At 45.0% G+C, this 71,179-nt stretch overlaps 1 protein-coding gene across 3 annotated transcripts; it reads left to right on the forward strand.

The window, feature by feature from the left end:
* Window positions 1-12,117: 12,117 nt before the first annotated feature.
* On the forward strand, window positions 12,118-60,171 carry dglucy (D-glutamate cyclase). 3 transcript variants are annotated; one of them, XM_052011983.1, is made up of 13 exons: window positions 12,118-12,232; window positions 15,297-15,408; window positions 19,919-20,072; window positions 33,289-33,487; window positions 35,863-36,013; window positions 37,686-37,808; window positions 40,372-40,578; window positions 43,210-43,470; window positions 45,100-45,199; window positions 47,236-47,384; window positions 50,948-51,067; window positions 56,795-56,946; window positions 59,022-60,171. In XM_052011983.1, the coding sequence occupies exons 1-13, from the start codon at window positions 12,194-12,196 to the stop codon at window positions 59,172-59,174; spliced, it is 1,920 nt and encodes a 639-aa protein (XP_051867943.1). In that variant the 5' UTR covers window positions 12,118-12,193; the 3' UTR covers window positions 59,175-60,171. The 3 variants fall into 3 exon arrangements, with proteins under 3 accessions (XP_051867943.1, XP_051867960.1, XP_051867953.1); XM_052012000.1 differs by having other exon boundaries at window positions 33,289-33,433; XM_052011993.1 differs by having other exon boundaries at window positions 12,144-12,232; window positions 15,300-15,408.
* Window positions 60,172-71,179: the final 11,008 nt, after the last annotated feature.

The raw sequence follows: 71,179 nt of genomic DNA on the forward strand, positions 1-71,179 counted from the left end.
CTCTTAAAAGGAAAACCTTACTGTTAAGAATTATTTCTGAATGGTCTGGACCGTTGCCTTTAGAGTATGCCTCTGGAAGTACACACAGTGCTTTCAAAATGGGCAGTTTGCAGGAATTGGGCAAATGCTGTTTTCTATGTTCCTTTCCTTCTTTCACTTAATAACATTTCTTACGATGTCTACATCTACTGAAGGCAGTTTAGCCCATGAGCTTGCGCTGTACTCAGGACCTTCTGTTACATGGGGGGTTATTTGGTCCCATCCATAACAAGACTCAGTCACTGACTCAACCATTACCTGTCCCTTCTTGTTGGAATACAATATTAGTACCCTAATGTGGAATCGTGTACAGGTCAGGATAGGTGCAGACAGGGGATTTTATTCCCTGAAGGTTAATAAACCCGACAGGTTTTACTAACAAGCCAGTATTTTGTGGTTACCATTAATGGTATCAGTTTTTATTCCAGATTTATTGATTTAAATTCCCCAGCTATTGTGGTGGGATTTGAACTCTCATATCCAGATCTGTAGTCCAGGTTCACTGATATAAACATAGAAAACTCAGCACGTAATGTAGTCATCCATAGAGTCAAAGAGCACTACAGTGCAGAAACAGGCCCTTCAGCCCATCTAGTCCATGCCGACCTGATCTTCTGCCTAGTCCCATCTACCTTCACCTGGACCATATCCCTCCAAACCCCTCCCATCCATGTGTGTCCAAACTTCTCTTAAATGTTACAATTGAACCCTCATCCACCTCTTCCACTGGCAGCTCGTTCCACACTCGCACCACCCTCTAAGTGAAGAAGCTTCCCACCAGTATTCACCCTCTGAGTGAATCCAGGTAAGAGTTGGTGTCTAAATTGTATGCCACATAGATGGTAATGCTAAATTACAAAGAGATGTTAATGAGGTAAGATTTCTTTATCAGTCACATGTACATCGAAACATACAGTGAAATGCATCTTTTGCGTAGAGTGTTCTGGGGGCAGCCCGCAAGTGTCGCCACGCTTCCGGCGCCAACATAGCATGCCCACAACTTCCTAACCTGTACGTCTTTGGAATGTGGGAGGAAACCGGAGCACCCGGAGGAAACCCACACAGGCACAGGGAGAACGTACAAACTCCTTACAGACAGCGGTGGGAATTGAACCTGGGTCGCTGGCGCTGTAATAGCATTACGCTAACCGCTACACTACCGTGCCTGAACAAGGCTGATCTATGCTGGCCTCACTTCCTCTTCTGTGGCAGTTCCCCATGACCCTCAACTAATCAATCTTTCAAATATTTAACTATCTGCACCTTAAATATATCTAATGATCTGGCATCCAGCACCCCCGAGGGCAGAGGACTCCAGAGACTCACTACCCTCTGTGAGAAGAAATTTCTACACACCTCAGTTTTAAATGACCAACCCCGTATTTTGTAGCTGTAACCCCTTGTTTGTGATTCTTCCACCAGTGGCAACATGCAATAGCTGTTACACAGCAGCCACCACACGGTCTGGACAGACGAAGGTCTCAGCGGCAAGAAGGTCGAAGACAAATGGAGACCAGGCTCTGCTGCACAGACTTAACAAACACACACTTACTAAGTAAACACAGAGGTACTCTGACCACTCACTCAGCTTGAACCAAATGCATAACATTACACGCACTCTTTTCCTCAACTCTGATCTATCACACTACCCTCCCCCACTCTGATCCCTCTCGCCCCTTTCCCCTAACTGCCTCCCTCACTCTTCCCACTCCCTTGATCTTCATCCATCTCAGTTCCAGCTTCATTTCTAGTCAGATAAGATTTCTTCATTAGTCACATGTACATTGAAACACACAGTGAAATGCATCTTTTGCGTAGAGTGTTCTGGGGGCAGCCCGCAAGTGTCGCCACGCTTCCAGCGCCAACATAGCATGCCCACAACTTCCTAACCCGTACGCCTTTGGAATGTGGGAGGAAACCGGAGCACCCGGAGGAAACCCACGCAGACCACGGGGAGAACGTACAAACTCCTTACAGACAGTGGCCGGAATTGAACCCGGGTCGCTGGCGCTGTAACAGCGTTACGCTAACCGCTACAATACCGCGCCTTCCCCTCTTGATTCCCACCCCTATTACTCCCCTCTCTAATCATGAGGTTGTCCACCATTAAGGCTCGGTCTCTTCAGGAGTCGCTGACCAAGTTCCAGGTACCTCGTCACCCGAAGTCTGCAGTCCAGCCCAGAACTCCCAGAACTTTCCCTGAGAATTGTCTTTTGCCACCCTGGTGCAGCCCGACGTCAGCAAACTGCAGGCTCCATTTGGCTTCCAGCATGCGGTCTCTGAGGGTATGGGGCTGCTTCATCCTGCAGGCTCAGAAGCATCTCACTCAGTCACCATAGTTTTTACCTCGCTCTTTGACTCCATCAGCAACCTCAGAACCCACAGAGTTGGAGTGGAGGCAAGTCACCCTGGGTCCTTTATAGTAAACGGCACGGTAGTGTAGCGGTTAGCGTCACGCTATTACAGCGCCAGCGACCCGGGTTCAATTCCCACCGCTGTCTGCAAGGAGTTTGTACGTTCTCCCCGTGTCTGCGTGGGTTTCCTCCGGGTGCTCCGGTTTCCTCCCACATTCCAAAGACGTACGGGTTAGGAAGTTGTGGGCGTGCTATGTTGGCGCCGGAAGCGTGGCGACACTTGAGGGCTGCCCCCAGAACACTCTACGCAAAAGATGCATTTCACTGTGTGTTTCGATGTACATGTGACTAATAAAGAAATCTGATCTTATCTTGTCTTTTCTCTCCCCATAACCCCACTCCTTTTAGGCTTCCTGGGCCTCTCTCTTCAATGCTCTATTTGGCTGCACAATGGACTGTTAGCTCTCAATCCCTATGCCATCTCCAATTCACTGGCTCGCCTGAGTTTGTTAATAAGTCTCTTTCGCTTATCTTGACAGCTATTGTGTTTTATACCAGTGCCCAGGACTCTCCTGTGTACAAAAGAGCAAAAACCTGCAGATGCTGAAAGTCTGAAACAAAAACCGAGGACACTGTGTATACTCAGCAGGTCAGCTGGCATGCACACATATTTGTGCACATTTACACACTTACACTGTTGCACACTTACACATATAAACTCTATTGCTCACTCCACAGCTGCTGCCCATCTTTTCAGGTTGAAGAACTTTCACCTGATGAAAGATAATTGACCTGAAATATTCATCCTGTTTCTCTCTCCATGGATGCTGCCTGACCTGCTGAGTATCTCCAGCTTTTTCTATTTTTATCCTTCTCCATATTTTTTTCAGAACCTCATGTGGAACAAAAAGATGGATAAAGTATTTGAAAGGAGGACTGGCCAAGTAAGAAGACAACATAGCAGACCCCTTTTATTTCATGCGCTTGTAGGGTGTGACCATAAGTTTACTGCTCGTCCATAACTGCTTCTGAACTGAATGTTTACCAGGCCATTTCAGATGGAAGAGGAGTGAAGTACATTGTTTTGGTTCTGGGGTCACTTATAAACCCGATTGGATGAGGATGGTAGATTACTTTCCCTGAAGGACAACAGTGAACCAGATGAGTTTGGATAACAATATGGAAGGTTCATTGTAACCATCGATGAGCGTAGAAGATACAAAAGCTTGAGAACACATACCACCAGGCTCAAAATCAGCTCCTATCCCTCTGTTATACGGAACTCTTATATGATAAAGGAGAACTCTTGATCTCTCAGTCTACCTCATCATGGCCCTTGGACTTCAGTTGTCTACCTTCACTGCGCTTTCTTTGTAACTTTAAAACTATATTCTGCATTTTGTGTTTTTTTTCCTTTTGTATTACCTCGATGGACGTATTCGTTTGGAATGATCTGTCCAGATGGCATGCAAACAAAAACCTTCCACTGTATCTCGGTACATGTGACAATGATATACCAATTACCAACTTCCTAAATTAGTTACACTGCAGCTACGGAGGGATTTGAACTCATGTCTTTGCAAGTTCCACGGTAGTTTAGCGGTTAGCGCAAGTGACCCCGGTTCAATTCCGGCCACTATCTGTAAAGAGTTTGTACGTTCTCCCCATGTCTGCATGGGTTTCCTCCGGGTGCTCCGGTTTCCTCCCACATTCTAAAGACATACGGGTTAGGAAGTTGTGGGCATGCTATCTTGGCACCAGAAGTGTGGTGACACTTGCAGGCTGCCCCCAGATCACTTTATGCAAAAGATACATTTCACGGTGTTTTGATGTACATGTGACTAATAAAGGTTTTAGAATTTCACCAGGGATGCTGTCTGCTCCCAAGACCTTATTGTTTTTCAGTTGGCATATGGCCCTTTTGACACTGATGATAAAGTTCACCATCGCCTTCAATGCACCAGCACAGACTGAGGAAAAGGGCATAAGAAGGTCAAGACCTCAAACTCTGCACAGATTTATAGACTATTGTGCAACAGCGATTCCTTCTCCACCTATTAGCCTCTGTGGCATGGACTACCTGAGGCAGGCACTTCAAAGCATGAAGAGATACCACCAACGCTGCCTCCACAAAATCCTCTTAAATTCAGTGGCAGGATAAGCAAACAAGTGTCCTAACTCTGGTCAACCTTCCCAGCATTGAGTGCCTAATTACACTCAGTTGGCTTCACTGGACGGGCAACACTGCTCACATGCCCAACACCAGACTCCTCAAACACTCTATTCCGAGCTCTGAGCTATAGAGTTATACAGCACAGAAACAGGCCCTTCAGCCCAACTCGTCCATGCCAACCGAGTTGCCCACCTGAGCTAGTCCTAGTCCCTCCAAACCTTTCCTATCCATGTACCTGTCTAAATGCCTTTGAAATGTTGTCATTGCACCCGACTGTTACCACTTCCCCCGGCAGCTCGTTCCATATACGCACCGTCCTTTGTGTGGAAAAAATTGGCCCTTATATCCCCTGTAAATCCTTCCCCTCTCACCTTAACCTGTGCCCTCTAGTTTTAGACTCTCCCACCCTGGGGAAAAAACTGTGACCATTCACCTTATCTATGCCCCTCATGATTTTATAAACCTCTATACGGTCACCCCGCAGCCTCCTGCACTCCAGGGGAAAAAAGCCCCAGCCTATTTAGGTGGAATGAAGGAAGAGGTGTTCTCAAAACCTCCTTGAAGAAATGCAACAGCCCCACCAGTTTCTGGGAATACCTTGCCCACGACTGCTCAAATTGGAGATGGAGCATTTGGACTGGCGCTTAAGATGAGTCCATGCGTTTGGAGCACACTGACACCCGGTGTAAATGGTAGGAGAGTTACCACCCCACCCTCCCCCCCAACTACCTACCTACCTCCCCCATCAGGCCTCTGTTGTATCTGTGGCAAAATCTGCAGGGACCACATTGGTCTCAGAATCCACAGCACCGGAATGGAAGTAAGCCATCCTTGATCCTTGGCAACTCGTGAGAAGAAGATAGAAGTCCAGAGGAGACACAAAAGTCAAATTCAAAGTCAAGTTTACTGTCATCTGCACAAGTACATGCATGCACAGGTGCAATGAAAAACTTACTTGCAGCAGCATCACAGGCACATAGCATCAGATAAGCAGCATTCACAAGAAAAACATAAACTAAACATAAATTATACACAATTTTATAATTCTGTAATTATAATTTTATAATTGTCCATTTTAGTGCAAAGTGATCAGAGTGGTCATAAGTGTTGCTAAACTGTAGTGATTAGGGTTGTGCCGGTTGGTTCAAGAACCGAATGGCTGAAGGGAAGAAGCTGCTTAGAGACCGCAGATGCTGGAATCTGCAGCAACAAATGAGCTGCTGGAAGAACTCAAGGACAGGGCGGAAGTTAGTAGCGAAGCTGATGAAATTGGCGAGTTCCGCGCGGTTGCAGAAGGCAACACCAATGCAGTCGTCGATGTAGCAGGGAAAGAGTTAGGGACTGGCGCCAGAGAGGGTTTGGAACAAAGAGCGCCCCACACAGCCAATGAAAAGGCAGGCGTAGCTGGGGCCCATGCCAGTGCCATGGCTACACTTTGATTTGTACAAAGTGGGAGGAACCAATAGAGAAGTTGTTCAGGATAAGCACAAATTCTGAAATCCAGATGAAGGGTCTCGACCCAAATGTCCACTGTCCATTTCCCTCCAAAGATTTAAGTCCGTGTGTGTGAGAATAATTCTATATGATTACACGCATGTTTAAGAATACAAATATGCATGTATGCAAATGTTTTATGTATATGATTGTGAAAATGTGCAAACACAACAGACACGTGTGAGTTTGATAAGATATCTTTATTAGTCACATGTACATCAAATCACACAGTAAAATGCATCTTTTGCGTGGAGTGTTCTGGGGGCAGCCCACAAGTGTCGCCACGCTTCCGGCGCCAACATAGCATGCCCACAACTTCCTAACCCGTACATCTTTGAAATGTGGGAGGAAACCGGAGCACCCGGAGGAAACCCACACAGACACAGGGAGAACATACAAACTCCTTACAGACAGCGGCGGGAACTGAACCCGGGTCGCTGGTGCTGTAATAGCGTTACACTAACCGCTACACTACCATGCCTGAGCAAGGCTGATCTATGCTGGCCTCACCTCCTCTTCTGCACCAGTTCCCCATAACCCTCAACTAATCAATCTTTCAAATTTTTTACTATCTTCACCTTAAATATATCTAATGATCTGGCCTCCACCACCCTCGGGGGAAAACAGAGGAAACCCATGCAGACACGGGGAGAATGTACAAACTCCTAACAGACAGCAGCAGGAATTGAACCTGGGTCACTGGCGCTGTAATGTGTAAATGTGCAAAAATGGGACAATATGTTACTCTTCCCATATCATGCACTTTCTTACCTCAATTTCCCCTCCTTGGACTCTGTCTTTACCTCTCATTGTCTTGGTGTAGCAGCCAGCATAATCAAAGACCCCACCCAACCGGGACATTCTCTCTTCTCTCCTCTTCCATCGGGTAGAAGATACAGGAGGCTGAGGGCACGTACCACCAGACTTAAGGACAGCTTCTAGCCCACTGTGATAAGACTATTGAGCGGTTCCCTTATACAATGAGATGGACTATGACCTCACGATCTATCTTGTTGTGACCTTGCACCTTATTGCACTGCACTCTCTCTGTAGCTGTGACACTTTACTCTGTACTGTTATTGTTTTTACCAGTACTACATCAATGCACTCTGTACTAACCCAATGTAACTGCACTGTGTAATGAATTGACCTGTACCATCGGTTTGTAAGACAAGCTTTTCACTGTACCTCGGTACAAGTGACAATAATAAACCAATACCAATACGTAAATTTTCCATCTCGACATACACAAATGGAGATCACAAGATCACAAGACAAGGGAGCAAAAGTAGGCCATTCGGCCCATCAAGTCCGCTCCAAAGAAAAGGAAAAAAGAAAAAGAAATGAGAAATTGGGGGGGAACAAAAAAAAACCTAACCCCAATTTCCAGCCTTATCCCCATATCCCTTGATCCCCCAACTATTTAGATATCTATTTATCTCTTCCTTAAATGCCTCCAATATCTGGCCTCCACTGTTGTACGTGGCAAGGAATTCCACAAATTCACCACCCTCTGGCTAAAGAAATTTCTCCTCATCTCTGTTTTAAACCTGTACCCTTTAATTCTAAGATTGTGCCCTCTGGTCCTGGACTCACCCACCAAGGGAAACAGCTTGACCACATCTACTCTGTTAATCCTGATCTGTTAATCCCCACACACGCTTCCTCCTTTCTTGTACTCCCTTCTGTTTCACTTACTCCTGACCCACGGTGTACAGTTCTTCACCTCAGTACAATCAAACCAAGATCTAGTTAACTTGAATTGGTTCCATGTCCACTTTAATTGGAACATGAAGGACCCGAGAGCTGGATTCTTAATTAATAATCCAACCATTGATGGGGGATAAATTGTAAACTGTTACCTTCTGATAAAAATGGCATTTAACAGGAGACACAAGAGACTGCAGATGCTGGAATTTGGAAGAAGAAACAATCTGCTGGAGGAACTCAGTGGGTCGAGCAGCATCTGTGGGGGTTAAAGGAATTGTTGACTTTTTGGGTCAAAACCCTGCATCAGGACTGATGCAAGGCTTCGAACCAAAACATCGATGATTTTTGTAGAATACAGAAAATGTCTTCAGATTGAAGTAGCTGCTTAACATACAGAAAGTTTCCCAATGACTCAGCTGCACACATACAGAAATAAAGCTAAAACAGGGCCATAGAAAAGGAAACCCTGCGATAATTAAAGCATCTGTTAACGGAACTTCCTCCTGATGCATTTGTGAGCATTCCCTGCAGGCTTCTTAAAGACTCGCATGGTAACAGAATGACTTGATTGTGGACTTACTGAAGCGGTAGTGCAGCTGCCTCACCACCCTCGGGACCCAGGTTCTATTCTCCCCTTGGTGGCTGTCTGTGTGGAGTTTGCACATGCTCCCTGTGACTGCGTGGGTTTCCCCAGGGTGCTCCGGTTTCCTCCTACATCCCAAAGACATGCTGGTTGGTACATAAAACATAGAACAGTACCGCACAGGAACAGGCCCTATGGCCCACGATGTTGTGCCGAACTAATTACCGTGCCTGCCAATTGCGCTGAGCTAATTAATCTAGTAATTAAATGCCTAACTACACTAATCCCTTCTGCCTACACAATGTCTACGTCCCTCCATTCCCTGCACATCCATGTGTCTATCTAAGAGCCTCTTAAACAACGTTATTATATCTGCTTCCACCACCACCCCAGCAGCACATTCCACTCTCTGTGTAAAAAAACTTGCCCTGCACATCTCCTTTGAACTCACCTTAAGTGCATGCCCTCTGGTATTAGACTGGGGCTGGTGGGTGAATTAGCCGCTGTAAATTGTTCTTACTGTGCAGATAGGCCTCCAAAAGAATAAAAATGGGAAGTTATTGGTATTGGTTTATTATTGTCACTTGTACCGAGGTACAGTGAAAAACTTTTCCTTGCATACCGATCGTACAGGTCAATTCATTACACAGTGCAGTTACATTGGGTTAGTACAGAGTGCATTGATGTAGTGCAGGTAAAAACAGTAACAGTACAGAGTAAAGTGTCACAGCTACAGAGAAAGTGCAGTAGTAAGAGAATAGATTGTAGAGTTGTGCAGGAATTGGACTGATAGAATTGCTCTGCCTTTAGCCACAGAGACGATGGGCTGAATGGCCTCCTTCTGTGTCATAATAAATATCTGTTACATAGAAGGGTGAATGTGGGATGTGGAATGACACCTTTGCCAGCATGACCACACTCAGAGAATGAATGATAACTATATGGGTGTATGTTATTTTCCTGTAAAAACATGACAGACAATTAACAGGTTATTTTAAAACTGGTTAAAATAGCAGGCAGGCAGATTTAATCTTGGTTCTAATGTTACACAGCTTAACTTTCAGAATTTAAAGATTAACATCAAAGGTTTCTTCGGTTAACATTCATGGCTCTCTCTGCACAACCCAAAAAAACACGGGTTCCTGAAATTCCTGTCCTCACTCTGATAGGAGAATCTCTTCTAATCCCCTCTGTAGGTAATCAGATTAATAATTGCTTTTGCCTGGGAGCCTCATTAGTCTTTAGCCAGGATGCATGTGCAGTGTATGTTTGTCAGTATATATTAGGGTACTTGCAGGCATGTGTCTGAGTGCAAATATGTATATGTGTCAGAGTATGTGTACAGCAGAGGAGGAGCATTCAGGATGGTATTAGGAACCTCTAGTCCATGCATTGGGTCCACGCAGGAGCCCTGCATAAGCAGCTGAAGGAGTGCACTACCTCACAAACTACCCACCCGTCTGCTCTGCCAGATGCTTCCTGCCCCCTCTGTGGAAGAGGTTGTGGGTCCAACATTGGTCTCATCGATCACCTCAGAACCAGCAAAACAGGGGTGGAAGCAAGTCATCCATAATCCTCAGAGTGCCCAAAACAGGAAGAGTACAAGAGAGAGTATCTGTGTATAAGTGTGTGTGTATAATTACATGAGTGCATCTTTACAATATTTAGGTGTGTATGAGGCTGTGCATGTGTGTGTACCATGCAATAGAAATGAAAAAGTATAGCTAAAAATATCACGTTTTTCATCAGATTACAACACTGCTTTGGGTGTCAGAAACGCTGAGGTGGTTACTGTTCCCCATCAGATATGGTGCATCATTTTTGAACCACAATTTTGAAATTGGTGATTCTCTATTTCTTCCTAATCGTCCAAAGCACAGCGGCACAAAGCTGTAGTTGGTACAATTCCCTGTTCTAGTTGAGACGATTGTCCATCTTATCTGACCGATACCATGGCCACACTTTATTTACACCGTCCTTAATCCTCTTGCATACTTTTACGATCAGGAGCATGTACCCCAGTTGGTGCAGCTAAGTGCTGACAGCTGCTGCTGATCTTTAGTCACACAAATGGGTAATACAAAGAAGCGTAGGGACAGCTAAAGACCAAAAATGGAAACTTACTTAAAAAAGCAGAGGGCTGAGATACAAAATGAGTACTCTGCGTCCGTACTTTTTTCAATCAAGATCTTAGGTAAAGAGGAGGTGGATAGGCTAAAATATGACAACTAAAAAGAAAAAAAACTCAAAGTAGATAAGTCACCATAGGTTTTGACAAAAAGTCAAAGACCTGAAATATTAACTGTTTCTTCCTCCACAGTTGCTGTCTGACCTGCTGAATACTTCTAGCATTTGTTGGTTTTTATCCAATTATTAGCTTAATCGGTATCGTAATCTATAATGGAACATAAGAACAGTACAGCACAGGAACAGGCCCTTCGGCCCACGATGTTGTGCCAAACTAATTAAACGCCTAACTAAACTAATCCCTTCTGCCTACACAAGGTCCGTATCCCTCCATTCTCTGCACATTCATGTGCCTACCTAAGAGCCTCTTAAACACCTCTGTCGTATTGGCCTCCACCACCACCCCTGGCAGCACATTCCAGGCACTCACAAAAACCTTCCCGCACATCTCCTTTGAATTTACCCCCTATCACCTAAAATGCATGCCTTCTGGTATTAGATATTTTGACCCTAGGAGAAAGATACTGGATGCTTACACTATCTGTGCCTCCCATGATTTTATAAACCTCTTGTCAGGTCTCCCCTCAGCCTCCACCGCTCCAGAGAAATCAACCCAAGTTTGTCCAACCTCTCCTTGTAGCTCATACCCTCTAATCCAGGCAGCATCCTGGTAAACCTCTTCTGCACCCTCTCCCAAGCCTCCACATCCTTCCTGTAATGGGGTGACCAGAATTGCCTGCAATGCTGTAGATGCAGCCCAACCGGAGTTTTATAAAGTTGCAACATAACTTCCCGACTCTTGAACTCAGTGTCTCGACTAATAAAGGCAAGCATGCCATGCACCCTCTTTACTACTCTTTCAACCTGTGCAGCCTCTTTCAGGGAGCTATGGACTTGGACTCCAAGATCCTTCTGTACATCAACACTGTTAAGGGTCTTGCCATTAACAATGTACTGTCCCTTTACATTTGATCTCCCAAAGTGCAACACCTCACAGTTGGCTGAATTAAACTCCATCTGCCATTACTCTGCCCATATCTGCAACTGACCTGACCTTATTTCAATGGACTGAAATATTAACTGTTTCTTTCTCCATAGCTGCTGCCTGACCTGCTGCATACTTCCATTATTTTTATTCCACTGTTAGCTTGATTGGTATGTGGTAATCACTAATGGTTGGGATGCATTCATGGAAAAGGAAGGCCCCCATAACTACTACAGTTGCTGCTTTACCAGACACGCATCCAAAACATATAGCAATTTGACACAATATATACAGACACGCAAATAGGCCATTTTCAAGACCAGGGTTTCTGAACTTTCTCCCAGTTCTGTTAACCAAATCCCATCACCATTTTAAAACTTTTCCTTAAATGAGTTGTTTACTGTTGAATCGACCCTTCTTTATGAGGGTAAGTTCCACATTATAACTACCTCTTGGTTAAAAAATGATTCTCCAGGATTCATAAACTTTCTGATAAATGAATCTTGCACTCTCAACAATTGTTGCTGGATTGACATTAACCATTAACAATGTGGTAACATTAAGCCAAGCAACAGTGACTATGCTATCTTATTGCTAATCTGGGATAACCTTTATTTTTTGACGACTGTGTTGAGAAATCTTAGTCTCAGTGTGGTCTTTTTGTGGGAATGGACACTGAAAATTCATATTCGTCGATGTACGGTGAGGTACGTATAGTCTGGCTTGGGTGGAAAGATGCTTTCTTTTAAAACTTCATCTTTAACCAAGACAAAGTGTAGAGAAACTGGTATGAAAAGTTAAGGTTCAGAGTTCAAAACAGCACCAAGGTTGAAAACCGGTAAAAAGTTTGCAGATGATACTGGTTGTGTGGTTGATAGTGAAGATTCAAACATACACTGTAAAGTCCTGAGGAGTCTTTAACAGGAATGGATGGGAGAGGATGTTTTCTCTTGTGGAAGAATCTAGAACTAGGGAGCGACTGTTTAAAAATGATTGTTGCTCATTTAAGACAAAGAAGAGCAAATTTTTTCTGGGTCCTTACACTTCGAAACTTGCTTCAAAAGGCAGTGAAGCAAGGTCTTTAAATATTTTTAAGGCCAAGGTAGATAGATCCTTAAAATGCAACAGAGTGAGAGGTTGGAGATGAGGCTACAATCATTTTGTTGAGTGAAGCAGGCGAGAAGGATTCCTGAAACAAGCACTGTACTCTTGGTTCGAATTTGCATGTCTGTATATAAGCTGTAGGATGTAGGAAGCTCTCAGTTGAGGGCTGAAAAGTGGCAAGTGGAATTCAGTGGAGCATGAAGTAATGCAGTTGTGCAGAGCAAACCAGCCAAGGGGATGTACAATAAACGGTAGGATACTGAGAAAATGTAGAGGGACAGAAAGAGACCTTGGAGTGTAAATACACAGGCAGGGGCCATTGTTGCCTGATAGACCATGTGCTTTGTGCTGAGACTGAGGTCTTCTAAGCCTCTCTTGCTCTGAGAACCAAAGGCATGCTGGTGTTCTGAAAATGGTGAAGTTTGTTATCGATGACTGCCTTTGCTGAGAGTGGCTGGCAAGACGTGGAAAGTGGGAACGTTTCCAGGACTTTGCCTTGAGCCTTTGTGTTTGGAGGATGGTGTTGCGCAGTGGGGACAGGTTGCTAGAGGACTGATACTTTGCAGATATTAGCATAAGGGCCATCTCATGACCTTCAGCGAACGCGTCAATAATGACTACGTACTGCAGCTCAATGACTGAGGTTGGAGTGACCTTGGTGGAGGCAACGTAGGTTAAATGTTTTGGTCCTGCAGATTAGCTCCTCTCCAGTGAGGAGCGTTTAGAGGTAAAGTCTAACAGTGCAATAAGAAAAATGGGGAATAGGGCTGAAGCGACAGCAGAGCTTGCTCCCTGCCTGACCTGAACTGAGAATGTTATGTGATGGTCCTGTTGGTTAGAATGTGGCTTGTATGTTATCATATAGCACATGTGGAATGGCCAATTGCCTTTCTTGGCCAAGACATAGAATATAAGTGTAGGGATGTCATGCCAGATCTTTGTAAAACACTACAGGCCGTTCCTGAATTATGAACAGGTTCCGTTTTACAGACGGCCATAAGTCGATTTTGTTCATGTCAGAAAATACACAAAATCACTTGATACAATAACCATACCTCCACAGTAGAACATAGAACAGTACAGCATAGGAACAGGCCCTTCGGCCCACCATGTTGTGCCGAACTAATTAAACGCCTAACTAAAGGTATGGGGGGATGTCAGAGGTAAGTTTTTTTACAGAGCGGTGGGTGCGTGGAACACACTGCCGGCAGAGGTGGTGGAGGCAGATACATTGGGGATATTTAAGACCCTCTTAGATAGGCACATGAATGATAGAGAAATGGAGGGCAATGTGGGAGGGAAGGGTTAGATAGATCTTAGAGCAGGATAAAATGTCGGCACAACATCATGGGCCGAAGAGCCTGGACTGTGCTGTAATGTTCTATGTTCTAAACTCCTCCCTTCTGCCTACACAATGTCCGTATCCCTCCATTCTCTGCACATCCACGTGCCTAAGAGCCTCTTAAACGCCTCTATCGTATCTGCCTCCACCACCACCCCTTGCAACATATTCCAGGCACCCACCACTCTGTGTAAAAAAAACTTGTCCCTCACGTTGCCTTTAAACTTTCCCCCCTCTAACCTTAAAAGCATATCCTCTGGTGTTTGACATTTCTACCCTGGAAAAAAGATACTAGCTGTCTATCTATGCCTCTCATAATCTCATAAACCTCTATCAGGTCTGCCCTCAGCCTCTGCCACTCCAGAGAAAACAACCCGAGTTTGTCCAACCTCTCCTTATAGCACATGCCCTCTAGTCCAGATGAATAGTATTGCAATGAATGGTATTGAATGAGGGCCAATTAACATGAACATTTATTTATCGTCTTCCTCTGCCTAGTTACAGTGGTACAAAATCAGGTGTCCCACGCTCCATGGCTGGTTTTGATGGGCTTGAAGTATCAGTGGATGTTACATTGTTTAATGGAGTATTGTTGCACAAGTATCAATAGAAGCGATTACTCATCAATTTCCAAGGCAACTCTCTCAAGGGCCTCCTGCGGTGAAACAGGCAGCATGTGTTCTTAAGAGACAATGGTGTCTGATTACTGCAGGGAGATTACACGTAAACAGGTTTTCTTCAAGACTGGTTCTTGTTTGAATTTAATAATATTTATGGGAGCTTTATCATATGTATGGGTGCCCGTAAGTTGAGTGTTCATAACCTGGGGAGGGCCTGTAGTTAGGCCACAGTTAAGATATTTAAGATATTTATTTACTAGTCACATGTAGAGAAATGGAGGGCTATGTGGGAGGGAAGGGTTAGATAGATCTTAGAGCAGGATAAAATGTCAGCACAACATTGTGGGCCGAAGGGCCTGTACTGTGCTGTAGCGTTCTATGTTCTAACTTTTTCCACTCTTTCCTTCCCAGTTCTGACATAAAGGTCCTGGACCTGAAAATTAGCAGCTTCTCTCTCCACAGATGCTGCCTGACCTGCTGAGTGTTTCCAGCATTTTCACTTTTAGGTCAGAAATTTTACCAAGAGTCAACCTTTCTCATTCAATAATCTCTCATAATCCCTCAATTTCTCATATGTCAATAAATATTCAAGGTTAGCTCACATGGTGCGATCACAGTTTCTACTGTTGGCCTTGGGTGATATGTATTGGTGGATTGCTGTTAAGTTTTGTCATTCTGCTTCCTCTACGTTGTGCTTCCTGTCAGAAGCCAGCGATGCAAAGAATTCGCTTGCTGGCATCGGTGATCCCGGCCTCCGCCAGAAGTTTGATCCGGGTCGGGCGATTACATGCGTCCGCCACCTCCGCAATGTGCCAAGGTAAGGGCGGGGGAGTCCCCCAACGCTGCGCAGCGCCGGCACACGGAGCCCTGGACCCTCCCTCTGTCCAGAAGCTCAGCAGGAACTCCTAGTGCACACAGACACAGAGCTTCCCCACCGACCTCCTCTGCAAATAAACACTTACACTGACAGAGGACTTTCGACAAGACACCCGAAATTGTTTTACACGTAGTAAAGGACGTCAGTGAGTGTGAAGGCAGGCTTACCCACGTTGCATCAGAGTACAAAAAAACCCTGCTTACTTCCGTGGTTGGCCTTGGACAGGACATGTTCTGTCCCAGAAAGGACGTGGACGGCCCGAGCAGCTGCCACTGGGAAGGTTGTTCCCCTCAAAGGCGGGAGAAAGACAGTGTGGGTTAGATACAGGACATCTGTTTCATTTCCTTGCTATTTCCCCAATATAATTTCTTTTGTACCGGCATTAACTTTAGCCAATCATTTCCATGTGCCATATTTATTGAATCTCTCTGTCTTTTTTTCTGTATCTCACTATTCCTTTTTCTTCATCAATCCTCTTTTGCTGAATTCTGAAATATTCTCTGGCATTGTTGATTTTGTATTTTGGCAATGTTATAAGTCTTTCCTTATGATCAAGTATAATCTTTAATTTACAGCCTTCTAGGTGAGGCTCACACCTTCTCCAGCCTTGTCCATGGTGTTCAGTGCTCTCGATGTGGCCTCCTCTACATGGGTGAGACCAAGCGCAGGCTGGGAGACCGCTTTGCCGAGCACATGTGCTCTATCCGCTGTGGCTGTCTGGAGCTCCCAGTGGCAGCCATTTTAATTCCCCCAACCCATTCCCCCATACTGACCTGTCTGTCCTAGGCCTCCTCCACTGCCAGAGTGAGGCCAAGTGCAAACTAGAAGAATGGAGCCTCATATTCCTCCCGGATAGTCTACAACCCAACGGCATGGACATTGAATTCTCCTCCTCTGACCCTTTCTCTCTCCTGATCTACCCCAGGTCCTCACACACACACACCCCCTTCTTTCCAAACCAAAAAACACGATGGTGCTGGAGTAGCATCCGTGGAGAAAAGCAGGCGGTCAATGTTTCGGGTCAGGACCCTTCTTCAGGACTGAAGATAGGAAAAGGGGAAGCCCGATATATAGGAGGGAAAAACAGAGCAGTGATAGGTGGACAAAAGAGGGGAGGCAGGGTGGGCACAGGGTGGTGATAGATGCAGGTAAGAGATAGTGATAGGCAGGTGTGGGGGAGGAGGGGAGAGCACCGGGAACTTTCCACTGCCACCGCCATAGGTACAACACCTGCCCCTACACCACCTCCATTACCTCCATCCAGGGACCCAAACAGTCCTTTCTGGTGAGGCAGAGATTCACCTGCACCTCCCTTAATATCATCTACTGCATTCGGTGCTCCAAGTGTGGCCTCCTCTACACTGGTGAGACCAAACGCAGACTAGGTAACCGTTTCACAGAACACCTGCACTCCGTCTGTGACCGCAGCCTGCATCTCCCTGTCGCCAGTCACTTCAACTCCCCCTCCCTCACTATCACCGATATGTCAGTCCTCGGCCTCCCCCACTGCCAGGAGAATTCCAAGCGCAAAATGGAGGAACAGCACCTCATTTTCCGTCTTGGAACCTTGCAGCCTAACGGCATGAACATTGAATTCTCCCACTTTAAGTAATCCCCACCCCCCTTACATGCAACACCCCCCCCCCCCACCACCCTTTCCTAGCCTCTTTTTTTTCTACCTTGATTTCCTCTCTCTCCTTACCTTTGACCCATCTCCCGGTGGATCTGCTCTACCCTCCTCCCCCACACCTGCCCATCACCATCTCTTACCTGCATCTACCTATCACTACCCTGTGCCCACCCCGCCTCCCCTCTTCTGTCCACCTATCACTGCTCTGCTTCTCCCTCCTATATATCGGGCTTCCCCTTCCCCTATCTTCGGTCCTGAAGAAGGGTCCTGACCCGAAACGTTGACCGCCTGCTTTCCTCCACGGATGCTGCCTGGCCTGCTGAGCTCCTCCAGCATCATCGTGTTTTTCCTCTGGATTCCAGCATCTGCAGTCCTCTGTTTCTTTTCTTTCCAAACCACCCACACAGTCCCCCCAACACCCAGTTATTTTCCCCTTCCCCACCTTCTCCATCTGCCCGCCACCCACACACCCCTCCCCCTGGGTCCCCTCCCCCCCCCCCACTGTTCCCATCTGCCCTCCCCTCCTCCCTTATCTGGTTCCATGGTCCACCTTCCCCTCCTATCAGATCCCACCATCTGCAGCCCTCTGTTACTCCACCCATCACCTCCCGGCCTCTGTCGCTGTTCCCACCCCTCCCTCCTCCTCCTTCTGACAACATCTCCAATCAACCCCTTCTCACCTGGATCCACCTATCGCTTTCCAGCTCTTATCCCACCCTTCCCCTTCACTTCTTTATACTGCCTATGTCCCCACCTCTTTCAATCCAGATAAGGGTCTCAACCTGAAAGGTCGACTGTTCATTTCCCTCCACAGGTGCTGCCTGACCCGCTGACTTCCTCCAGCATCTTGTGTGTTGCTCCAGATTCCAGCATCTGCAGTCTCCTGTGTGTCCAAAATGTTTAACTCGCTTGAATAGCTGGATCACTTTTCCTGTTGGGTTTGTTGGGTTAAAGGGAAGTGTATTATTTATAAGCTTCGTATTGATTCTTTAAAATTTAGCCATTGCTTGTTTGCTGTTGTACTTTTTAATGTAAGTTTCCAGTCAACCAAAGCTAACACACACCTCATGCCTGTATAGATTCTTCTGGTCAAATTCAAGATCCTGGTTCAGAGTGAGCCACATGGCCTTTTCACCTTTATATAAAATTCTTTCATGTTATAATCACTGTTCCCAGAAAGCCCTCCAATTTACCAGGTCATTAATGTAGCAATAGTGTAAATGGATAGTTGATGGTGGACATGGACTTGGTGAGTCCATGGACCTGTTTCCATGTTGTATCACATGACGACTCCATGTCATCAATGAATCCTCTCCCATTACACAATAACAGACCTAAAGCAAAAGAACAGACGTTGGAGGAACTCGACAGGTCAGGCAGCATCTGTGGGGGAAATGGACAGTCAACATTTCGGGTCTGCAGGTCTCGGTCCTGATGAAGGGCCTCAACCTGAAACATCAACTGTCCATTTCCCTCCACAGACGCTGCCTGACCCGCTGAGTTCCTCCAGCATCTTGTGTGTTGCTCCAGATTCCAGCAACGGCAGTCTCTTGTGTCTCTAAAACCAGACCTAAGTCTGTTGCCTTCCTAATCCCTTAACATTCTGATTTTAAAAAACACCTTCATGAATTCATCCTTCAAGGTCTTCCTGCTAATTTGTTTTATCAGTCTACAGGAAGATTTAAGTTGCCCACGATTATTGTATTACCCCTGCCACATGGACTTAATTTCATGATTCATGCTCTGTCCTACATTATCATTACTGTTTAGGGGTCTTTAGACAACTCACACCAATGCTTTGTGGCCCTTGCTGTTTCTTAGCTCCACACAAAATGGTTTTACCTCTTGTGGGATGGTGGTGCAGCAGTTAGTACTGCTGCCGCACAGCTCCAGGGCCCCAGGCTCGATTCTGACCTCGGGTCCTGGGTGTGTGGAGATGACGGACATGTGTAGGAGAGAATAAGTTGCAGGAGCACAGGGAAATAAGGAAAGGGGAATGGGAAATAATTGGATAGCTCCCCTGAGTGTCAGCATGGACCCAATGGATTGTGTGGCCACCTCTGTGTTATTATAAGTACAAGATAAGATTTGCCAAGCTAAGATCCTTCCTCTCAGCAGCTTTTACTCTATTCCTTAATATCAAGAATATCCTGCCTCCTTTTTTATTTTACCTGTCTTTTCTAAACATTAAATATCCTGGAATATTTAATTCCCAATCTCGGTCATTTTGCAGCCTACATCTCTGTAATGGCTATTAGATCATACCCACTTATTTCTATTTTTGCCATTAATTTACCTACCTTGTTAGGAATGCTCTATATGTTTAGATAAAAAGCCTTCAGGTTTGACATTTTACCATTTTTCCCAGCTCTGACTCTAATTGGAGATGTATCCTTGTGTTTGTTTGCTCAGTCTCTCCCTGACAGACTCTGGTTATCATTCTAATCTACTCACAGACCTGCAGAAATTAAATGCATAGAGTCATACAGCACAGAAACAGGTCCTTTGGCCAACCATGTCCAATTTCTGTGTCATCTGCAAACTCGCTAATTAAACCTCCTACATTCACGTCCAAGTTGTTAAAATATGTTGCAGACAGCCAAGATCCCAGTACCAATCCCTGCGGTACACCACTAGTCACAGACTTCCAATCAGAAAAAAAAACATCCTTCCATCTCTACCCTCTAACTCCTATGACCAAGATAAACTTTGGATCCAATTAGCCAGCTCGTCTTGGATCCCATGTGTTTTAACCTTCTGGATCAGTCTGCCATGCGGGACCTTAGATAATTATTCTCCATTGTGTATTTATCTCAAAAGGTTTCAAACAAGCCAACATTGTGATAGTGGACAGGAAGTTCGCCAATGACTTTGAGAAGTTTTGCTTGGCAAATTATGGGGCACTGCCCTTGCTATACAGAAGCAAGCCTGGTGAGTGGGGAGCACCACCACTCAGCTCCAAATCTGACATAAGGTACGAGCCTTTGCAACATCTCATAATGTTTCTGCCTCAGAAATGACACCAATGTGACTGTAAATAATCTTCACTGAACTTAGGAGAAAGAAATTCACTAGCAGTAAGGTAGATATGACAGAGTACCATGGAGACTTTCGACCCGAAATGTCGATAATTCCTTCCCTCCCACAGATGCTTCTCGACCGGCTGAGTTCCTCCCGCAGATTGTTCGTTTAACAGAGTACACTCTGTACTCAACATTTTCTGTGGTGTCTTCTCAAGTTACATTCAACCTGAATGCAGGTTTAACTTTAACAACACAGAAAGCACTGGAGGAACTCAGTGGGTCAGACAGTATCTGTGGAGGGAAATGGTATTGGTATTGGTTTATTATTGTCACTTGTACCGAGGTATAGTGAAAAACTTGTCTTGCATACCGATCGTACAGGTCAATACATTACACAGCGCAGTTACATTGAGTTAGTACAGAGTGCATTGATGTAGTACAGGTAAAAACAATAACAGTACAGAGTAAAGTGTCACAGCTACAGAGGAAGTGCAGTGCAATAAGGTGCAAGGTCACAACAAGGTAGATCGTGAGGTCAGAGTCCATCTCATTGTATAAGGGAACCGTTCAATAGTCTTATCACAGTAGGGTAGAAGCTGTCCTTAAGTCTGGTGGTACGTGCCCTCAGGACAGTGGACGTTTCAGGTCGAGACCTTCATCTGGACTGAAAGATAGAGGGGAGGTAGTCTGTATAAAAAGGTGGAGGGAAGGGGTGGAGCTGGAGATGGGTGGATCCAGGTGATGGGGGGGGGTGTGATAGGCAGGTGGGGGATGGTGGAGAGTGGGAATGTCAGAAACTGGGAGGTTATCGGTGGAAGTGACAAAGACCCCCCTCCCCTCTCCCCCCATGATCTTTTACCCAGGGTGGGGGAGTCTAAAACTAGAGGGCATCGATTTAAGGTGAGAGGGGAAAGATTTAAAAGGGACCCGATGGGCAACTTCTTCACACAGAGGGTGGTGGGTATGTGGAACGAGCTGCCAGAGGAAGCTGTAGAGGTGGGTACAATTAAAACATTTAAAAATAACAGACGGGTACACGGATAGGAAAGGTTCAGAGGGATATGGGCCAAACGCAGGCAAATGGGACTAGCTCAAACAGACATCTTGGTCGGCATGGACCAGCTGGTCTGAAGGACCTGTGTCTGTGCTGTATAACTGACTCGATGATGCTATGAACGGCACAAGGGACTTATGCTCATTCGTGATATGGGTTGTCCTCTTAATTGGGAGACCACTGACTCCTTATTTAACAATCCCTTCCACCTGTGGATCCCCGTCCCCACTGATGACCAACCACTTTCTTGCAAAATGTTATCTAAATGTTGGGGAGTTGTGAATAAGCAGTATAAGTCTATGAACTGCAGTATAAGTATGAAATATAAAGAGACAAAAAGCAGACAAAAAGCTTTTTGCTAAGTTTAATCCTAATATTACACATATTTTATACATGTGGGTATATAAAGCAAAGCTAACATATCCAAGGAACTCAGGAAATACTGTAGTATAAGGCTGACAGAGGTCTTTATCATTTGGTTAAATTGGGTCACAACATCTCAGTTTTGACTCTTTCACCTCTATTACAGTTGTTGAAGGTCCTGTCTGATGGTGGGTACATTGGTATTGTTGGGTGCATTGTTATCTTCATACCTGGGATTTCAGCATCGCTGGCAAGGTCAGCATTTCTATTGCCCTTCCCGAATGCCCTATGTGAGGCACCACGTTGAAATCTGCATAACTTTGCTGCTCCATTTCAGGGTCAGCCAGATTGCTAAGGCTTATGGAGCATCTCGAGGCCGGACTGGGTAATAACACCAAACATTCATGCCTATCGGATATTAGTGAACTTTACCCAAGCAACTATCCTTGAGTCTAAAGCATAGGAAGGTATCAAACAAAGGGGAAAAGATGCAGAAACAATGATCTTTCACCCTTAGTTTAATGTTTAATCTTGTTGGACATTGGATCGTATCACTAATTTTAAATTACTCCTGATAGTTAATATACATTGGATTTCAGGACAACGTCTAACAGCTTTATGGCTGAAGTTAACATATGAACTGACTCATTTCAGCTTAGATGGAATGTTAAACACTAAAAGAAGGTTCCAGTGCTTCTCTCCCACCAAATTTCCTCAATACCTTCCTATGGCTGTGGTCGAGAAGCAAAACATGATGGTCAGTTGTCAAAAAATGATACTGACAGCAAGGAATACGTTGAAATATGAGTATGTTTTAAACTTACAGACTGTGAAAGGCAGGGGACTAATTAAGACTGCGGTGTTATATTTGAAGCAGACAGATAAATGGGAACAGAACAAGAACACGAGGTCTACCAAGAGGGTGCTAATGAGGTATGGTACTTGAACCAAGTCAATTAGGGGCAGAGCAGTAATTAAGAGAGAGAGAGAGAGAGGGACAGAGAGAAGAAGAGGTTTGAACATTCACTGGATCTTTCCACTGAAGCAAAAGACATTTGTAACAATGCAAAACAATTAGTGTGACAAGGAGTAGCGTTGTGTGTGAGAGAACAAGCATGATAAGGAATAGCTCAATTGGTAGAACTGCAGATAGTGAGGAAGGTTGTCAGAGGATACAGAAGGATATAGATTGGTTGGAAATTTGGGCGGAGAAATGGCAGATGGAGATTAATCCAGACAAATGTGAGGTGATGTATTTTGGGGGTCAAATACAAGAAGAAAGTATACAGTAAATGGCAGGACCCTTGGGAGCATCCCCCAAGAGGTATCTTGGGGTGCAAATCCATTGCTCCCTGAATGTGGCAACACAAATGGATAGGGTGGTAAAGAAGGCGTAAGGCATGTTTGCCTTCATTGGTCAGGGCATTGAGTATAAAAGTTGGCAAGTCACGTTGTAGCTGTATAAAACTTTGGTCAGGCCACATTTGGAGTATTGTGTGCAGTTCTGGTCACTGCATTACGGGAAGGATGTGGAGACTCTGGAGAGGGTGCAGAAGGGGTTCACCAGGACGTTGACTGGATTGGAAAAGTTGGACAAACCCATGTTGTTTTCTTTGGAGCGTCGGAGGCTGAGGGGAGACCTGACAGATGTATATAAAATTATGAGAGGCATAGATAAGGTAGACGGTCAGAGTCTTATTCCCAGGATGGAAATGTCAAGTACCAGAGGGCAGAGATCAAATGTGAGAGGGGGAAATGTTAAAGGTTATTTACGAGGCAAGTTTTTTTTACGTAGAGGGCAGGCAAGCTAAACACCTTCTATCTACCTTATTGACCTTGTCACCATTTTCAGGGAGCTATGATCTTGCACCCCAAGGCTCCTCTGTACATCAACGCTTCTAAGGTCCAGCCAGTATTAGAAGATCCAAAATGCATTAGCTCACACTTGTCTGGGTTAAATCCCATCTGCCGCCATTCCGCCCAGTTTTCCAGCTGATCTATGTCCCTCTGTATCCTTAGTCAACAATCCTTCCTATCCACAATTCCACCAATCTTCAAGTCACCAGCAAACTGACTTATCAGACCACAGACATCCCCATCCAAGTCATTCATATATATGACAAACAACCAAGCTCCCAGCACTGATCCCTGTGTCCACCACTACCCTCTGCCTCCCATCACCAAGCCAGTTTTGGATCCAACTTGTCGACACACCCTGGATCTCATGTGCCCTAACTTTCAAGACCAGCCTACCATTTGGGACCTTGTCAAAAGCCTTGCTAAGGTCCATATATACCACTTGCCTTCATCAATTTTCTTGATAACCTCCTCAAACAACTCAATCAGATTTGTGAGGCAGGATTTCCCCTGCACAAAACCATGCTGACTCCCCCTAATCAGTTCCTGCCTTTCACAAATCCTTTCCCTAAGACTTTTTTCTAATAATTTCCCTATTACTGAGGCAAGACTCACTGGCCTGCAGTTTCCTGGCTTATCCTTATCACCCTTTTTGAATATAGGAACAACATTAGCTACCCTCCAGTCTCCTGGTACATCGCCCGTGGCTAAAGATGATCTCCGTCATTGCCCCAGCAACCTCCTCCCTTGCTGTGCAGGGTGAATGCACAGTCTTTTTCCTAAGGTTGGGGAATCAAGGAATGGAGGACAGAGGTTTAAGGTGAGAGGGGAGAGATTTAATAGGAACCTGAGGGACAACTTTTTCACCCACATTGTGTTCAGTAAATGGAATGAGCTGCCAGAGGAAGTGGTTGAGGCAAGTACATTAACAACATTTAAAAGGCACTTGGACAGGTACATGGATAGGAAAGGTTTAGAGGGACATGGGCCAAATGCGGACAAATGGGACCAGCTTAGATGGGAATCTTGGTCGGCGTGGACCAGTTGGGCTGAAGGGCCTGTTTCCATTGTCACGAACCAGCAACAAAAGAAACACACTGAGCATGATTCAGTGTTAAAAACTATTTTATTAATCACTACTTATGATAATACGTAAAATAAAAGTAAAAATGTTAGTATGTTAGAATTCAAAAATGTTAAACCTCGAACGTTAACCCCAAAACTAAACTCTTCATGTGTGTGTGTGACAAAGTCCCAAACTCCCAGTTCCTGAATGGTTCTTAAAGTTCAGTTCCGCAAGCCATAAGGTGAAACATGAGCAAGGGCTTCTTCAACAACCACCGTTGTCTGAAGATAAGATGTAGATGTAGAAAAACATAGAGAGAGTACATACGAAATCCAAATGTTCCACGATGGAACCCAAACGACACTTCAGTGTTTACTCGGTAGTGACTTCCTCACCCCGAAAAGCATCCGAACCGTGGTCGTCCACATACAAATACCTGTTTCCTTCTACAGGTCAGCAACAAAGTGAACTCCACCGGATTACTTCCAACTTCCATACATGGATTTCAGTGGCAAACACAGTTATTGTTTCTCATCCATTGATAGAGAAAAACAAGCAGGCTGGTGTCTCTCTCTCTTCTCTCTCTCTCCTTCTTCTTCTTCTTCTTTTTCTCCAACAACGTCATTACGTCCTTTATCTTCTATTGACGTAAGCACGCCCCACACACACATACACACACACTCTCTATCTTAAAGGGACTTTCACTGAGTCCGTAACACCTCCCACCTAAAAAAAAAATTTTCCCAAGAAAATTTTAACCGCGCATACAGTTAGTAATGTTAATAATTATCATGCTACACAACTACAGACTATCAGATTAGTACAGATACATGTTTCCCATTTAACATCGGGAAAGACAATCAGCAATCACATTATCTTTGCCTTTAATGTGAGTTATCATGAGATCAAACTCTTGCAAAATTAAACTCCAGTTTAACAGCCTTCTGTTCTTGTTTTTGACTCGGCTCAGAAACACCAATGGGTTATGATCTGTATATACAGTCAATGGTTTCTGAGCGGTGCAAACATATACACTGAAATGTTGCAAGGCTAAAACAAGCGACAGTAATTCTTTCTCTATGGTGGAATAATTCTTTTGATGCTCATTAAATTTCTTTGAAAAGTAAGCTACAGGATGGTCAATATCATCAAGGTCACCCTTCTGCAACAACACAGCTCCTGCAGCTTCATCACTGGCATCTACTGCTAATGAAAATGGCTTTTCAAAGTCAGGTGTTCTGAGCACAGGATGGTAGCATAAAATGGCTTTCAGCTTCTTAAATGCTTCTTGACAAGAATCTGTCCAAACAAACTTTACTCCCTTCTTCAGAAGATTAGTTAGGGGAAGAGCAATATCAGCAAAATTTTTACAAAATTTTCGATAATATCCAACCATTCCCAAAAATCTTCTAACAGTCCTCGTACCTGTGGGAATAGGGAACTCAGATATTGCTTGAACTTTTGCCTGAACAGGAGCTTGCTTGCCTTGACCTACAACATAACCAAGATACGTCACAGTGGCATGGCCAAATTCACTTTTGCCAAGTTAACTGTAAGGTTAGCCTTGGAAAGTCTTTCAAACAACCTTTCTAACGCAGAGATGTGATCTTCCCAAGTATCATTCCCAGTTACTAAGTCGTCAATGTAGGCATCTGTATGTTTTAACCCATGAATCACTGAATTAATCATTCTTTGAAATGTTGCCGGAGCATTTTTCATTCCAAATGGCAAAACATTGTATTCATACAATCCAGAAGGGGTTACAAAGGCTGAAATCTCCCTTCCTCTATCTGTTAATGGAACACACCAGTACCCTTTTAATAGGTCAATCTTTGTAAGAAATTTTGCCTTTCCCACTCTGTCTATGCAATCATCCACTCTAGGAATAGGGTAAGCATCTGACTTTGTTACAGCATTCACTTTCCTGTAATCTGTGCAAAATCTAACAGTTCCATCAGGTTTAGGTACAATAACACAGGGCGAACTCCAATTTGAACTAGAATGTCTAATAATATCATTTTCCAACATGTACTTTATTTCCTGATCAACAAGTTTACTTTTTTCCACATTCATTCGATATGGGTGTTGTTTGATTGGTTTTGCATCCCCAACATCAACATCATGGGTAATTATCGATGTTCTGTTTGGAACATCTGGGAACAGATTTTTAAATTTTAAAATTAATTCTCTCATCTGTTGTTTTTTGTGAAACTTGTAAATGGTCCAACTTCGTTTCAAGGTTCTCCAGGATATTTTGGTTTTTTAGTTTCGATGGAACAATATTTGGTCTAAATTGGCCTTCCTCAACATCAACATCAGGCATTCTAGAAACAACCTTTACACCATCCACCAAGGCCACAACTGAATCCCTCTCATAATAAGGTTTTAGCATGTTTACATGACAGAGTTGTGTTTTCTTGCGTCTATCTGGTGTTTTGATTATATATGTTAGATCAGTCACTCGAGATTCAATAACATAGGGTCCAGAAAAGCGAGCTTGCAAGGGATTATTTTGGCTAGGGAAAAATACCAACACCTTTTGCCCCACTGCGAATGTCCTAGGCCAAGCACGTCTATCAAAATATGTCTTCATTCTTATCTGGCTTGTTTTCAGATTCTCTCTCGCTAGCTGGCAGACTCTCTCCAACCGAGTTTTAAATTTTTTGGACATAGTCCAACAGACTCAAGTGAACTTCCTCATTAACCCATTGCTCTCTTAACAACTCCAAAGGTCCTCTCACCCTATGTCCAAACACAAGCTCAAACGGACTAAATCCGATTGACTCCTGGATCGATTCTCTAACGGCAAACAAAAGTAAATGGATACCTTCGTCCCAATCCTTGGTGTTTTCAAAGCAATAAGTCTTCAGCATATTTTTGAGAGTAGAATGAAATCTCTCCAGAGCTCCTTGAGATTCTGGGTGATATGCAGATGATACAATCTGCTTTGCTCCCAGCTCATAGACTATTTGTTGAAAAATTTTTGACATAAAATTACTACCTTGATCAGATTGGATTTCTTTTGGCAAACCAAACAAGGTGAAAAATTTTTACAAGAGCCTTTGACACCGTCTTGGCCTTAATATTTCTAAGGGGTATTGCCTCTGGAAATCTAGAAGTGGCACACATGATGGTTAACAAATACTGATTTCCAGTCTTAGACTTTGGTAAGGGGCCAACACAGTCTACAATCACCTTCGAAAAGGGCTCCCCAAAAGCAGGAATTGGTTTCAAAGGAGCCACAGGGGGTTTTTGATTTGGTTTACCTACCATCTGACATGTGTGGCAGGTTCGACAAAACATCACCACATCTTTTCTCAAACCAGGCCAATAGAATTGTTTCAAGATCTTCCCTACAGTTTTATTCACACCAAAATGACCACCCAAAGGCATACTGTGGGCCAGGTTTAAAATCTCATTCCTATAAACTTTTGGAACAACAACCTGATGAATAACTTCCCATTCCTCAGTAACAGGAACATGAGGAGGTCTCCATTTCCTCATTAACACTCCATTTTTGACATAATATCCAGTTGGCACCTTTTCAATCTCCTCACATGAGAGAGCTTTTTCTTTCAATTCTGTCAACTCAGGGTCCTTTGTCTGTTCCACCATAAAATCCTTCCTCGACAAAGACAAATCTTTAAATTCAGGCTCACTGTAAGGATGTTGATCCTCCAGTGAAGACAGAAAAGTCTCAGATAAGGCATCAAAATTTTCTTCCTGTTTAGGACTGTCACGAGGAACCACATCAGACTGCACCGGACTGTCTGTCTTGGCTAATTCTTTAGCTCTAGCTCGAGTCACCGCACATGATGGGTAAACATCTGAATTATCCTCAGACTCATCAATCCTTGGTTTGGTTGTTAACCGTACCACAGGATCACTTTCTCCATTTGCAAGGTCATTTCCCAATAACAAAGAAACTCCTTCCACTGGCAACCTAGGTCTTATCCCTATCTCGACTGGTCCTTCTACGAACTTTGACTTTAAAATCACCCTGTGAAAAGGGACAGACATGGTCTCACCTGTAACGCCTCGTACTAGATTTACTTCACCAGTGTCACTTTCTTCACCAAAATTTAAAACACTGTCCAGCAAGAGAGATTGACTAGCCCCAGTATCTCTAAGAATTTTCACTGGCACCTGGGGTGACTCATCATTCAGTGAAACAAAACCCTCTGATACATACGAACGGAATTCTTTTCTCACCTCCTCCAACTTTTCCGCTTTTCCCTCTTGCAATGACTGATCTTTAACAGCATCTCCTAAACCTTTTTGATTTTTAATTGCCTGAAAGCAAGCATTGGGCACAGCTTCCTTCCTTTTCTTCAAAAGGGCACAATTAGATATCACGTGGCCAGGTTTCCTACAGTAATAACAAGTACGCTCAACAGGTTTCTCCAGCCCTGGCTTCTTTTCATCTTTTCCTTTTTGATTACCTCCCAATTTAATCTCTGGTTTACCTGGATTGTCTTTGTAACTCTTTTGAAAGGTTTTAGGTTGTCCCCATTTGGATTTATGGGTTAAAGCATAATCATCTGCCAACCTAGCAGTTTCTGTAAAGTTTCCACTGCCTTTTCATTTAAATATGTTGTTAATTCAGCTGGAACACATCTTTTAAAGTCTTCCACTAGTATCAATTCTGTCAATTTATCATAATCCCCATCTACATTTTTAGCCATGTACCATCGTTCAAAACATATTCTCTTTCCATTGGCAAATTCCATATAAGTCTGATCTGCAGATTTCCTCAAGTCTCTGAATTTTTGTCTATAAGCCTCAGGGACCAATTCATAGGCCTTCAAAATAGCTTGTTTTACCTTGGTATAATCAGCTGCATCCTCAACAGACAAAGCAGAATAAGCTTTTTGAGCTTTACCTTTAATCACACTGTGTACCATAAGAGCCCATCCTTTCCTTGGCCAGTTTGAACTCACAGCAACCTTTTCAAAATGTTGGAAATACTGATCAACCTGATCTTCTTCAAACGGAGGGACTAATCGAACCTCCCTGCTGGCTGAAAAACCATCATCAGAATCAGATTCCAAACTCCTACGCTTCATTTGTAACTCATGCTGCCTCTGTTTCTCCTTCTCCTCACTATCCAGCTCCATCCTCTTCAATTCCATCTGCTTCATTGCTAGATCAGCCTCTATCTTCATCTGAGTTAGCTTTTGTTCGGCCTCTATCTTTAACTGGGTCTGTTCTCGTTCAGCTTCTACCTTTGCCAGCTGCACCTGTGCCTCAGAAATTGCTATTTCACTGCCAGGAAACTGTTTTAACACTTCCTTCTCAAACACCTTCTTTTCCACATAATGGCCAGCTATCAGTCTCTGAATATCTGCCTTTCTCATAGACTGCTTTACTTCTGTAAGGTTTAGCCTTGTAGCAATCTTTATCAAATCATCCTTTTTCGCCACCTCCAATCCTTTTTGGGTTGGTGACTCCAAAAATGCCTTAATATCCATTGCTGCTGGTTTCCACACACACAAGCCAATTAAAAAGAATTTGGATTGAATCCCGAACAAATCTTGTCAATCTGGGGTACAATCCCAGACGACACTCGTTAACCTTGGGAACTGTCCCAGACGACACTCGTTAACCTTGGGAACTATCCCAGACGAGCCCCCAATTTTGTCACGAACCAGCAACAAAAGAAACACACTGAGCATGATTCAGTGTTAAAAACTATTTTATTAATCACTACTTATGATAATACGTAAAATAAAAGTTAAAATGTTAGTATGTTAGAATTCAAAAATGTTAAACCTCGAACGTTAACCCCAAAACTAAACTCTTCGTGTGTGTGTGTGACAAAGTCCAAAACTCCCAGTTCCTGAATGGTTCTTAAAGTTCAGTTCCGCAAGCCATAAGGTGAAACATGAGCAAGGGCTTCTTCAACAACCACCGTTGTCTGAAGATAAGATGTAGATGTAGAAAAACATAGAGAGAGTACATACGAAATCCAAATGTTCCACGATGGAACCCAAACGACACTTCAGTGTTTACTCGGTAGTGACTTCCTCACCCCGAAAAGCATCCGAACCGTGGTCGTCCACATACAAATACCTGTTTCCTTCTACAGGTCAGCAACAAAGTGAACTCCACCGGATTACTTCCAACTTCCATACATGGATTTCAGTGGCAAACACAGTTATTGTTTCTCATCCATCGATAGAGAAAACAAGCAGGCTGGTGTCTCTCTCTCTTCTCTCTCTCTCCTTCTTCTTCTTCTGACTTTTTCTCCAACAACGTCATTACGTCCTTTATCTTCTATTGACGTAAGCACGCCCCACACACACATACACACACACTCTCTATCTTAAAGGCTCTATGACTCTATACACTAGAAGCTTTAGATATTCATCTTCAAGATCTAGGCCAACCTTAAGAGTGTGTAACCAAAGTACTACCAGTACATTTCATGTCCCACCAGGGGCCCTAACACCCTTGACCATTGCTATACAACCATCAAAGAAGCATTCCGAGCCACCCCTTGTCCTCACTTTGGGAAATCGGACCACCAGGCTGTGCTCGTCCTCCCTACATAAAAACAGAAACCAAAACGGGAGGATCCAGTACAGAGAGTCGTGCAGTGCTGGTCTGAGGAAATAGATGAGTTTCTACGTGATTGCTTTGAGTCAGTGAACTGGTCCATGCTCAAAGACTCAGCTGCCAGCCTTGATGAGTATGCCACCACCATCACAGACTTTATCAGCAAGTGTGTGGAGGACTGTGTACTAAAGACGACAATACGGGTGTTCCCAAACAGGAAACCATGGATGAATTGGGAGATCCACTCCCTACTGAAGTTGAAAACTGCCGCACACAAATCAGGTGACCCTGACCTTTACAAGAAATCGAGATATGACCTCCGGAAAGCTATCAGGAATGCCAAGAGACAATACCAGTTCAAAATAAGAGTCCCAGGCCAGCCGTCAGTTATGGCAGGGCTTACACGCTATAACGGGCTACAGAACAAAGTCAGGCTGCATAGCTAACAACAGCGCATCCCTTCCTGATTAGCTTAACGCATTCTATGCGCGTTTTGAACAGAAGGGAAATGGATTGTCACCACCCACCCTGACAGCCTCCAATGCAACTGAACCCATGGTCACTGTTGAGGACGTAAGATCAGTCTTCCGGAGAGTGAACCCAAGGAAAGCATCTGGCCCGGATGGTGTCCCTGGCCGTGTCCTGAGATATTGTGCTGATCAGCTGGAGGGGGTATTTGCAGACATATTTAACCTCTCCCTGCTTCAATCTCAGTTTCCCACCTATTTTAGGAAGACCACTATCATCCTGGTACCAAAGAAAAACAAGATAACATGCCTTAATGGCGACTGACCGGTGGTTCTGACATCCACCATCATGAAGTGCTTTGAGAGGCTGGTCATGACATGCATTAACTCCAGCCTCGCAGAAAACCTTGACCCACTGCAATTCGCCTACCGCTGTAAGAGGTCTACAGTGGACACCATCTCCCTGGCCCTACACTCATCTCTGGAGCATCTGGACAGTAAAGACACCTACATTAGACTAATGTTTATTGACTACAGCTCCGCCTTCAGTACTATAATTCCAAGCAAACTCATCACCAAGCTCCGAGACCTGGTACTCATCACCTCTCTCTGCAACTGGATCCTTGACTTTCTGACCAACAGACTGCAATCAGTGAGGATAAGCAGCAACACCTCCGGCACGATTATCCTCAATACTGGTGCCCCTCAGCCCTCTCCTCTACTCCCAATATACTCATGACTGCATGGTCAGATTCTGCTCTAACTCCATCTACAAGTTTGTAGATGATACCACCGTGGTAGGCCGTATCTCAAATAACAATGAGTCGGAGTACAGGAAGGAGATAGAGAGCTGAGTGACATGGTGTCATGACAACAATCTTTCCCTCAATGTCAGCAAAACAAAAAAGCTGGTCATTGACTTCAGGAAAGGGGGCGGTGTACATGCACCTGTCTACGTCAATGGTGCTGAGGTTAAGAGGGTTGAGACCTTCAAGTTCTTAGGAGTGAACATCACCAACAGCCTATCCTGGTCCAACCATGTAGATGCCACAGCCAAGAAAGCTCACCAGTGCCTCTACTTCCTCAGGAGGCTAAAGAAATTCGGCATGTCATCTTTGACACTCACCAATTTTTATCGATGCACCATAGAAAGCATCCTATCTGGTTGCATCATGGCTTGGTATGGCAACTGCTCTGCCCAGGACCGCAAGAAACTGCAGAGAGTTGTGGACACAGCCCAGCGCATCACAGAAACCAGCCTCCCCTCCGTGAACTCTGTCTATACCTCTCGCTGTCTTGGTGAAGCAGCCAGCGTAATCAAAGACCCCACCCACCCCGGACATTCTCTCTTCCTCTTCCATCAGGCAGAAGATACAGGAGCCTGAGGGCACGTACCACCAGGCTTAAGGACAGCTTCTATCCCACGGTGATAAGACTATTGAACAGTTCCGTTATACGATGAGATGGACTCTTGAACTCACAATCTACCTTGTTTGACCTTGCACCTTATTGCCTACCGGCAATGCACTTCCCTGTAGCTGTGACACTTTACTCTGTATTCTGTTATTGTTTTTACCCTGTACTGCCTCAATGCACTGTTTAATGAATTGATCTGCATGAACGGTATGCAAGACAAGTTTTTCACTGTACCTCGGTACAAGTGACAATAATATACCAATACCAATCAGCATATCTGGGTTAAAATGGTATAGCCACTGCAGTCAATATAAGTTGTGTAGTGGGTCCAATTGTTCTGGATATTAACAAATCAAATTAAAATCTATGTTGCAACTTTGCATCAGGACCGATTGTCTACAGTACAGGAAGTATGAGGAAGGAATCTTCACTGGCAGTTTGAAGACCCTCATGGAATACACCGAAAAGCTGAAGGAGATGGTCACCTTTTACATGGGATGCAGCTATTCCTTTGAGAATGCAATACTCGAGGCCGGTATTCCAATCCGTAATGTTGAACAAGGGTGCAATGTCAGCATGTACAGGGTAGGGACACTTTACGTGTCTGCACCAATTGTCCCATTGTGTTTGTTGAGACTGTTTTTTTTTCATTGAGTATGAGAGTCAGAAAGTCATGTTGCAACTGTATTACACTTTTTTTGGGCTGCATTTAGAGTATTGCGTGCAATTCTGGTCACCTCACTGTAGGAAGGATGCTGAGGCTTTAGAGAGGGTGCATAAGAGGTTCACCGGGATGCTACCTGGATTAGAGGGCATGCGCTATCAGGAGAGGCTGGACAAACTTGAGCTTTTTTCTCTGGAGTGGCAGAAGCTGAGGGATGATCTGTTGGAAGTGTATAAAATTATGAGGGGCATAGATAGGGTGGACAAGCAATATCTTTTTCCCATTATTGAGCGATTCAATACTAGGGGGCATGCATTTAAGGTGAGAGGGGGTAGGATGTGAGGGGTACGTTTTTTACTGAGAGAGTGGTGGATGCCTGGAATGCGTTGCCTGATGGGGTGGTGGGGGCAAATTCATTGGGGGCTTTTAAGAGGGGCTTGGATGGGCACATGAATGAGAGGAAAATGGAGAGATATGGGCATTTTGTAGGTAGGAGGGATTAGCTATGTCAGCACAACGTTGTGGGCTGAAGGGCCTGTTCTGTGCTGTACTGTTCTATGTTCTATGAGTGTCAGAGGCTGAGGGGAGACCTGGTAGAAGTTTATAAGATTATGAGAGGCACAGATAGACGGTCAGAGTCTCTTTCCTAGGGTAGAAATGTCAAATACCAGAGGACATAGCTGTAAAGTGAGAGGGGGAAAGTTTAAAGGAGATGTGCAGGGTAAGTTTTGTTTTACACAGAGAGTGGTGGGTGCCTGGAAGCTCTGCCAGGGGTGGTGGTGGAGGCAGATACGACAGTAGCATTTAAGAGGCATTTAGACAGGCACATGAACATGAAGAGAATGCAGTCCCGTCCTGATGCAGGGTCTCGACCCGAAACACCGACAGTTCCTTTCCCCCTCCCACAGATGCTGCTCGACCTGCTGAGTTCCTCCAGAAGATTGTCTGTTGCTCCAGATTCCAGCATCGGCAGTCTCTTGTGTCTCCAAGGCAATGGAGGGATATGGATCCTATTCAGGCAGATGGGATTAGTTTCACTTGGCATCATGGCCAGCACAGACATCGTGGGCTGAAGGGCCTGTTCCTGTGCTGTGTTCCATGTTCTGTGAAGCAGCTTTTAAAGCCACTTCATAAAAGTTGTTGTTAAAGATTTGATATATAACCCCTTGTATCTGCTTCACTGTCTAATATAATCATGGCCAAACTATCTTGCCCTCAGTTCCACTTTTCCAGCCAACTCCAATAACCCTTGAATCCCCTGTGGTCCAAAAATCAGCCTTGAACTTGCAGCCTCCACAACTGTCTGGGGTGAAGAATTCCAATGGTTCATAACACTCTGACGCAAAGAATTTCTCCTCACCCCTTCCTTGAACTGGACGATCCTTTATCCTGAGGCACAAGGGATGGCAGGTGCTGGAATCTGGAGCAAGAAACAATCTGCTGCAAGAACTCAGTGGGTTGAGTACGATCTTTTGTCAATATTTTGGGTCGAAACCCTGCATCAGGACTGAGAGTGGAGGGGCGGGGTTTGGGGGGGATAGCCAGTATAAAGAACAGAGGGGGAGTGGTTAGACAGGGGCTGGAGGTGATTGGTGGACGGAGGAGGGGTGAAAGATGAGGGGCAGGTTGAGCCAGGTTTATCCTGAGACTTTCCCTTATGAGGGAAAACAGCCCCACAGCATTCACCCTCAGAATCTGATGTGTTTTAATAAGGTTCAGCTCTCACTCTTCTGTAGGGTTTAGGGCCACCCTTGGTCTGTCCTTGTAAGGTAATTCGTTCATCCAGTGTAGAGAAGGTTCACCCTGGTGGACTTACTGTGTACTGCCTCTAATAAAGTGTTTCTGATGTGACATTAAACTGAGACCTTGTCTCCTCCTCCTTGGGGTAAATAAAGTACCGCCTAGCATTATTTCGAAGAGCAAGAGAATTTTCCCCAGTGTCCTGGCCGACGTCTAGCCCTCAGACCCTTACCAGTCCTGATTATCTTGCTATTATTGTATTGCTGCTTGTGCAGGCTTGCTACACACCATATGGGCTGTTGCATATTCTACCTTACAACAAGATGCTGTAGAGGTACTTCATTGGTTGTATATCTCTCTGAAATGGATGAGAATAAATACAAGTCTCAACAATCTTCGCTTTCTTTTATCTCAGCCCAGGCTATAGGGAGAATTGACTAAAAACAGCCTGATGTCTACAAAAATATTGCTGAATTTTTTAATGATATCGTGTGCTGAAGGCTTGTCTAATGCTTCCAAAATCTCTTCATCTTCTTTCCATCCCTTCCCCCTCAAGACAAACATCCCGTGTGCCAGGGTCGGTGGTTTCCAGTGTAATACGGTGGTGTCGATGCGACCCATTCCTGTTGACAAGCTTGATGCAGTTGTGCAAATAACCCATCCCATGGCAGATGCTCACGGTGCACCTATACACATTGGCCATCCAGGTAACATCAGGGAGGTTGATTTTTCTCCAAGTGCACAAAGCAAACTGAGCACATTCGGTGCCGGGATCCAGTTCTGCTCTTAAATAGCATTGTGGCCAATTGGTATCAACTCCAGAAACCTGACATGCCCCTTTAACCTTTCATGCCTCAGAGTTATTACCAATCCACTGATCCCATTTAAATTATTGTTTGAACCTGTGTCTGTTTTTTGTGGGAGAGACTTCCACTACTCCAGCACCCATTGCGAGAAGAACTATTTCCAGTTTCTCATCCACGTGGACAGACTCTGATGCAGAGGTTGTGACAATTTGCCTTAGATCCCCAGACTCAGTAGTTGCCTGGAAATTCACCCTGCTTTACAGTGCTGAACATGCAGCATCAAAGTGTTAAGTCCTGTCCCAATCATCCCCCTTCTTAACTTTCTGTATTGCAAGTCTAGTTTATGTAATTCCGTCTCAGTAACTTAACCCTGATAAAATTCTAGTACATCCCTGCACACCCTGAAGAAGCAGTATCCATAAAGGTCCTGCTGTGGAATCACCAGAGCTTAGTATAGCTGGAGAAAATGTCCTGCTTTTTACCTCGGCTTACAACAGCTAACATTTTGGTTATTATTTGTGCTTAACCACTACACGACAGAGACTTTTTCCCAGGGTGACAATGGCTAACACGAGGGGACATAATTTTAAGGTGATTGGAGGAAGGTATAAGGGGGATGTCAGGGGTAATTTTTTTACACAGAGAGTGGTGGGTGCGTGGAACACACTGCCAGCAGAGGTTGTGGGGGCAGATATATTAGGGACACTTAAGAGACTCTTAGATAGACACATTAATGATAGAGAGATGGGAGGGAAGAGTTAACATTTGGGAGGGAAGAAATGGATAGATCTTAGAGCAGGATAAAATGTCGGCACAACATTGTGGGCCGAAGGGCCTGTACTGTGCTGTAATGTTCTATGTTCACCACATTTTGGTGATGTATGTACATGAACCGATAAAGCTCTTTGGCCTGCCAGATGTGGTCTCACCAGAGAGTGAATTCAGATCTGCTGCAGAGGTGGATGGTCTGACTGTTATCATAGAACATAGAACAGTACAGCACAGTACAGGCCCTTCGGCCCACAATGTTGTGCCGACCTTTAAACCTTGCCTAAGACTTTCTAACCCTTTCCTCCCACATATCCCTCTATTTTAAATTCCTCCATATGCTTATCTAGCAATCTCTTGAATTTGACCAATGTACCTGCCTCCACCACCACCCCAGGCAGCGCATTCCATGCCCCAACCACTCTTTGGGTAAAAAAAAAGTTCCTCTGATATCTCCCTTGAACTTCGCACCCATTACTTTAAAGCCATGCCTTCTTGTATTGAGCATTTGTGCCCTGGGAAAGAGGTGCTGGCTGTCCACTCTATCTATTCCTCTTAATATATTGTATACAAAATATCCTGATTGTGGGACCTGTCTCTCTGTGAATTCCCCCTCGCTGAGGGAGAGGTTTGCAGAGTTGATGGTGCCAAGTAGTTCTACCAGCAGGTGAAAACTCATCAAGGTTGTTGGAGGTAGAAGATCTCATGTTTGCTTCCTTCCTTGGTCTGCTACTGGTTGATTTTAATGTTTCTCCAATAAACACTCAACATCGGAACTAAAACTGGTTAAATTTTCCTCCCCCAGGATTAATCGGAATTGACGATTTGTCCACGCCGGACTTTGGGGATGCGGTTGAAGCTTGTCCTGGCGATGTCCCCGTCTTCTGGGCCTGTGGGTTTACAGGAGCAGAAGCCATCAGCAGCTTAAGTAAGACCAGAGAAGTGTGAGGAGAAATTGAGAATTCCTATGAAGCCAGCAAAACGGGCCAAACTCAAAGCAAGTTGGGATCCTTTACACCTGGGAGACAGATGGGGCTTCTGTGGAAGATGGTCCCTCTGATAGTACAGTGCTCCGTGGTACCGGAATGGGGTGCTAGTTTAAGACAGTAGTGGGACAGGGACTCTATGCTACACTTCAGTGAGCTAAACTTAATTCCTTCCCCACCCCTCCCTCAGCAGAACATGCAGTCGATGATGAAGCAAAAAGCTGGCTGCTGTCCTCAATAAACAAAAAGGGCTTCACAAACATACCAAGTGCTTTCTGTGGTGCGGACCTCCCCTTCTACCGAAGCCAGTTGTTGTCAGGCATGAGTTTGGAGTTGCTTGTCCCGCAGTGGTTGTGATGTCATTGTTGACGGGGCAACCCATCACATTATATCTTAGACAGTGAACCAGGAGGCATAGAACGTGGAACAGTACAGCACAGGATCAGGCCCTTCGGCCCACAATGTTGTGCTGAACTAATTAAACTAGTAATTAAATGCCCAACTAAACTAGTCCCGTCTGCCTGCACAATGCCCATATCCCTGCATTCTCTGCCTATGTAAGAACCTCTTAAACTCCTCTATTGTATCTGCCTCCTCTACCACCCCTGGCAGTGCACTCCAGGCACCCACCGCTCTCTGTGTGTAAACAAAAGACTTGCCCCACACACCTCCTTTGAACTTCCCCCCTCTCACCTTAAATGCATGCCCTCTGGTATTAGACATTTTGACCCTGGGGAAAAAGATACCGGCTGTCTACCCTATCTGTGCCTCTGATAAACTTATAAACTTCTATCAGGTCTCCCCTCAGCAAGAAGCATAATATTTTTAAACATTACAGGGAACTTGCATTTCTTATTAAAGTTGAAGTTAAAATATCATAACCTAAAAATATTTTAAAATCTATTACATTCCAAAATACTGAAGTGATAGAATTACTGCATCCTAGTTCCCCAGTACAATAAGATGGACTCTTGACCTGACAATCTACGTCGTTATGACCTTGCACCTTATTGTCTCCCTGCATTGCACTTTCTCTGTAACTGTAACACTTTAGTCTGCATTCTGTTATTGTTTTCCCTTGTACTACCTCAATGCACTGTGTAATGAATTGATCTGTATGAACGGTATGCGAGACAGGGTTTTCACTGTACCTCGGTACATGTGACAATAATAAACCAATTCCAATTCCAATTACATATAAGGAGATGTAGGGACAGAATGATCTGCCAGACAGCAAGTAGCTCTGGATCTTTATCATGGGTGAGGACAGTAGAGGTGACACAAGATGGGTGCAAGCAAGGTTTAGGTGAAGAGTGAAAGTATTGAGGAGCCATAGATTGAACAGTATAGGGAGAAGAACAAGTTGAGGCTAAACAAAGTGTTTTCACACAAGGGTTATTTAAGAGTGAGATTGTATCCATATAGCACCTTTCTCATCCTCTGAATGTCCCAGGCAGAGAGTTATGATTGAAGGGAACACACCATCAATTTGCAGCATCTTGATACATTGATGATGCTCATAAAAGAGTCTCCAGCATGTGTTTATATTGTAACTGCATTGTCCCTAGTAATCAATGAGGCAGAGACTGTCATCTTTCACAAGGGAATCAGATAACCGTTTCAAAAGAAAGAATATGAAAGAACCAGGAATAGTTCTGAAGTTGAAGATCTAACAGACACACATTGCAATTGATTCTAGTTGATGTAGTTTTAAATATATTTCATTTAGTATAGTGACCCTCACTCTAAATTTTACATAACATGATCTTGGTTAGCTTGGTATATTGCTCTTGTACTTTCTCTTCATTTTAGCAATTGTTTACTGTTTTTTGACATGGGGGAGGTCCCTGTCAATGTTCCTCAATGCTGGCTTCAGTCAATGAAGTTGAGTTGCTTAATGGAACAAAAAGCACTGGAAGAACTCAGCGAGTCAGGCAGCATCTGTGGAGGCAAAAGGTGTAAGTCGACATTTCGGGTTGAGACCCCACATCAGGACTGTTGCAGTCCAGTCCTGATACAGAGTCTTGACCTGAAATCCTACTTTGTAGCGTAGCGGTTAGCGCGACGCTATTACAGAGCCAGCGATCGGGGTTCGATTCCCGTCGCTGTCTGTAAGGAGTTTGTACGTTCTCCCCGTGTCTGCGTGGGTTTCCTCCGGGTGCTCCGGTTTCCTCCCATATTCCAAAGACGAACGGGTAGGTTAATTTGGGTTTAAGATGGTTGGCGCGGACTCGTTGGGCTGGAAGGGCCTGTTACCACGCTGCAAATAAAATCTTAAATTTTAAATTTTAGCCTCCACAGATGCTGCCTGACCCGCTGGGTTCTTCCAGCATTCTGATTATGTTGCAGGTTCCAGTTCCTACTGTATATTCTCTTTTGTCTTAGATGCCGAATGCATCATTGACTCTTGGCAGTAGCTGCAAACTGCAAATGTATCGTGAAAGTCAATATGAGGTTGGTTCTATTCCTAAGTTACGTAACTGGTCCAATTCCTCTTCCCTTCAGAATCCCCACTGGCTTTCACTCATGCTCCCGGCTGCATGTTCCTGACTGACCTGAGGAGTGAGAGGAAGGTGGCTAGTGATAGTGGCGGCAGTGTTGAAGCCCCTCAGGTCTTCTGCATCTCTGAGAACCCGCCCCATTACAGTGTGGCCTCCCTCACTGCAGTGGAGAAAATCAGGGCCCTGGATAGACTGATACAGCAAGATCCAGGTAAGTAGATGCTATTTTGTCCTATTTGTCCCACTGCTGTCTGGCAAGTGGTATCAGAGCATCCGGGCCAGAACTACTACAGTTTCCTCCCCCAGGCTGTCAGGCTCCTGAATACCCTGCAGGCAGTCTCAGACAAATGCCACGTCAAAAGTCCTGGTTTGCACAACGGCGTATAAGAACTTTGGCTGCTGCTGGACATGTTTATACACTTAGTGCAACACACTGAGTGCTGTATTTTCTTTGTCCAGCTCGGTTTAGCACTAACCCTGCACTCATTTTGTATCCTGTATATACCATTTTTGCACTATTTGTACTTGCACAATTTTTTTGTCTGTGTTTATTGTATGTCCTCTGTTCTATGTACGTCCTCTGTTGTGTGAGTCTGGGGGAAACGACATTTTGTTCCTCTGTGTGTCTTACAGCATATGGGTGAATGACTATTGTCATAAGGTATAACTTAAACTTGAACTTGAATAAACATGAGTGTCCCAGCCCAGGTCTAGATGTATAATCCGCCCAAGTGAGGGTTTGGGGGCTGGAGTTTTGTCAGGTGTCTGCAGCTGGATTCCAACCCAGCCTCCTCTGCACCCACCCCAACCCCACCACCATTGTGATGGCAGTGAGGGCAGAGAGAGTGTAAACCTTTCCCATACAATGGAAGATCCATTGCATCACAGAAACCTCCGCTACCTACTTCTGGTTCCCACCGTCAGCTGGGTCAATCTGTGTTTCTCTCAGTAGTCCTAGGATGCATTAATTCCCCACTTCCCAGCCCGACGCTCCTCCAGCCAACCTTGTGCAACCCTCCCCTTCCTCCACCACCCTAATGCAGATGGATTTCATAACTCCACCACCAATTAACCTTCACCAGACCTACCGGTGCTTCATTCAAGTCCTGCTTGCAGTGGACTAACTCACCCACACAACACCTGCAATTGAACGGTTCCCTTATACGATGAGATGGACTCTGACCTCACGATCTACCTTGTTGTGACCTTGCACCTTATTGCACTGCACTTTCTCTGCAGCTGTGACACTTTACTCTGTACTGTTATTGTTTTTACCTGAATTACATCAATGCACTCTGTACTAACTCAATGTAACTGCACTGTGTAATGAATTGACCTGTACGATCGGTATGCAAGACAAGTTTTTCACTATACCTTGGTACAAGTGACAATAATAAACCAATACCAATTACGTAGACCCTAAAATTGTATAAAACATTTCAAAGGCCACCATCAATCCTAATTTCATAGAAAGTCACAAAGAAATATTCAGACCAGAGGTAGATTTTAAAGGGTGTCTTGAAGAAAATGATAGAGATTTATGGAATGAGTTCCAGAGATTAGGAGCTTGGCAACTGAAGGTATGATTGTAGTGATGGTCACTTAATTTTGGGGATTATAGGAAAAAGAAGAGCACAGAGAGCTCAGATTCATTGACCTGTCATGTTACCCTGAGCTAACATGGGAGCTCAGAGCAGACATCCACAATGGAAAGTGTAGTGGCTGTAGAAGCTTAGTTTCTTAACTAAAAACGAGTACTATCTACAGGAGGTGCTGCCTCATGAAGGCAACATCTATCATCAAAGATCTCCCACCATCCGGGCCACGCCATCTTCTCACAGCTACCATTGGGCAGAAGGTACAGAAGCCTGAAGTTCCCACACCACCAGGTTCATGAACAGCGACTTCCCTTCAACCATTTGGTTCTTGAACCAACCTGCACAGCCCTAATCACTACCTCAGGATAGCAACACTATGACCACTTTGATCACGTTGCACTACAATGGACATTTTTTTTGTTCTAATTGTGTTCTTTCTTGTAAAAATTGTGTATAATTTATGTTTTTCTTGTGAATGTTGTCGATCTGATGCTATGTGCCTATGATGCTGCTGCAAGTAAGTTTTTCATTGCACCTGTGCAGAAGATACATGAGCCTGAGAGCACATTGTTATTGGTATTGGTTTATTATTGTCACTTGTACTGAGGTACAGTGAAAAACTTGTCTTGCATACCATTCGTACAGATCAATTCATTACAGTTATCAATTCATTCAATTCAATCCATTGAGGTAGTACAGAGAGCATTGAGGTAGTACACCACCAGGCTCAAGGACAGCTTCTATCCCACTGTGATAAGACTATTGAACGGTTCCCTATATAGATGAGATGGACTCTTGATTGACCTCACAATCTACCTTGTTTGACCTTGCACCTTATTGCCTACCTGCAATGCACTTCCCTGTAGCTGTGATACTTTACTCTGCATTCTGTTATTGTTTTTACCCTGTACTACCTCAAATGCACTGTGTAATGAATTGATCTGTATGAACGGTATGCAAGACAAATTTTTTACTGTACCTCGGTACAAGTGAACAATAAACCAATACTTATGCATTTGATAATAAACTTGACTTTGACTTTGACAACACTAATGTTGAATAGTTTGTATGCAGTTACAATTGTGGTACAAATCTGGGCCCGAGTAAAGCCCACACTGTAAAACAATACTTGCCCCTTTTCAACATGCAACTGCCAACAGGTTTGCTCTGTTTTGATAACTTGTATAACTGGACGGAATCAGTTGGAATCAGGACTTAATGCTGTGCGTTTCTCTCCTGGGCAGCTGACCGAAGGATCAAGCATTTGTTAATCAAAGACCAGCTACTGAAAGCCTCCCTCTCGTTGTCTCACGCAAAGTCTGTGCTCATAACCACTGGATTTCCAACCCACTTTAATCAGCAGCCCCCAGAGGAGACGGACGGTCCTCCAGGAGCCATTGCCATGGCAGCCATGCTGAAGGCCCAGAAGAAGAGCGTCGTCATAGTAACAGATCAAAGAGCCTTAGAGATGAACAAGAAGATCATTGAAGAGGCTGTTGAAGAAGGTGCTTTCTTTATTTTATTTGAAAGTTTCCAGAAAGCGAGGATTAATGATTTGCAATGGGTTCTAACACACTGATTTCTTCTGAATGAGGCACTGCCTGGGGAGGTGGAGGAGCCAGATTCAATCACAACATTTAAAAGATGTCTAGACAAGCATTGAATCGCCAAAGCACAGAAGGCCATGGATTTAATGTGGGCAAACGGAACTAGTGTAGATAGATGCAATGGTCAGCACGGATATGGTGGGCCGAAGGGCTCATTTCTGTGCTGTACGAATCTATGACTCTAGGAAATAGTTTCCTTTTCTTTGTTAATCCCTCCATTTAACTTTAAAGAAACAGTGCAGGTGTATGCATTGAGTGGTCTGCAGGTGGGGTTAACCTCTCTTTTCTGTGCCTTACCTGTCTTTTTCCAGTCATCTTTCCCATCTATTGTCCTGAAGGAAGGGAAGATCTTCATTGATTCTTCACGCACAAGCCTGTGACCAAGAATAACGGCAGGGTAGTCTGTTTCTAAGGGATGTCTCTCTTACACACATACACACACACACAGCAAGACATACAAACGTACGTACACATATACACAGAAAGATACAGACAGACAGACACAAAAACTCACACAGACATGCACATATACAGTGAAAGACACACAAACACACACAGACATATAGAGACACACAAACACATACAGAAATACAGAGAGAGAGAGACACACACACACACAGAAATACACACTCTCAGACACAGCGAGAGAGAGAGAGACACACACACACAGAAATACGCACTCTCAGACACAGCGAGAGAGAGACACACATACACACACACACTGAGACACACAGACACTGAGGGTTAGACCACTGCTCAGTTTAATGGGACATCGATAGGTTGGGGGATACTTTTAATGCAGGGGAAGAAGGCCATGTGTGGCTGTGCACACAGACATCCTTGTCTGAAGACCAAGCGATGGATGTGAGGTTTGCAGGGTGGGTAGGTGAAGCTTGGATCATTACTGGTTTCTCTCTCTTTTATTTCTAACCTTGTCCAGTTGTAACCTGTGTTCTGAAAACAGGCTGATTTTCCATTCCTGCCAACTGGAAGAACCCATTCACCACGTCAGCCTCAACACCCAGAAGCATTTGAATCGCAGAGAGAACCATAGGTCCTACCGCAGCAGAACTGCCTTGATTATATCAGAGTCTCTCCCTGCTTTCATGCTTCTAATGTTTAGAATTAGACAGTACACGCTGCCTTTGATCTGTCATAGCTTACATTTTATTTGGGATACAGACACATTGGTAATACCTGCATTTATTGTCCACCTGAGGGGGCAGTTAAGAGTCAACCTCATTGGTTGATCTGGGCCTGATTGGGCAAGAATGGTGCAATTCCTCCCCCGAAGAGCATTGGTGAATCAGGTGGATTTTAATGACAGCCAGGGATTTTCATGGTTTCTTTAATTCCAGATTTAATTAATTCTTGAATTTAAATTTCCTGGATGCCTTGGTGGGACTTGAACTCGTGCCTTTAGTTCAGTGGTGCAGATCTTGGTTGTTCCTGCAGTAACGTAGCCACTGTGAGTGATATTTTGTGCATTTCCAGTACTTTATACCAACCTCCTCTTTCTCCTCTTAGGAGTAATAAAAGCTCCTGTGCCTGTTGTTAGCTACCAGGATGATGGCGAGGATTCACCCCTGCTGTTCCTCTGCTATGATGGCAACCCCCAGTTTCCAAGGTACGTTCAGACTGTTCTACATGGATCAGGAGTCAACAGTACATTGTGTATCAATAGCATTAGAGTTGCTCTGCAGTGGGACATCATCAATAAAACTGTTCAGTTCTGGTCACCTCATTATAAGAAGGATGTGGAAGCTTTAGAGAGGGTGCAGAGGAGATTTACCAAGATATTGCCTGGATTGGAGAGCATATCTTACGAGGATGGGTTGAGCGAGCTGGGGCTTTTCTCTTTGGAGAGAAGGAGGATGAGAGGTGACTTGATAGAGGTGTACAAGATGATAAGAGGCATAGATCAAGTGGACAGTCAGAGACTTTTTCCCAGGGCGACAATGGCTAACACGAGGGGACATAATTTTAAGGTGATTGGAGGAAGGTATAAGGGGGATGTCAGGGGTAAGTTTTTTTACACAGAGGGTGGTGGGTGTGAGGAACGCACTGCCTGCAGAGGTTGTGGGGGCAGATACATTAGGGACATTTAAGAGACTCTTAGATAGACACATGAATGATAGAGAAGTGGAGGGCTATGTGGGAGGGAAGGGTTAGATAGATCTTAGATCTATCTAAGATAGAGCAGGATAAAATGTCGGCACAACATTGTGGGCCGAAGGGCCTGTACTGTGCTGTCGTGTTCTATATTCTATGTTCTATCAACAGGAATCTGTAGAAGTGGGTACAATTATGTTTAAAAGACATTTGGACAGGTACATGCACAAAATAGACTGAGAGGGATATGGGCCAAATGCAGGCAAATGGGACAAGCTCAGAAGGGTACCTTGGTTGGCATGGACGAGTTGGGCCAAAGGGCCTGTTTCCGTGCTGTATAACTCGATGACTCTTTGACTCGAACACTGGGGAGTAATTGGTAAATTGGTTTATTATTGTCACATGTACTAAGATACAGTGAAAAACTTTGTTTGGCATGCCGTCCATATAGATCATTTCGTTACACAGTGCATTGAGGTAGTACAAGGGAAAACAATAACAGAATGCAGAATAAAGTGTTACAGTTACAGAGAAAGTGCAGTGCAGGCAGACAATAAGGTGCAAGGTCATAACGAGGAGATAGTGAGGTCAAGAGTCCATCTTATCGTACTAGGGGACCATTCAATAGTCTTATAACAGCGGGATAGAAGCTGTCCTTGAGCCTGGTGGTACGTGCTTTCAGGCTTTTGTATCTTCTGCCCGATGGGAGGGGGGAGAAGAGAGAATATCCGGGGTGGGTGGGGTCTTTGATTATGCTGGCTGCTTTACCGAGTCCATGGAGGGGAGGCTGGTTTCTGTGATGTGCTGGGCTGTGTCCACAACTCTCTCCAGTTTCTTACAGTCCCGGGCAGAGCAGTTGCCATACCCAGCTGGCAGGGGAGGGAGTGGGGGGAAGGGGGAGTTTTGTTGGTCCCTGTACAATAGGACATCCATCAAACTAGGGCTTTGTGTGCAATGGGATGCCATTAATAGTCAGGTGGCAGGACGGGGTCCTATCAACCAAACTAAGATTCCTTGTACAATGGAGTGCCATCAGTAAAAAAAAAATGTGGAGGGGGGGTGGTTCCTGTACTATAGGACTAGGGATTTCTGTACCTTGGTGCACACCCAGGGTTTGTTGCACAGTCTCCCAGCCCGGATTAAATGCTAATGTCACTGGGCATGACTTAGAAACTTAAATATTAGCATAACGCTATTACAGCGCCGGTGACCTGGGTTCAATTCCGGCTGCTGTCTGTAAGGAGTTTGTACGTTCTCCCAGTGACTGTGTGGGTTTCCTCCGGGTGCTCCGGTTTCCTCCCACATTCCAAAGACACACAGGTTAGGAAGTTGTGGGCATGCTATGTTGGCGCCGGAAGCGTGGCGACACTTGCGGGCTGCCCCCAGAACATTCTACGCAAAAGATGTATTTCACTGTGTGTTTTGATGTGCATGTGACTAATAAAGAAATCTCATCTTATAAATAAAAGTGGGTTACAAATTGTGGGCATGTGGATGTGGCCGTTAACAGATTAATGAGTGATCTTCACAATTCTGTTTTTACATGGTTAGGTTTGACCATCTTATAGCCATAGAGCGTGCAGGTATGGCCGCAGATGGTAATTACTACAATGTAAGGAAAGTGAATATCAAGCACTTGGTGGATCCCATTGACAAACTGTTCCTGACAGCAGAAAACATCCCCGGAATCGTCACAACCGGTAAGCGCAAGATTGTCCTGAGCTCTGGATCGTCATCATTCCATAGCATGTAGACCAGCCACCAGAGAGTAGGATGGGTCTCCATATTTGTCCACTGGCTTGGACCCAATGGGCCAAATTCTCTGCTGTGGTGCCTTTCAGTGTTTGCTACAAAACCATGCTCTGGGGAGAAGGACGTGTCAGGAGGGGGTTGGAATACTCGTTGCTTGTCTGGGTGGGTGGGTGAAGCCAAAAGAACATCGTAGAAACCCAACTCCATCCTGGAGCGAGCTGCTTGCTGGATGAGGTTCCCAATCACTGGACTCTGTACCTAAGTTCAAGTTCAAGGTATTAATGCCTTGAAAATTAACTTTTTGCAGCAACATCACAGCACATTACAGGCATGATAAACATGTTAACATAAGCTTAAATTAACAGAAATTATACACAACAAAGTAAACATAACCACACTACCATAGAACCATAGAACAATTCAGCACAATACAGGCCCTTCGGCCCACCATGTTGTGCTGCCCTTCAAACCACACCTAAGACTATCTAACCCCTTCCTCCCACATATCCCTTAAATTCCTCCATATGCTTATCTAACAATCTCTTGAACTTGTCCAATGTATCAGCCTCCACCACCACCGCAGGCAGCGCATTCCATGCACCAACCACTCTCTGGGTGAAAAACCTCCCTCTGACATCACCCTTGAACTTCCCACCCAATACCTTAAAGCCATGTCCTCTTGTTTTGAGCATTGGCGCCCTGGGAAAGAGGCGCTGGCTGTCCACTCTATCTATTCCTCTCAATATCTTGTATACCTCTATCATGTCTCCCCTCATCCTCCTTCTCTCCAATGAGAACAGCCCTAGCTCCCTTAGTCTCTCCTCATAATCCATACTCTCTAATCCAGGCAGCATCCTGGTAAGTCTCCTCTGCACTCTTTTCAACACCTCCACATCCTTCCTATAATGAGGCGACCAGAACTGGACACAGTACTCCAAGTGTGGCTTAACCACTACTGCAAGTCAAGAGAGAGTCAGTGTTGGGGTTTTTCAGGTGGGTTCAAGAACCTGATGGCAGTGGGGAAGAAGCTGTTGTTGAACCCTGAGGTGTGGGTCTTCAGGCTCCTGTACCTCCTGCCTGATGGCAGCATCGAGAAGAGGGCACAGCCCGGATGGTGGAGGGTCCCTGATGATGGATGTCACCTTCCTGAGACACTCTATGCCTCTGGTAGACGTCCTCGATGGTGGGGAGAGCTGTATGGAGTCCGAATGCTTTCCACTGTACACCTGTAGAAGTTTATAAGAGTTTTTCACGACCTACCAAATCTCCTTAAACTTCCAAGAAAGTAGAGAATGCTAGCATGCTGCCTTCATGGTTACATCTATGTGCTGTGCCCAGGATAGATCCCAACAGCTGCAATCAATGCAAACTGCAGGATGCAGTGGAGCAACTCACCAAGATTAGATTAACAACATCTTCCTCCCCTGAGCCCTTAACTCAGCAGGGCAAGAGCATCAATGTCTTGGACACACTATGTCCTAACTTGGATCCTTCTTACTGTTCCTCCCTCACCTATTGCACCAAATCTGGGAATACTGCCAATGTAAGGGTAATGTTCTAGAGCATGTAGATATCAAGAGAGAGAATGTGGTGGAGCTGTTAGAAAATATTAGGACTGATAAGTCCCCGGGGCCTGACGGAATATTCCCCAGGCTGCTTCGCGAGGCGAGGGAGGAGATTGCTGAACTGTTGGCTAGGATCTTTGAGTCCTCGTTGTCCATGGGAATGGTACCGGAGGATTGGAGGGTGGCGAATGTTGTCCCCTTATTCAAAAAAGGTAGTAGGGATAGTCCAGGGAATTACAGACCGGTGAGCCTTACGTCTGTGGTGGGTAAGCTGTTGGAAAGGATCCTAAGCTTCTTCTTCCCCCATTCCCCATTTCTCATTTCTATTTCCCTTTCCTTGGAGCAGACTCGATGGGCCGAATGGCCTGCTTCTGCTCCCTTGTCTTGTGATCTTGTGATTCTATGAGCATTTGGAGAAACATGGACTGATTAGGGACAGCCAGCATGGCTTTGTGAAGGGAAGATCTTGCCTCACAAGCCTGATAGGGTTCTTTGAGGAGGTGACCAGGAAGATTGATGAGGGTAGTGTAGTAGATGTGGTCTACATGGATTTTAGTAAGGCGTTTGACAAGGTTCCACGTAGTAGGCTTCTTCAGAAGGTCAGAGGCCAAGGGACCCAGGGAGGCTTGGCCGTGTGGATTCAGAATTGGCTTGCCTGTAGAAAGCAGAGGGTTGTGATGCATTCGGATTGGAGGGCTGTGACTAGTGGTGTCCCGCAGGGATCGATTCTGGGACCTCTACTTTTCATGATATTTATTAATGACTTAGATGAGGGGGTGGAAGGGTGGGTTAGCAAGTTTGCAGATGACACAAAGATTGGTGGTGTTGTGGATAGTGTGGAGGGCTGTCGAAGCTTATAGAGGGATATTGATAGGATGCAGAGCTGGGCTGAGAAGTGGCAGATGGAGTTCAATCCGGAGAAGTGTGAGGTGGTACACTTTGGAAGGACTAACTTCAAGGCGGAGTACAAGGTTAATGGCAGGATTCTGTGTAGTGTGGAGGAGCAGAGAGATCTGGGGGTTCATATCCACAGATCACTGAAAGTTGCCTCACAGGTGGATAGGATAGTTAAGAAAGCTTATGGGATGTTAGGTTTCATAAACTTTGGGATCGAGTTTAAGAGCCGCAAAGTAATGAGGCAGCTTTACAAAACTCTGGTTAGACCACACTTGGAGTACTGTGTCCAATTCTGGTCACCTCATTGTAGGAAGGATGTGGAGGCGTTGGAAAGGGTGCAGAGGAGATTTACCAGGATGCTGCTTGGATTAGAGAGTATGGATTATGAGGAGAGATTAAAGGAGCTAGGGCTTTACTCATTGGAGAGAAGGAGGATGAGGGGAGACATGATAGAGGTATACAAAATAATAAGAGGAATAGATCGATTGGCAGCCAGCGCCTCTTTCCCAGAGCACCAATGCTCAATACAAGAGGGCATGGCTTTAAGGTAATGGGTGGGAAGTTCAAGGGAGATGTCAGAGGGAGGTTTTTCATCTAGAGAGTGGTTGGTGCATGGAATGTGCTGCCTGGGGTGGTGGTGGTGGAGGATGATACGTTGGTTAAGTTCAAGAGATTGTTAGATAAGCATATGGAGGAATTTAAAATAGGGGGATATGTGGGAGGAAGGGGTTAGATAGTCTTAGGAGTGGTTTGAAGGTCAGCACAACATTGTGGGCCAAAGGGCCTGTATTGTGCTGTATTGTTCTATGGCTCTGTGGTTGATCTTGGAACTCCTGAGGAAAGCAGTGGGGAGGTGCTGGCCACCTTATAGCAATCCTTGCAGAATGTGTTGTGGATCCATAGCCCACGACCTAAGTGGTACTGGCCCCCTCTCATGATGTCCCTGTGCTCAGCTCACTGAGAAACTCCCAAACGTCTGCAGAGCTCATCCTGATCATAGGTGCAATCTTGGCTTACATCAGGTGCTATTTTGTCTCTTTGTCCAACAGGTATCGGTGATGGAGGGAACGAACTGGGAATGGGAAAGGTGAAAGAGGCCGTCAAAAGATGCATTCCCAATGGGGACCTGATAGCTTGTGACGTCAGTGCGGACTTTACAGTCGTTGCAGGTGGGTTTAACTGGTCTTCAATTGAACGAAGGATTGATTGTTTTTTTTATTACTATTGTCACATGCAGTGTTGTTATTGTCACACGAAGTCACATACAGATACAGTGAAAAGCTTTTGCTTGTGTGCCATCCAGACAGATCATTCCATACATCAGAACATTGAGGTAGTGAGAAGAAAACAGAATGCAGAATAGTGTTACAGTTACAGAGAAAGTGAAGTGCAAGCAGACAAATAAAGTGCAAGGGCCACGATGAGGTAGATTGGGAGATCGAGAGTTGATCTTTTAGCGTATGAGAGGTCCGTTTAAGAGTCTGAAGGAATGATCATTGGGAAACTTGTGTTAGGTGCTAGGCAGAGGCTAGGAAGATTTGCCAAAACAAATCTTCTACTCCCAGCTTGAAGTAGGCAAACATAAAAGAGGCGGACAACAGAAGAGATTCAAAGACGTCGTACAAGCCAACATGAAGAAATGTAACATCGACGTCAACAATTGGGCAACCAGTGCCAAGGACAGGAAACTCTGGCAAACCATCATCCGAGAAGGAACAGCAACTTTCGAAGCCGACAGATGTGTGGAATTAGAGGAAAAGAGAAGAAAATGGAAAGAGAGGCTGCAACACCCAAAGCCCGATCTGCCGTCTGGAACTACCTGTCCTGAATGCGGAAGAACTTTCAGAGCCAAGATTGGACTCATAAGCCACTTGAGAGCCCATAAATAGATCAACAGGATGAAGACCATCATCCTTGACCTCGAGGGATAGCCATGAAGACATCAAGGTAGTGAAAAGAAAACAGAATGCAGAATACAGTGTTGCAGTTACAGAGAAAGTGCAGTGCAGGCAGACAAATAAAGTGCAAGGGCCACGATGAGGTAGATTGGGAGATCGAGAGTTGATCTGTTAGCGTATGAGAGGTCCATTTAAGAGTCTGAAGGAATGATCATTAGGAATCTTGTGTCAGGTGCCAGGCAGAGTGTAGGTTCCAGAGTCTTGTGAAGTTGAGTCCAGACTATCTGTGATTTAGTGAAGGTGAAGACTGGTTAGATGCTGGAGAGATCCAGGACTTTTGTGGGATTGCATTTGTGTTGATTTTTCTCCTCGTTGAATTCACCTGAAGTTGACATAATCCACCCAAAAGATGGCAGGACTTTAAGCACAATTTACCTTCAGCCGATCTTTCCCTTTAACTCAGCTTTGGAATTCTGCCGTAAGTTGAAACGTTTTTGAGCCGTCCACAGCTGAGTTTCATCTGAGGCTGTTGAATGTGAAGTTCTACAAACTGACCTTAGTTCCTCCCTGCTCACGACTCCCATGTCCGCAGAGAGCCCCAGACAATCTGCGGTGATGGTGCAAGGGGAGAGGTGGTTATTTTGATGTCACTTGCAGACAATTCTTGTCCACCATGATGTTTGTGGCCCCCGTTCATGGAGGAACTGGAAGGTTGAAGTCTGCTTCTGCGTCAAGTAAAGAGGCCCAATCTTACCATGCCCAATGCCAGAGGATTCAAAGTATCTAATATTATTTCAGTGCTTGCTCCCAACCACCCCAAACTCCCTTCCCAACCAAAGTGCTGATGTCCTGGGACCACCTGATTCCATGTCTGCCCGATTTATTCTTCCAATCACCTCTCCAACCAACCTAAGATCCCACCACCTGCAGCCCCTGATCCAAATATGGATCTCCGACATCCAATCTGACCTCAAAACACCAATCTCTCTCTCTGACTGATTTCCACACTGGCCCGATCCTTCATCACTTGCCCCCACAACCACGCTCACCCCCACCGCCCCCCTACCCTGCCAAGGTCTGGAGGGCAACTGATCTCATTTGCTAGCTCCACATTGATACAGATACAGGAGCCTGAAAGCACGTACCACCAGGCTCAAGGGCAGCTTCTATCCCACTGTGATAAGATTATTGAACGGTTCCCTAACACGATGAGAAGTACTCTGATCTCACGATCTACCTTGTTGTGACCTTGCACCTTATTGCACTGCACTTTCTCTGTGGCTGTGACACTTTACTCTGTACTGTTATTGTTTTTACCTGTACTACATCAATGCACTCTGTACTAACTCAACGTAACTGCACTGTGTAGTGTATTGACCTGTACGATCAGTATGCAAGACAAATTTTTCATTGTACATCGGTACAAGTGACAATAATAAACCGATACCAATACAATGCAAGTGGAACACAGGCGTGAGCTTGCAAATGTCTGCACTGTCGAGTATGATGCCCTGAGCCCTGTGAATGATAGAGAATTGCAGGTGAATTGAGGGTGCTTATCACAATCTAGTCAGGAACCCCACCCTCTCCCACAGAACTGCTTATCACTCCTGAGCAGGCGCTGTACAGTCTTAAGCCAACGCCCGCAAAATTGAGTGCAAACAAATGACCTTTGGGGAGTTTCTGTGGATTCTCCCTGTTTGTGTTCTCCAAAGAAGCTCTAAAAATGAAGCTCCACATTTTGGGCAAAAGGACACGAATGGGCACAGTTCCAAAACTTTGTAGAATCCAACTTTCTAAAAAAAGAGTAACTGACTAATGTAACTAGCAAACATTTCTCTATTTCACTTACAAGCCCTTTTCACAAATCCGGTTTCTCAAGGGTGTGAGATTGACTTTGTGATTAAAAAGACACATTTTGTGATAATCTTGCTTCCAGCTGCATTTATTGAATGTCACCAAACAACTACCCTGAGATATATCAAGGCCTTTTTTTTTAAACAGGAAAAGGTTTTTTTAAAATGGGCTGAGTCCAGAGTCTCTACCTCCATAGGTTTAGACACTGCGAGTGCTCGTTCACCAGACGAAGGGAGACTCTCGTTAACCTCTCTCTAAGCCTCATTTGGAGTACTTAAAGATTTGCGAGGCACGTTTTTGTTTTTATGGAGAGTAGGTGCCTGGAACATGCTGCCAGGGGAGGTGGGGGAAGCAGATACGATAACAATGTTTAAGAAGCATTCAGATAGATTCATGAACAGGCAGGGGATAGAGGGAGACACGTTGTGCAGGCAGATGGTATTAGTTTAGAATGGCATCATGGTCGGTGCAGACACCATGGGCCGAGGGCCTGTTCCTGTGCTGTTCTATGTTCTATGGTCTATTTTAATCTGTAAGGGAGCAGTGGGATTGCAGCCTGAACAGCAAAAAATTAGTTTATTATTGTCACATGTGCCGAGGTACAGTGAAAAACTTTGTTTTGCATGCCATCCATACAGATCATTTCATTACAACAGTGCATCAAGGTAGAAAGCTCACCAGCGCCTCTACTTCCTCAGGAGGCTAAAGAAATTTGGCATGTCCCCTTTGACACTCACCAACTTTTATCGATGCACCATAGAAAGCATCCTATCTGGATACATCACGGCTTAGTACGGCAACTGCTCTGCCCAGGACCACAAGAAGCTGCAGAGAGTTGTGGACACAGCCCAGCACATCACGGAAACCAGCCTTCGCTCCATGGACTCTATACCTCTCGCTGCCTTGGTGAAGCAGCCAGCATGATCAAAGACCCCACCCACCCGGGTCATTCTCTCTTCTCCCCCTCTCCCATCAGGCAGAAGATACAGGAGCCTGAGGGCACGTACCACCAGGCTCAAGGACAGCTTCTATCCCACTGTGATAAGACTATTGAACAGTTCCCTTATACGATGAGATGGACTCTTGACCTCACAATCTACCTTGTTATGACCTTGCACCTTATTGTCTACCTGCAATGCACTTCCCTGTAGCTGTGACACTTTACTCTGTATTCTGTTGTTATTTTTACCCTGTACTACCTCAATGCACTGTGTAACGAATTGACCTGTATGAACGGCATGCAAGACAAGTTTTTCCACTGTACCTCGGTACAAGTGACAATAATAAATCAATACCAAATACCAATACAAAGGGAAAAGCGATAACGGAATGCAGAATAAAGTGTTACAGTTAAAGAGAAAGTGCAGTGCAGGCAGACAATAAGGTGCAAGGTCGTAATGAGGTGGATTGTGAGGTAAAGAGTCCATTTTATCGTACAAGAGTGCCAGTCAATAGTCTCATAACAGCGGGATAGAAGCTGTCCTTGAGCCTGGTGGGACATGCTTTGAGGCTTTTGTATCTTCTGCCTGATGGGAGGGGGGAGGAGAGAGAATGTCCGGGGTGGGAGGGGTCTTTGATTACGCTGGCTGTTTTACCAAGGCAGCGAGAAATGTAGACAGAGTCCGTGGAGGGGAGACTGGTTTCCATGTTCTTTCTTGTAAAAAAAATTGTGTTTAAGTTATGTTTAATTTATGTTTTTCTTGTGAATGCTGCTTATCTGATGCTATGTGCCTGTGATGCTGCTGCAAGTAAGTTTTTCATTGCACCTGTGCACACACTTACTTGTGCATATGACAATAAACTTGACTTCGACTTTGACAATGAATGGTGAGCCCTGGGGAGTATTGAGGAACAGAAGGACAGAAGTCCAGGGATACCTGGAGATGGCAGCAGAGATACATAGGTCGGTAAAGAAGGCACATGGGCAACTTGTCTTCTCCAGCTGGGGCATAGAATATAAGAGCACAGAGGTTATGGTACAACTTGCTTTTAATACTGAGTGCAGTTCACGTCACCACACCACAGGGGGGGATGTGACGGCACTGGAGAGGGTGCAGAGGAGATTCACCAGGACATTGCCTGAGATGGAATGTTTCAGCCATGAGAGACTGGATCTATTTCCTTGGAGAGGAGGAGGCTAAGGGGGCACCTGATGCAGTTGTGCAAAATTACGAGCGACATAGATAGTAGAAAGCTTTTTGCCACAGCAGAGATATCTAAAATTAGAGGGCGTAGGTTTAGGGTAAGGGACAAGAGGTTTAGAGGGGATCTGAGGAAGAACTTTTTCACCCGGTAGGTCGTTGGAATCTGGACCGCACTGCCTGAGGGGGATTGGTTGGTTTATTATTGTCACATGTAGTGAGGTACAGTGAAAAACTTTGTTTTGCATGCTATCCATGCAGATCATTTCATCACATCAGTGCATTGAGGTAATACAAGGGTAAATATTAACAATGCAGAATAAAGTGTTACAGTTACAGAGAAAGTTCAGTGCAGGCAGACAATAAGGTGCAAGGCCATAATGAGGTAGATTGTGAGGTTAAGAGTCCATCTTATTGTACTAGGGGACCATTCAATAGTCTTATAACAGTGAGATAGAAGCTGTCCTTGAGCCTGGTGGTACGTGCTTTCAGGCTTTTGTGTCTTCTGTCCCATGGGAGGGGGGAGAAGAGAGAATGTCCGGTCCCATGGGAGGGGGGAGAAGAGAGAGTGGGGTCTTTGATTATGCTGGCTGCTTTACCGAGGCAGCGAAAAGTGTAGACACAGTCCACGGAGGGGAGGCTGGTTTCTGTGACGTGCTGAGCTGTGTCCACAACTGGGTGCTGGAGGCAGAGACTCTCACAACATTTAAGTAGCTTGACGTGCACTTGAACTGCAAAGGCATAGTGGGCTATGTACCAAGTGCTGGTAAATGGGATTAGTGGAGATAGGTACTTGATTGTTGGCATGGACACGATGGGTCAAAAGGTTTGTTTCGATGACGCTACAAGATCTCCTTTCCTGAAGAGTGTCAGGCTCTAGAATTAATGGGATTAACATGCCAAATGGCTGCTTCTCACCTCCTAGTTCCTGAGGTCAGAACAGGGTCCATCCAGTCTGTAAGCAGCAGAAGAAGCAATCTTAACGGCAGTGTTTTCTTAGGTGTGTCAAACTGGGCTGGCTATGCAATAGCCTGTGCCCTGCACATCCTCAGCAACTGTACGATCCACGAGCGCTACCTACGCAAGGCGGTTGGGTTTCCCAAGACGTCAGAAGTGGACGGATACACTGCAGCGCTGCCTACTGTCCTCAAGGTAAGAGGCACAAGAGACTAGGAGCAGGAGTAGGCCATTCGGCCCCTCAAATCTGCCCCGCCATTCAATACTATCACAGCTGATCTATGCTGACCTCAACTGCCAGTTCCCCACAGCCTTCAGTTCCTCGATCTAATATTTATCTATCTCCGCCTTAACTATAATGATCCGGCCTCCACCACCCTCAAGGGCAGAGAATTCCAGGGATTCGCCACCCTCTGAGTTAAGAAATTTCCGCACACCTCAGTTTTAAATGACTTTCTCCTTGTCTTATCTATGTCTCCTCATTCGTAACTCTCCCACCAGTGGAAACATCTCAGCATCTACCCCATTAATTCCCCCGTATTATGTGGGAATAATGTTTTGAATACCGACCCAAAATCTCCAGCCTGCCTTGTGACAAAGGATAAAGTGAAGCTGTGGGCTAGGAGAACATTGAGATAACACGAGCCAGTGGTATGATAGGGACCGTGTATGTGCCAAAACAAAGCATTAAGTAGGATCTCAGGATACACACCTCAGTTTTAAATAATCTGCCCTTTATTTTGCAGTTATATCCCCTGGTTCATGAATGTCCCACTGGTGCCAGGGATTTGTTTCCTCAGCAGGCCTGAAGGTCATTTCTCTCTCTATCCTTTAGGGTGAAAGGGGAAAGGTTTAGGGGGAACTTCTTCACTCAGAGAGTAGTGGGAGTGTGGAACGAGCTGCCATCTGACATGGTAAATGTAGGCTCACTCTTAAGTTTTAAGAATAAATTGGATCAATACATGGACGGGAGAGGTCTGGAGGGTTATGCACTGGGTGCAGGTCAATGGGAGTAGCGGAATAAACAGACTAGAAGGGCCAAATGGTTCTATGGTTCTATCCTCATCCTCCAGGATCTCACTAGTCCCTATTTCCCCTTCTACCCTGCCACCACATGCTCTCCCCAACACCCTCTTTTGCTAGACTCTAATTTTGTCAACTCATACTTCTTGAGTTTAACCTCTCTTTACTTCAGAGATCCACTTGGCAGACTCTTCCCTGCAACCCTGCTGTGCTTCTTCCTCCATTGTTTCTAGCCCAGTCATAGAGTCATAGAGCACGGAAACAGGCCCTTCGGCCCAACTGGTCCATGCCGACCAAGATGCCCATCGAAGCTAGTACCATTTGCCTGTGTTTGGCCTATATCCCTCTAGACCTTTCCTATCCATGTACCTGTCCAAGTGTCTTGTAAATGTTAATGTACCTGCTTCAACCACTTCCTCTGGCAGCTCGTTCCATATACTGACCACCCTCTGGGTGAAAAAGTTGCCCCTCGGGTTCCTATTAAATCTCTGCTCTCTCACCTTTAACCTATGCCGTCTAGTTCTTGATTCCCCAACCCTGGGAAGAACACTGAGTGCATTCACCCTATCAATGCCCCTCATGATTTTATACACCTCTATAAGATCACCCCTCATTTTCCAACGCTCCAATGAAAACAGTCCCAACTGCTCAACCTCTCTCCCAAACTTAGTCCCTCGAGTTCTGGCAACATCCTTGTAAATCTCCTCTGCGCTCTTTCCAGCTTAATGGCATCTTTCCTATAGCAGGGCGACCAAAACTGAGCTAAATATTCCAAATGCGACCTCACTAACGTCTTGTACAATTGCAACATCCTAACGTCGATACTCAGTGCTCTGACTGATGAAGGCCAGTGTGCCAAGTGCCTTCTTCACCACCCTGTCTACCTGTGATGCCACTTTCAGGGAACCATGTACTTGTACTCCTAGGTCCCTCTGTTCTACAACACTGCCCAGGGCCCTGCCATTGTCTGTGAATTCCCTATTGTGATTTGTCTTCCCAAAATACAACATCTCACACTTATCCAAATTAAACTCCATTTGCCATTCCTTGGCCCACTTACCCAGCTGATCAAGATCCCTCTGTAAATCCTGATAACCAGCTTCAATGTCAATGACAACACCCAACTATCTGCAAACTTACTGACCAGTCCCTCTGAGAATTTGAAATCCATGGTAATCCAAGTTATTTCCCTTACATAACCAAACACAGTGAGAAGTATTCCAGTCAATCTTTTCACCTATCTTCAGGAAGAAAAACTGCTGGCGTTGCTGGTGAAACACGGAATTCGGAGTGGGAAAACTGGGAATCTGGGAATGGAAGTAGATGGCTTGCTATTCCATGATGTGCATTCATCTATGATCAAGCAGTTACTGGAGATCACCCTTGGGAAAAACGAATGAAATTAGCAAGAAAGGGACTCATCCAATCCAGCCGGCCTTGAATAGAGTGTCCTAGCCAATGTTATGTTAACTGATCAGCGTAATGTTGAAAGTGTTTTAGATTTTGATGCACTGTTTCCTTTGATTTAAGTCATATTTTCATGCCACTATTGTGGCACTGTTTTCTCATTAATGCAACACTTTTTCCCCACTACCAGGTTATTTCAGATTCAGATGCGTTTATTGTCACATGCACCAGTGTACGATGAAATTCCTTGCTCACGTGAAGCTCACAGAGTACACAGTATGCATTGGTAATAATAAATACAACAATAGATACAGTGATGAACACAAAACAGGATGATGCAAAGTACGGTAGTGCAAACAGAAGTAGTGCAAGAAGAGATGCTAAACCTAGAACACTACAGCACGGTGCAGGCCCTTCAGTCCACAATGTTGTGCCGACATTTTATCCTGCTCTAAGATCTATCTAACCCTTCCCTCCCACATAGCTCCCTATTTTTCTATCATTCATGTGTCTATCTAAGAGTCTCTTAAATGTCCTTAATGCATCTGCCTCACAACCTCTGCCGGCAGTGCGTTCCACGCACCCACCACTCTCTGTGTAAAAAAAACTTCCCCCTTATACCTTCCTCCAATCACCTTAAAATTATGTCCCCTCGTGTTAGCCATTGTCGCCCTGGGAAGAAGTCTCTGACTGTCCACTTGATCTATGCCTCTTATCATCTTGTACACCTCTATCAAATCTAAAGTGTCGATAACAGAATAACCGAGAGGGAGAGGTGAACTCAAGAGTCTGAGAACATGGCAGCGCCACTGGGAAGGGAACGCTAAAGAGATGATTGGCTCAGAAGTCTGATAGCGATGGGGAAGAAGTTCAGTGTTTATGTTGATCATTTCTTAACTGTTCTTTTGGTAACTGTTCTCAATATTGATTGGATTTTCATTTTGCCTCACAGGACTGACATTTTTAATAAAGGTTTGATCAAAGGATAAACTGGAGATTTTTTTCTCTGGCTAGAATGTGTTAAGAGTGGGCTACACATGATCTGGCTCAGTGAGATGTCATTTGAACTCCCAAGTCGAAGGTTGTAAGTTGACATCAGAGCCTTGAGCGTAAGAAGCTAAGGAGGGATTTCTGTGCAGTACTGAGGGAGTGAGTGCTGCACTGTCAGGGATGCTGAACTTGTTCAGTATGATAAGAAAGCATCCTATCCTGATGCATCATGGCTTGGTATGGCAACTGCTCTGCCCATAACCGTAAGAAACTGCATAGAGTTGTGGACATAGCTCAGCACATCACGGAAACCGGCCTCCCCTCCATGGACTCTGTCTACACTTCTCGCTGCCTCGGGAAAGCAGCCAACATAATCAAAGACCTCACCCACCCCGGACATTCTCTCTTCTCCCCCCTCCCATGGGACAGAAGATACAGGAGCCTGAGGGCACGGACCACCAGGCTCAAGGACAGCTTCTATCCCGCTGTTATGAGACTATTGAACGGTCCCCTAGTATGATAAGATGGACTCTTGACCTCACAATCTACCTTGTTATGACCTTGCACCTTATTGTCTGCCTGCACTGCCCTTTCTCTGTAACTGTAACACTATATTCTGCATTCAGTTATTGTTTTCCCTTGTACTACCTCAATGCACTGTTGAAATGATCTGTATGGATGGCATGCAAAACAAAGTTTTTCACTGTACCTTGGTACATGTGACAATAAAAAAAAACAACTTACCAATTTATCAATAAATCAAGACCTGTGTGGACTCAGGCAGATGTAAACACTGCCATAATATAAAGAGTAGGGAGTTCTCTCCAGTGTCCTTGCCAATATTTATCCGGCAGTTACGATCACTAGAAGAGATTTATTTCCTTCTGGAAACTTACAGTCCACAAATTGGCTGCCGTGTTCCCTTCATCATTTTCATGACCACACTTCATTTGCTGCAAAGCTTTCTGGGATGTCCAAAGTTTGTGAAAGGTGCTATGCAAATGCAAGTATCTTTATTGTTTTTTTCCTGTTTGTCTGCCTCTATCTATCATTTCATCTGCCACTGTCTCCCAGCTGCACCCAGCCTCCCCTCCCTCATCTGTCCACTTTCACCCCTCCTCAGTCCGCCAATCACCTCAGGGAGCTGTGGACTTGGACCCCAAGATCCCTCTGTACATCAGTGATGTTAAGGGTCCTGCCATTAACAGTGTACTGTCCTTTTACATTTGATCTCCCAAAGTGCAACACCTCACACTTGCCCAGATTAAACTCCCTCTGCCATTTCTCTGCCCATATCTACAACTGATCTATATCCCGCTGTATGCTTCGGCAATCTTCTACACTGTCCACTGCGCTTGTCCTTGCATTGAACACCTTAGAGACATAGAGTCATACAGCATAGAAACAGGCCCTTGGATCAACTCGTCCACGCTGACCAAGTTGCCTACCTGAGCCAGTTCCATTTGCCTGCATTTGGCCCCTATCCCTCTAACCCTTTCCTACCTATCCAATTTTTGTAATTGTACCTGCCTCAACCACTTCCTCTGGCAGCTCGTTCCATGTACCCATCACCTTCTGTGTGAAAAGTTGCCCCTTTTAAATCTTTCCCCTCTCACCTTAAACCTATGCCCTCTAGTTTTAGACTCCCCTACCCAGGTAAAAGGCCTGTGACCAATTTCTTAAGCGTCACACACTTTCTCCAAGTCAAATGTGCAGCTATGGGAACTCTCATTGGCCCAACCTATGTCCATCTCTTCATTGGACACACTGCACCATATCAGAGGCAGTCCCTCACCATCCCCCTCCATTTCAGAAAAGATACAGAGACAGGGAGATCATGCAAACTCCATAGAGACAGCGCCGGATGTCAGGATCAAACCTGGGACGCTGGAGATGTGAGGCAGCAGCTCTACCTACTGTACCATCCTGCCACTCTGTCAGGTGATCATGCAACATCCTTTGTAACCGGTATCCTGGCTGATACCTACCCAGTCAGACAGATTTGTTTCCTCACATTCCCAGTTCCAATGAAAGGCCCTTGAACCAAAACATGACTGTTTCTCTCCCCACGGATGCTGAATGACCCGCTGAGTACCTCCAGTGTATTCAGTTAATAGAACATAGAAAAACTACAACACAATTCAGGCCCTTCGGCCCACAAAGCTGTGCCGAACATGTCCCTACCCTAGAAATGACTAGGCTTACCCATAGCCCTCTATTTTACTCAGCTCCATGTACCTATCTAACAGTCTCTTGAAAGACCCTATCGTATCCGCCTCCACCACTGTTTCTGGCAGCCCATTCCACACACTCACCACTCTCTGAGTAAAAAACTTACCCCTGACATCTCCTCTATATCTACTCCCCAGCACCTTAAACTTATGTCCTCTTGTGGCCACCATTTCGGCCCTGGGGAAAAGCCTCTGACTATCTACCCTATCAATGCCTCTCATCATCTTATACACCTCTGTCAGGTCCCCCCTCATCGTCTCTCCAAGGAGAAAAGGCCGAGTTCCCTCAACCTGCTTTCATAAGGCATGCTCCGCATTCCAGGCAGCATCCTTGTAAATCTCCTCTGCACCCTCTCTATGGCTTCCACATCTTTCCTGTAGTGAGGCGACCAGAACTGAGCACAGTACTCCAAGTGGGGTCTGACCAGGGACCTATATAGCTGCAACAATACCTCACGGCTCCTAAATTCAATTCCCCGAATGTTTCGGACTTCCAGCTTCTGTGGTATTTTTGCTCCGATTGCTGCAGTTGGCTTCTCCTGCCAGTAGATGGGGCTCCATTCTCAGTTTTGCCAGGCTCTCACCCAACAGGAGAACTGAGGAGTTAACACCAGGGATTAAAATACTGTGGCTAAATGCCTCTGGAAAGACTAAAAGAAAATGATTGATCTTTGGCCCGTCCAAAGATCAATATTGTGGATCAAGAAAATGGTTCTGAGGTAAAAGATATAATTTATGTTTGTAATATACTGCTGCTACAAAAACCTAATTGTCATGGTTTTCATACCCTACATATGTATGCCTCTGACAATAAAATTGAACTTGGAAGATCGGGAACGAGAGACTGAATAGTCTGTTCCTGCCTCTATTTCTTATGGAGTCACACAGCACGGAAACAGGCCCTTTGGCTCAACCCGTGCATGCTGACCAAGGTGTCCACCGAAGCTAGTCCCATTTGCCTGTGTTTGACCCATATCCCTATAAACCTTTCCTATCCATGTACCTGTCCAAATGTCTGTTATGTTCTTAGAAATCTAGGTTGGCTCTCCAGGACCAATTCATCTCTCAGATAAGACACTAAACTCAGGATCCTCCTGCTAGCCCATTGATTGTGGCGCAGGAAAGGCCATTCAGCCCACTTGGATCCATACTGGCTCCCTGGGGAGTAAGTCCATCAGTCCTATTCCCTCTCTCCTCATTTTTCTATACCCCCGCAACTTACCTTTGATTCTTTTGTCACGGAGCTAGGGAGTAATTTACAGTGGTCAATTGACCTGCTGGGACGTGGGAGAAAACCACAGCATCCAACAGAAACCACAGCCCCCACGGGAAACCAGAGCACCCCACCAGACTCACTTTGCAGACACAGGGAGATTGATGAAACTCCATAGAGACATCACCGGACGTCAGGATCAAACCTGGGACACTGGAGATGTGAGGCAGTAACTCTGCCTGCTGCACCATCCTGCCACTCTGTCAGGTGATCATGCAAGATCCCATGTAACTGGTGTCCTGGCTGATACTTACCCCTTGATCAACAACTGACAAGCAGACATTGTCACACTGCAGGCGGTGGCAATCATTGTACCAGCCCAAATGCTAATTTGCTCTGGGGAGCCTGAGAACATGTTGTGAAAGGCTCCACATTAATGCAAATATTTTCCACATCTGTAGAATGGCTACAACAATAATTACATTCATTTGTATAAGACATGGCTAACACAAGGGGACATAATTTTAAGGTGATTGGAGGAAGGTATAAGAAGGATGTGAGGGGTAAGTTTTTTTTTACACAGAGAGTGGCGGGTGTGTGGAACGCACTGCCGGCAGAGGTTGTGGGGGCAGATACATTAGGGACACTTAAGAGACTCTTAGATAGACACATGAGTGATGGAGAAATGGGGGGCTATGTGGGAGGGAAGGGTTAGATAGATCTTAGAGCAGGAATAAAATGTCGGCACAACATTGTGGGCCAAAGGGCCTGTATTGTGCTGTAGTGTTCTATGTTCTAATATAAAACATCTAGCAATGTTAGCAAGTCCAGAGATTTGCAGATCGGTCTGTTGTCAGCAACAACTTTACCAGTGGGAGACTAACTCTCAAACAGAGCAGAAATTAGGACTTAATCCTGATAAGTGCAAAGGGATGCATTTTGGGAGGTCAAATAAAGGTAGGACATACACAATGAATGGTAGGCCCATAGGAAGTATTGAGGAACAGAATACTCATTACTACCATCGGGGAGGAGGTACAGGAGCCTGAAGACCCACACTCAACAATTCAAGAACAGCTTCTTCCCCTCCGCCATCAGATTTCTGAACAGTCCATGAACCCATAAGCACCACCTTGTTAATCCTTTTTGTTTGCACTATTTACTTTGTAATTTTTTATGTATGTATTTGCGCTGTACTGCTGACACAGAACAACAAATTTCACATCATATAAGTTAGTGATAATAAATCTGATTCTGAGAAGGACATCAGTGTACAAGTTCAACCCGGATAAATGTGAAGTGAGACACTTCAGGAGATCGAATTTGAAGGCAGAATACAAGGTTAATGGCAGGACACTTTGCAATGTGGAGGAACAGAAGGATCTTGGGGACCACCTCCATAGATCCCTCAAGGTTGCCACACAGGTCGATCGGGTTGTTAAGAAGGCGTATGGTGTGTTGGCCTTCATTAGTTGGGGTATTGAGTTCAAGGGCCACCAGGTAATGTTGCAGCTCTATAGAACTCTGGTGAGACCACACTTGGAATATTGTGTTCCGTTCTGGTCGCCTCATTATAGGAAGGATGTAGAAGCTTTAGAGAGGGTGCAGAGGAGATTCACCAAGATGCTGCCTGGATTGGAGAGCATGGTTGATAGGTTGAGCGAGCTAGGGCTTTTCTCTTTGGAGAAGAGGAGGATGAGAGGTGACTTGATAGAGGTGTACAAGATGATAAGAGGCATAGATCAAGTGGACAGTCAGAGACTTTTTCCCAGTGCGACAATGGCTAACACAAGGGGATGTAATTTTAAGGTGATTGGAGGAAGGTATAAGGGATAAGTGTTTTTTTTCTTTACACAGAGAGTGGTGGGTGCACGGAACGCGCTGCCAGCAGAGGTTGTGGGGGCAGATACTTTGGGGACATTTAAGAGACTCAGATAGACACATGAATGATAGAGAAATGGGGGGCTTTGTGGGAGGGAAGGGTTAGATAGATCTTAGAGCAGGATAAAATGTCGGCACAACATTGTGGGCCGAAGAGCCTGTACTGTGCTGTAATCTTCTATGATCTCTGAAGGTGACAGCAAAGGTAGATAAGGTGGTGAAGAAGGCGTACACGATGCTTGCCTTCATTTGCCAGGGCATGGAATAGGAGCGGGGAGGTTATGGTACAATTTTATAAACCCTTGGTTTTTTCTTTCTGGCGTTTGGGATAGCGGCGAGTGACTGCTCAGGTTAGTGACGTCACTCGGAAGCGCGCGGGCGATTTATAAGTTGAAGGGTTACCTTCAGTTTTCTTTCCAGCGACCAGAGAGCGGAGAGTGCTGGAAATTAACGAGGAGTGAGTTTTTTTTTCTTTCTTGCGTTCGGGATAGCGGCGAGTGACTGCGCAGGCGCGTGACGTCACTCGGCAGCGCGCGGGCGATTTAAATAGCAGACCATCATATCCAGCGGGCAGCGTCGGAGCGGGCAGCGGAGTGAGAGGGAGCAGAGTGGGTTGGGCTTTGGCTCAACGGGCTTCAGCGAGAACGGGAAAGAGGCGAGACTAATAGAGAGGGGGTAAGTTATTAGTTCATTTGTTGAACTCAGTGGTATTCAGCAATATGCATCTAGGGTTGGTCTTATGTTTGGAGTGTCAGATGTGGGGACCCTGGGAGACTACCAGACTCCCCGATAACTACATCTGCACAAAGTTCACCGAGATGCAACTCCTCAAGGAACGGATTGAGAGTCTGGAGCAGCAGCGCGATGACCTTCGGCTGATTAGGGAGAGCGAGCAGGAAATAGACAGGAATTATAAAGAATTTGTAGACAGCACGTCTGTGGCGGTCCCCCTCAAAAACTGATATCTCATTTTAGATTCGGTTGGAGAGGATGACCTGATAGAGGAAGACCTCAGCAACCGGGACCTTGGCACCATGCCTGGTACTGTGGTCCAGCGGAGAAAGCGAAATGCAGTGGTTATTGGGGATTCTATAGTAAGGGGTATGGATAGCAGATTCTGCGATAGTGACAATGAGTCTCGGATGGTGTGTTGCCTCCTTGGTTCCAGGGTACGGGATATCACGGACCAGGTCCAGAATATTCTGAGGGGAGAGGGTGAGCAGCCAGAAGTCTTGGTACATGTAAGTACCAATGACATAGGTAGAAAAAGAGAAGAGGGCCTGAAGGAGGAATACAAGGCATTGGGGAGAAGGTTGAGAAGTAGGACCTCAAGGGTGGTAATCTCAGGATTACTACCTGTGCCACGTGTCAATGATAGGAAGAATAGAAAGCTGTGGCAGATGAGTGCAGGGGGCAGGCCTTCAGATTTTTGGATAATTGGGACCTTTTTTGGGGGAGGCATGACCTATTCGCTAAGGATGGGTTGCACCTAAACTCCAAAGGTTCCAATATCCTGACGGGAATGTTTAATTTAGTTGTAGGGGAGGGTTTAAACTGATCTGGCAGGGGGATGGAAACCAGGATGTTAGGTTACAAGATGCTAAGGCAAGGGAGGAAGTTTATAGAAACAAGTCCAATGAGGATGGCAAGAAGGACAAGCAGGTGAGAAGTGAGGATAATTTGCTGAATAATAGAAGTACAACAAATCAGGATGTTAGGATGCAGAATGTTAGGATAGGGGATGAGGTATATAGGAACATGTCTAAGGTAGTATGTGGTGAAGATGGTAAGAAGGATAGACAGGTGAAAAATCAGGATAATCTGCTGAACAATAGAAGTACAACAAAATTAATAGCAGATACCGGACTAAACGTACTGTATTTAAATGCACGTAGCATTAGGAATAAAGTAGATGACCTAGTGGCACAACTACAGATTAATAAATACGACATTGTGGCAATCACCGAGTCATGGCTTTATGATGGATGTGATTGGGAACTGAATGTCCAGGGGTACACAGTGTATAGGAAGGATAGGCGGGTAGGCAGAGGGGGAGGTGTGGCCATGATGGTTAGTAGTGATGTAAAATCAATAGAAAGGAAAGACATTGGGTCAGAGGAGGTGGAATCCTTATGGGTGGAGCTAAGAAATAGCAAGGGTAAAAGGACAATAGTAGCAGTCATATATAGGCCCCCTAATAGCGCTCAGAAAGTGGACGATAAGTTGCAGTGTTACGGACTCAGTGAAAGTCCCTTTAAGATAGAGTGTGTGTGTGTATGTGTGTGTGGGGTGTGCTTACGTCAATAGAAGATAAAGGACGTAATGACGTTGTTGAAGAAGTCAGAAGAAGGAGAGAGAGAGAGAAGGGAGAGAGACACCAGCCTGCTTGTTTTCTCTATCGATGGATGAGAAACAATAACTGTGTTTGCCACAGAAATCCATGTATGGAAGTTGGAAGTAATCTGGTGGAGTTCACTTTGTTGCTGACCTGTAGAGGGAAACAGGTGTTTGTGTGTGGACGACCACGATTCGGATGCTTTTCGGGGTGGGGAAGTCACTACCGAGTAAACACTGAAGTGTCGTTTGGGTTCCATCGTGGAACATTTGGATTTCATATGTACTCTCTCTATGTTTCTCTATGTCTACATCTTATCTTCAGACAAGGGTGGTTGTTGAAGAAGCCCTTGCTCATGTTTCACCTTATGGCTTGTGGAACTGAACTTTAAGAACCATTCTGGAACTTGGAGTTTTGGACTTTGTCACACACACACACGACGAGTTTAGTTTTGGGGTTAACGTTCAAGGTTTAACATTTTTGAATTCTAACATATTAACATTTTTACTTTTATTTTACGTATTATCATAAGTAGTAATTAATAAAATAGTTTTTAACACTGAATCATGCTCAGTGTGTTTCTTTTGTTGCTGGTTCGTGACAGCAGTTTGAGATAGAAAAAGCATGCCAGAGGGACAATGTGAAGATAATTATGGGGGACTTTAACATGAAGGTGGACTGGGAAATCCAGAATGGTGGTAGTACTCAGGAGAGTGAGTTTGTGGAATGTCTAAGAGACGTTTTTCTAGAGCAACTTGTTGAAGAGCCCACCAGGGGATCGGCTGTTTTGGATTGGGTGCTGTGTAATGAGCCGGAGGTGATTAGGGAACTAAAGGTAAAGGAACCACTGGGAACCAGTGATCACAATATGATTGAGTTCGGTTTCAAGTTTGAGAAGGAGAAACTGATAACTGGTGTATCTTTCAGTGGAACAAAGGAAATTACAATGGTATGAGAGAAGAGTTGGCCCAAATTGATTGGAAGAGTAAGCTAGCTGGAGGGACGGCGGAGGAGAAATGGAAGGAATTTCTACAGGAAATAAGGAAAATGCAGGATAGATATATTCCAAGAAAAAAGGTTTTGAATGGGAAAAAGGCACAAATGTGGATAACAGGAGAGGTGAAGGCTAAAATAAAAGCAAAAGGGGCGGCGTACAAAGAAGCAAAAATTAGTGGGAAAACAGAAGACTGGGAAACTTTTAAAAACCTGCAGAGAGAAACTAAGAAGGTCATTAGGAAAGAAAAGATGAATTATGAAAGGAAGTTGGCGGATAACATTCGAAAGGATACTAAGAGTTTTTTTTAAATACATAAGGAGTAAAAGAGAGGCACGGGTTGATATAGGACCAATTGATAACGGTGCAGGAGGTATTGTAATGGATGATAGAGGGATGGCAGAGGAATTGAATGGATATTTTGCATCTGTCTTCACCGTGGAGGACATCAGCAATGTGCTGGTTAGTCAGGAGTCTCATGAAATGGAACTGAGTTCAGTTAAGATTACTAGGGAGAAGGTGCTAGGAAAACTAAAGGGGCTAAAGACTGATAAGTCTCCCGGACCTGATGAGGTGCATCCCCGAGTTCTGAAGGAGGTGGCTTTAGAGATAGCGGAGGCATTGGCGATAATTTTCCAGAAATCGATAGATTCCGGCATGGTTCCGGAGGACTGGAGGGTCGCAAATGTAGTTCCGTTGTATAAGAAAGGTGGGAGGCAGCATAAAGGAAATTACAGACCTATTAGTCTGACGTCAGTGGTGGGAAAATTATTGGAATCTATCCTCAAGGATGGGGTTACGGAATACCTAGAGGCGCAAGGCAAGATAGGTCCTAGCCAACATGGTTTTGTGAAGGGAAGATCCTGCCTGACCAACCTATTGGAGTTTTTTGAAGAAATCACAGGTAGGGTGGATAAGGGAGAGGCGGTAGATGTTGTGTATTTAGACTTTCAAAAGGCCTTTGATAAGGTGCCTCACAAGAGACTGATTAATAAGATGAGAGGTCATGTAATTACGGGTAGGATAACAGAATGGGTGGAGCATTGGCTGGTTGGCAGGAAGCAGAGAGTGGAAATAAAGGATCTCGTTCTGGTTGGTTACCGGTTACTAGTGGTGTGCTGCAGGGGTCGGTGTTGGGACCGCTCCTTTTTACCTTGTACATTAACGATTTGGATAATGGAATAAATGGTTTCGTGGCTAAGTTTGCGGATGACACCAAGATAGGTGGAGGAGTAGGGAGTATTGAAGAGATAGGAAGGTTGCAGGGGGACCTAGACAGAACGGGCAAGGAAATGGCAGATGAGATTCAATGTTGAGAAATGTGCAGTTGTACACTTTGGAAGCAGAAATAAGCGGGCAGATTATTATCTAGGAGGAGAGAAAATTCAAAGTATGGAAGTACAAAGGGACTTGGGGGTACTCGTGCAGGATACCCTAAAGGTTAACCACCAGGTTGGATCAGTGGTAAAGAAAGCGAATGCTATGTTGGCATTCATTTCGAGAGGTATAGTGTATAAAAGTAAGGAAGTGTTGATGAGGCCCTACGGGGCACTAGTGAGGCCTCATTTGGAATATTGTGCGCAGTTTTGGGCCCCACATTTTAGGAAGGATGTGCTGACGTTGGAGAGGGTTCAGAGGAGATTTACGAGGATGATTCCAGGAATGAAAGGGCTTACGTATGATGAGCATTTGTCGGCTCTTGGACTGTACTCACTGGAGTACAGAAGAATGAGTGGGGACCTCATAGCGACATTTAAAATATTGATAGGAAAGGACAGAGTAGATGTGGCTAGGCTGTTTCCCTTGGTGGGTGAGTCCAGGACCAGAGGGCACAATCTTAGAATTAGAGGGTACAGTTTCAAAACAGAGATGAGGAGAAATTTCTTTAGCCAGAGGGTGGTGAATTTGTGGAACTCCTTGCCACGTACAGCAGTGGAGGCCAGATCAGTGGGGGCGTTCAAGGAGGAGATAGATAGATATCTAAATAGTCAGGAATATCAAGGGATATGGGGATAAGGCCGGAAATTGGGATTAGAATAGGTTTTTTTTTCTTCCCCCATTCCCCATTTCTTTTTTCCCTTTCCTTGGAGCAGACTCGATGGGCCGAATGGCCTGCTTCTGCTCCCTTGTCTTGTGATCTTGTGACCACAGCTGGAGCACTGTGCGCAGTTCTGGTCACCACACTACAGGAGGGATTGTGCTGGAGAGGGTACAGAGGGGATTCACAGCATGTTGCCTGGGATGGAGCGTTTCAGTTACGGGGACTGGAGATAGGTTTGGTTTGTCTTCCGTGGAGTGGAGGAGGCCTGGTAGAGGTCTACAAAACTATCAGAATCAGGTTTATTATCACCGAT

The sequence above is a fragment of the Pristis pectinata genome, chromosome 1 (genome assembly GCF_009764475.1).
Source record: "Pristis pectinata isolate sPriPec2 chromosome 1, sPriPec2.1.pri, whole genome shotgun sequence".
Taxonomy (NCBI): domain Eukaryota; kingdom Metazoa; phylum Chordata; class Chondrichthyes; order Rhinopristiformes; family Pristidae; genus Pristis; species Pristis pectinata.

Excerpts from the sequence above, each read along its gene's own strand:
- dglucy (XM_052011983.1), top strand. The coding sequence starts at position 12,194 with ATGGACACTGAAAATTCATATTCGTCGATGTACGGTGAG. Across the intron at positions 36,014-37,685 it reads TATACACATTGGCCATCCAG|GATTAATCGGAATTGACGAT; the intron begins GTAACATCAGGG and ends TTCCTCCCCCAG. Across the intron at positions 51,068-56,794 it reads GGACTTTACAGTCGTTGCAG|GTGTGTCAAACTGGGCTGGC; the intron begins GTGGGTTTAACT and ends GTGTTTTCTTAG.